The sequence below is a fragment of the Stegodyphus dumicola genome, chromosome 1 (genome assembly GCF_044657685.1).
Source record: "Stegodyphus dumicola isolate Sdum_Otavi_A_Nest chromosome 1, ASM4465768v1".
Classification (NCBI taxonomy): domain Eukaryota; kingdom Metazoa; phylum Arthropoda; class Arachnida; order Araneae; family Eresidae; genus Stegodyphus; species Stegodyphus dumicola.
Genome location: NC_140768.1, coordinates 271,202,163 through 271,253,512, shown reverse-complemented (window position 1 = coordinate 271,253,512; position 51,350 = coordinate 271,202,163). Strand labels below are relative to the sequence as shown.

General features: G+C 33.2%; 1 protein-coding gene across 1 annotated transcript; it reads right to left on the bottom strand.

Moving 5' to 3' along the window:
- Window positions 1–508: 508 nt before the first annotated feature.
- Window positions 509–31,495, bottom strand: LOC146999550 (uncharacterized). The gene is made up of 3 exons (XM_085806805.1): window positions 31,291–31,495; window positions 23,255–23,376; window positions 509–1,219 (listed from the first exon to the last, which is right to left on the bottom strand). Exons 1-3 carry the CDS (start codon window positions 31,358–31,360, stop codon window positions 1,049–1,051), a joined length of 363 nt encoding a protein of 120 aa, XP_085662931.1. The 5' UTR covers window positions 31,361–31,495; the 3' UTR covers window positions 509–1,048.
- Between the last annotated feature and the right edge of the window lie 19,855 nt (window positions 31,496–51,350).

The following is a 51,350-nucleotide window of genomic DNA, read 5'->3' as shown; positions in this document are numbered from 1 at the left end:
CATAGGACTTCTACATTTAAATTTAACATAGGTACTTCCTAATCAACAAATTAAATGTAAAAGAGATGTTAACCTAACAAGCATTACTTTTAATATATAAATTTAAAATATTTGATTGTATGTTAAGATGAAATCAACAAGTATATGATTCGACTGTAGAAATATATTTATTTTCTGATTAAAGATCTAAAAATGCTATGAAAACACTGGAATTTTTTAATTATTATTCATTTTGTGCAAGTCTGATAGTTAGATTATTTGTAATTTATTCAGTGTGGGTAATTTATTTAAATTTTTTTCATGTTAATGTCTGCAAAATACTTAATCTTCTAATATCTCTTGGGAAAAGAAATTAGGTCCATATCACACGGTGTTTGTTTCGCACGAACAACTGTTTCGGACAATTTTTCTGCCCGTTTTACTATTGAAAGAAGAACGTGCGACTTTTTCCTTCCTTTCCAAAAAAATTGCAAGTGTTCGATTTCAACCAATCAGCTATCAGCTTATTTGTAATTGGAAACGAGTTTCCCCTGTGTTAACCCCAAAGCGATCTAAGGTGACTGGCTGTTGTAACAAAGCAGAAAAATTGTTCCATCCATACAGTTGTTCTTCCGAAACAAGCCGACATGTGATAGCAGCCTAATAAATCTGAAAATTGCTTTCAAATCAAACAAATGACTTGAGTCAGGCAGAAATTGGGTTTATTGTATAATCAATTTTATTCTCTTCTACCAATTAAATAAAAGAGATTGTTCTTAAGGATAAAATATTTACAAATATATATTTTGAAGTTAAATATTGAAAATATATTTTTTGAAGTTAGCAAAAAGAAGAAATGAGTTTTAGAGATTTTGTTGTTAAATAAAAATGCATATACATCATAAATTTATTTCACTTTTTTTTTAAAAACCCCAACATATTTTGTATCTTTCTTAATGACATAATTTCAGAGGTATTTAGAAATTTGTCTATAGCATAAAATAGTAAGCAACAATAAAAGTTGCATTTTATCATTCAATTTGCCAGTATCTCTTCCCATATCTGATTGTCATTTCTTCTTCATAAGATCCGAAGTTCCACAGTCAGGTTCTTTCTTGCAGCAGCTGATGCAATCCTTAATTCGAACACCAAATCCTTTTTCTATACAATCTACCATGCAGTCATTTGCACAGCTCCTTTGAAGCATAACAAAAACACCTCCAACTCTTGTAATGACTGCCTAATAAAAATAATGATGATAATAATTAATTAATTAAACAATGCAGTATTTTAAAAAAAAAGAAGAAGAATTCGACATTTACAATGCGATTAGCAGATTTGCAACATTTTTATTGCTAACTCTAAGGATTGCAATAAAAATATTATTAAAGACCACTTCGAATAGAACATTAGCTGGAAGATGTCATCTGTAGTTATTTTCACTTGCTGTGTCTTGCATAGTCCAAGGATCCAAAACTTCATGCACTAGTGAAGGTACCACGATAATTTTTATGTATAACAAAGAATGTTTTATCTAAGCCAGATAATACTAGCAATTCACTGATGCAAGAGAAATGTCTGAAATGATGAGTCTTGTTCCATCTGGCACTATAGAGCTGCTTACTGGTATGTGTTTTAAAAAGCATAAAATTTTCATCTAAAGGTACTTTTCCAGTAGTACATAAAGTTTGTTCATTGTCCTTTCTCAAAAGTTGTGGAATGCTAAACAGTTTTGTTCTCTAACGTTTTCCATCTACACCTTCAGAAGCTATTTTGAAACTTTAGCAAGATGGTACATTTTAGCCATCAAGTTTGTACAATAGAATAGTTTGCAGAGTCGGATAATAAATTTGCTGCAGTACCTTGACATCTAAGTTTCTCTTATTTTGTAATACGGTTTATAGGATCTATTTGAATGAAAGGTGAGAGCTGCTCATTCTCTTCCACATAATGGTTTATTTGATTATAGCAAAGCACTAGAGTGCTGATGAAGGAAAGGGATGTCTTCATAGGAGGACTTTATAAGGGAAACTGACTTGTATGCACATTACATGGCCACATGGGAAAAGCCCATGTGGCCAAAACGTTCACTGGGATTCGAGCCCCGGACCAAATTGCCAATGACTGCTATGCCGCTAGTGGGCCTTTCACATGAACCAAAGAGTTGCTGCCATTGTTAAGTTACAGATAAAGTATGTTGGAATCTGTTCAGATAATTGTAAGCTTAAAAATACTTGGAAGATAAGCCAGTAAATTAGTAGGCAAAGTTACTATAAAACATGGTTTACTCTTCCCTACCAGAAATCTTTGAGCGTGTGATATCACTGATGCATAGTCTGTTCCAAAGAAACTACTGCCTTGGAGAACTAAATGTAATGGTGTATTCGTTCGTGTCACTTTTGTAAAGGGAAGTGACGTCATTGAACTCGAGCAGTGGGAAGAGCCCAACCTTGTCTGTCTACTGACCCTGTTGTTAGGAAGCTGTTCTTAATGTACACTGCGCAAAAAAAGGGGGGACAGTTCTATATCTTCCATTCTACTAGGCCGATTGACGAAATTCAACTTGCGTTTCCCATGTATCGAAAGCGCGACTTAGGATATGTATTAGATTTTTTATGTAGCATTGTTCTAATATAGGTATTTTGACACAAAATCAGACTTTTTCTGAAATAACATACCAATTTTTTTCCGTATTTCAATTTTACGACTCAAATTATGCCAAACTATAAAGTTTTGTAAAAATCGCATGAGTAGTTTTTAAAACATTAGGTCTCAAAATTTTAGCTCCTCCATGTTAATTAAATTTTGTATATATTTATTAATATCTCTTTTATGAATCGTTTTTCGTTCTTCCTTTCGCATTTTGAAATTTAAGTTCATTCCAAATAAAATTCACCCATTTTTTTATGACTTAATTTTTAAATTTGTATTTTTAAATCATTTTTATAAATTTTTCGAAAGAAATTTTTAATTATAACCTATAAAATTTTTACCATCATCTTAAAGTAGGTGTATTTCTAAGCAATACCTGCAAAAAATTAGACTTTTCTATTAAAAATTTTCAAAGATTACACGAATTTACATATTTTTGCCGTTTTGAAATTTGGAGTCTGCTTTTTTGAGTGCTAATAACACTAAATGTGGTTTATCCGGTAGTTTTTGCCGGATTTTACAGTGAATTGCCACAGCTATTTTTAACCTTAAATTTCAAATAAATTTTTACAGCTAATTCATTACATGAAATTTTTTTCCCTCGATGATGTGCAATAAATATTTATTAATACTATATGAACAGCTTTTTTTTTAAATATTTGTAAGAGTAAATTTTTACTTTTGCTGTGCTATCGTCTGCTACTTCATTTAAATTGAATTGTTTAAAACTGAGAAAGTTGGTTTGATGTTTATTTTCACAAAGTTTTTAAGCAAAACAGGACGTAGACAGTTTGGGTCATGTCCCAGCTTTAAAAAAGTATATACATATAAATATAAATTTTTACATTAATTCTCTTACAAAGAATGTTTTAAGTAGTAATTTTCTCTCGTGTTGTAGATTATATAAAAATCATGTTCTTTAATATAGAAATTATTAGGCTTAAAAATTCTAAATAATATGATTTAGATTGTTTGCACCCAATATAAGAATTGGGCCACTCAGTAGTACAGGATAAGTGCTGCTGGAGTGATTTATTTCTTTCTCATTTAACAAAAATCTCAAATATATATCATTTGGAATTTGCTTAAAACTTTATTTATAGTTAAAATGTCAAGAAAATGAAAAGATATCTTCAGCTAAAACGCGTTTGATGCAACGGATATTTTAAAAAAATTCGCAAGAATGCAAAATTTATGGAAGTGTAACAATCGAAAAATCTTGATTTTTTTGTGTCAGCACTGAAAACAGATATAGAAGTAAAGAAGGAAATTGAGAGGAAGCAAAAATTTAAAGAGGAATCTACTTCAACGAAGGTGGGGTTCAAAGAGAAAACACTTGGACGTGCACGGCAGCAATTGAGTTAGTACTTACGGAAAAGACAAAAACCATATTATAGCAGATGAAATTGAAGAGCGACTGGTTTTCGGCTATATGTTGTATAAATTTAAATTAAATCATAGAACATCATATCGTATCATAAACGAAACATCCTATGATTTCTCAGTCGAATTATTTGAAGATTCGGGAATTTATCCAGTAACGTTATAAGGTATTACTCCTGCCTTCTTAGTGTGTATTCTAGAGGTCCGTGGTTTGATTCCCGGCAAGGGCATTTTTCATTTCCCCTGCTTCCAAAAAAATACCTAATGTTTCTACAGTCGCATCCGAACTATAAGGTGGTGAATGATGATTCTTCACCACCAGGATTTGGCGACTGAGTCCCCTAATCCCCAGTCGCCCTTTAAGAGGGAGTATATAAGGTAGTTCTCCTGCCCTCTTAGCATGATTTTGTGGTGTAGTGGTCTGCATGCTCGGCGCGTATTCGAGAAGTACGTGGTTCGATTCCCGGCGAGGGCATTGCTCTTTTTCAAGTCTCCTGCTTCCAAAAAATCCTAATGTCTGTAAAACGTATATGGATATCATCTAAAGATGTTTTCCCTCTTGATGAAACCAGTCTTTCATCTCATGCCTTCAAAATGCTTAGCCTCTGACTGATAAAGGCTCTGACCAAATACTGATGAAATGGATTGAATTGGATTATTAAATTATGGCAAAACAGGGTTATCTGCCTAAAAGGAAGGATGCCTTCGTGAAGAACTCTCTCTAAGGGAAACCAGCTGCCATACAGGTTAAAAATAAGAAAACCACGAAAACGTCCATGCAACCAGTCCGTTTGACGGGATTCGAAACCCCGGAGTGAACTACCAATGTTCAGCTACTTTACTGCTCGGCTGTTTGTGGGTCTTTATGAAATGGAAAGCAATAACTGTTTAAAATGAATGTCAGAAATACCAAGATGTTTCAAAAAGTTGGATGCTTTTTAATATACTTGCAGAATGCCTGAAGAAAAAGAGCAAGAAATTGAGAAGACAAAATAAATTTTTGCATAAAATTTAGTATTTTTAAAACTTTTCTAATCTTGTGATATATGATTCTTGTGATTTCAAAAATAAAATATTTGACTAAAATATGAATAACATTTTAAGAAACTAAATGTAGGATGATAAAGTTGTGTAAAGCAATGAGCACAATGATAAAACTGTTTAAAACAATGTAATGCAAGTCATCCTAAGTTAATATGTCGGTTATACATCTCTCTTATTTATATATCTTTTCTGAACGGAACATTGAAAGGTGTGTTAATTGTGCTTTACTATATTTTCTCCTTTAATATATGCAGTTGTCAAATGCATGGTAGTCTGGGTCACAAAGTATTCTTCGGAAAGAAACGCAATTCAAATAAATAAAATCAAATTCTGGAAAATTTATATTAATAAATATATTTAAAATGCTTAGTTCAAATGAATAAATAGAAAATTTAAAAACAATTATCTAAAGAGACAATGCAACACAAACAATTAAAAGTCTAAAAATTACCTAAAATAATAACTATGACTAAAAAATATAGTATAAAGAAAACTATTTGTAAAATAAATAAATAAACGATGCACCTTTTATTTAAACTACTCAGTTCGAGTGAGTATATGGAAATTTGAAAGAAGGAACGATTGTCACTTTTTTTTTTTTTTTTTTCAGCTCACGCACGATGTTAGGAAAATGAAAATAGGTTACCATATATTAAGTTCGCCAAGTGAACTATTCTTGGCGTAAACTGGAAAATAGCGGCAACATAAATTGTTAAATTTCTTCGTAAATTTTGTACCAATTTTACGAAATTTAATATTTAGGCATCATTTGCGTCGTAGAAACGATTTATGTAAAAACATTGGTATGTTATTTCAGGAAAAGTCCGATTTTTTGTCAAAATAACCTATGTTAGAATAGTGCTGTATATATAAATCTAATATATATCCTAAGTCGCGCTTTCGAGACAAGAAGAACGCAATTTGAATTTCGTCAATCGGCCCGGTAGAACGGAAGATATAGAACTGTGCCCCCTCTTTTTTTTTTTTTTTTTCCCTAACATAGTTGTATCCATTTTATTTAAAATGGAACATTTTCAAAGAATATGTGTAGCTGTTAAAAAAGTGCTATACTTTCATAATGATTTTTTTAAAAAAATAAGTAAATTATGTAATCTTTTTTTTTTTTTTTTTTTTTTTTTTTTAGCTGTAAAGTAAGTTAACTTTTCTTTTCATGTATACACTCTGAAATAATAAACTAACAAATCTCGACTTCATGTAAAAGGGAGAGAAAAATGCGCCAATATCAGTGCAAAATTCTATCCACTAATGTCATTAGAATTTGCAGTCTATGATGCATAATATCAGAATATTCTTATTTTGAATTCAAAATATTTTTTTCTGAACGTAATTATTTTCATTATATTAAAGTTCTCGGAAGCATTCTTATATTTTATTAAATTCGTATAAGTTTACAGTTATTTTAAATATCCATCAGTAACAATTTTTTCAACAATTAAATATATATGATATAAATGATTCAATATGCGAGTTATAAATTTAAAAACTTTACTAACGAAGTATTTAAATGGGTAGCAAGAGAAAAAACTGTTTAGGTAACTTTCGTACTGCAAAGATATCGTTACGAAGTTTTGTACATATGTTAAAATAATTTTAGTGAAGTTATGTATAAAATTGTAGTATCTCTTGTAAAATGTAACATGGAAATTTGAAAAGTCGAAGCTTTGCGAAAAAAATAAGATTACATAGTCAATCTAATTAACATTGAGGTAAATGTCTATCTCGCTAAATTGGCGAGATGTAGCCGGTGGTTTTGGCGACTAATTTTTTATGCCAAATTTGGTTACAATGTGGCGCCATTTTTTCCCGGTTGTAGTATAATTAATTGATATTGTAATTGAACCCTATATGTAACTGTTTTTGCATCTAATGGTTCTGTGAGACTAAAGGTGCATCCGAGAGATAAGAGGTTTTGTTAACAATAACAACATTTATTTACAAGAAAATATACGAAAATTTCAATCAATTAGAGATATGTTATTAGGCATCTCTGCCTTCCATGTCCTACACCTTTAGTATCCTGCCTGCCACTGACTATTAGGACGAACGCAGCGCCCTCTAGTCCGAATGAAGCTGGAAATATGTAATACTCCCCACCTGAACTCACTTGAGTTCACTTACTATTGAATTTTAACTAAATTTACATTCAGGAACCATTTAAAATTACAAGAATAAAAATATAAATAGCATATATCAAATACAAAGCTTCAAAATTATTCAGTCACTTGACATACAAAAACAAATTACACTTTTAACTTCCAAAGAAAAATGTTCAAATATCAAGCCTTAAAATATAAGCACAATTAAACTATCATTAATACACAGATAGAACATTAACAAGTTGCAACTCAATTAAACTAACATAATTAAGGATTAATTTCCGAATTATACACAAGTTGTACTGAGCGTTTTATTTGTCCTTTAGGAGTCTGAATAAGAAGAGAACGAACTTTTCCATCTCTTCCTGGATATAGCTCTAAAATTTTCCCCATCATCCGCATATTTCTGAGATAACGCTCATCATTAATCAAAACAATATCATTCACTTTAAATGAAACTATTTTACCTGGTTGTGGAGAAATATAAGCTGATCTTAGATTAAGTAAATATTCCTTTCTCCACCTGTTCCAGAAGTGATTCAAAAGTGTTTGCTGATATTTATATTTCTTTACCAAAGAATTCCTATTAACATTTAAATTTTCATTTTTATGTTTTATTACAGGTAAAGACACCAATCTTTACCAATAAGAAAATGAGATGGGGTGAGTGGAGAGGGTTCGTTGTACAGATACGTGATAGGCCTGGAATTAACCAGAGCTTCAATTTCCGAAAAAACAGTTTCCAATTCCTTCAAAGAGAGAGAGGATCGTCCAACAATTTTCTTTAAGCAGGTTTTAACCGTTCGTATCTGTCTTTCCCAGAAACCTCCTGTAATGACCTTACGGATGAATAAGGCACCATAAGGAAAAGGACACCAACATTTATTAAAAATTAACTTTCAAAGAATAATAGTAAAAAAAATTAACATTTAAAGAATAATGGCAAACTCGGAGCACTACCTCGCTCCTACAACATAATTAACCTACCACCTGCCTCCTCTGAGGCTAACATGCAACTGTTGTCTCTCTCACTTGCTGGGCTCTGCCAGGCAGCTGATTGGCTCACCGCTGCCAGATACATGACACCTCCCCACCATGGACTTTCTTCAACTATAAAATTCCAAACTATACCTTTAGAAGCAAACAAATTTTTAACTTGATCATTATCTATCTGATTCCACCATTTTTTCAATTCACTATTTGCTTTTTTAAAAGCTTTGGCGTTATCAGAATATATAGTGGAACATAATCCTCGACGAGAAACAAATCGTCGGAATCCTAACAAAAAAGAATCAGCACTTATGTTAAGAACTACTTCTAAGTGGGTAGCTCTTGTTACTGCACAGCTGAATATAAGTAAATAACACTTTGAATTAAAATCACGAACAAAAAATGGTCCGGCAAAATCCACACCACATACATCAAATGGTGGATGCTCTTGAATTCTATCAGGCGGTAAAGGGGCAACCACCTGCATTCCAGATTTCACTTTGAATCGTCTACAAATCAGAGAGTTATTTAATACTTTTTTCACAAATTGACGACCTTTAACAATCCAGAATTGTTCTCGTAAATGTGTTAAAGTTGCATCAACACCTAAATGGCAAATTTTAGTATGAGAATCACAGATAAGTAGTTCAACAAATTTATCATTAGATGGAAGAAGCCAAGGGTGTTTGGCTCGCATATCGTTACTTGAAAACTGTAAATTTCCCTTTAAACAAAGTAAGTTATTATCATCAAGTTCAGGATTCAAATTAAATATGCGTGAACTCTTATCGATGGTTCCTTTAGAAAGAAGTTGGGTAACTTCTGTACTATAATGTTTGAATTGAGTAGCTTTGATCCAAAAACGTTAATTAAAAATTAGTTTTTAATTTCCTCAAATGAAATCCCGCTGCTTTTAATATCTCTATTGCCGTAGACGTCAAATGATAAGCATCTTGAACGTTATTGGCTCCATAGCAGAGATCATCAACATAAAGAAAAGAATTTAACATGTCATAACATTCTTGCTCGAGTTCTGGAGCACATATAGGTCCATTTAATTTTGTAGAACTAGGTTTAGAATTGTGCACAAACCTTTTAATCCAAGCAGTAACACGTAGTAATCTACTTATTTCGCTGAAGTGATTAACGTCCAGTAACGACGACATAGGTAAGTTTCCATTAGCTGAACTGGTTACCATGGAATTAACCAGTGCAGTTCGTCGCTTTTTCCCTATAACGCGTTCATCGCAGATGTCATTAAAATCATGTAGCGATTCTTGAAGAGGCCATGAGTGAGGCGGTTTAGACAACCAAGCAGGGCCTGACCACCACGGAGAACTTGTAAGAATCCTCCTAGCCGATTCTCCTCTAGTAGTAGTAAGGTCTGTGGGATTGTCGGAGCCACTGCAATAGTTCCAACACTCTGGTAGAGTCCGCGACTGCACTTGAGCTACTCTGTTGGCGACAAATGGTTTCCATTGTTTAGAAGATCCTTTCAACCAATGAAGGACGATTTGAGAGTCGCTCCAAAAGCAAATTTGTTTCGCGAAATTAGGAAATAGACCTTGTAAATAATTTCCTAAACGTGCAGCAAGGAGAGCTGCCATTAACTCTAATCTTGCAAGAGTCAAAGTTTTTAAAGGAGCAACTTTACTTTTTGACATTATAAAGCTCACTTTGATTTGGTCATTGTAATTCACGTACCTTAGGAACGCAACAGCCCCATATGCCTTGGGACTGGCGTCACAAAACACATGAAGAGAAACTTCACTTATTTCTACACTTTCAAAAAACCTTCTTTCAATAGATACTGATTCAAGTTCACAAAGTTCAGAACACCAGGTTCTCCATTTATTTTGTAGGTCACTTGGCAAATCTTCATCCCATTGTAGACCACGTTCCCACATCTCTTGCAGAAGAATTTTCACAGTGATTACAAAGGGACTAATCAGTCCACATGGATCAAATATCTTTGAAATAACTCTCAAAACGTGACGCTTGGTGATTCTAGCATCAATGGAATCCCTAACATCTCTTAAATCTAATTTAATTTTATCCTCAATCGGATCCCACTTCAATCCCAAGAAACCTGTTCCTTGCCCGAAGTCAGTATTTTCCTCATATCGGTTTTCATTCCAAAGTTTATACAATTCCGGACAATTAGTTTTTAATTTCCTCAAATGAAATCCCGCTGCTTTTAATATCTCTATTGCCGTAGACGTCAAATGATAAGCATCTTGAACGTTATTGGCTCCATAGCAGAGATCATCAACATAAAGAAAAGAATTTAACATGTCATAACATTTTGGATGATGTTCCTTAAATTTCTTAATGTGAAATTTCAAAACGCAAGCCAAGGAAAATGGCGAAGTAGTTAAACCGAATGGGAGACGATTTAAATGGAGAGTTTTGGTTGAATCACCTACCTCTTCGGGAAACCACAAAAATTTAAGGTATTTTCTATCTTCCTCCGCAATCTCTATCATAAAAAAAGCTTTATCTAAATCTCCTCAAAATGCAACTTGATATTCTCGAAATTTAAGAATTATGTCCAATAAATTTGCATAAAGATTTACTCCTGATTCTAGAGACTCATTAAGAGATTTATTATTTTCATTAGCCTTACTGCTACAGTCATAAACAATTCTAACTCGAGTTGTTTCCTTGTCATCCCTAATTACCGCTCTGTGAGGCATATAATATCCTGAATTTTTATCTTCATTAACACATTTTCCCACAATCTGACATTCTAACTGATCCGATATAATTTGTTTATACTGGTCATAAATTTCTTGATTTTTATTTAGTTTTTGCTTTAACGAATCAAAACGCTTTTTCGCAACCTCATAATTAGAATTCAACCCAACTGCAGGTCCCAAGTTTTCCTTCCACATCAATCTACAAACGTACCTTTCCCCATCAAATTCCAGAGAATTTGCAAATTTTTCAATCAATTGATTGTCCCATTCAGAAAAGTTTTGTTTGTCTGACTGAAATTCTTCTATTTCCCAAAATTTTCTCAAATCTCACAAAATTGAAGAAGAGTCCATGACTAAACATACATTTTCATAATTATTAGTCAATTTATTACTTTCTTCCACTCCCGCTAGTAACCAACCGAAACAAGAATTTATCACAGTAATGTTTTCATTTAACTTTACTCTCTCGTCATAAACAATATCCCAAAATGAATCGCATCCGATAAGTATTTCCGTCTGACAGTCGCCAGAAAATGAATCAGCCAAAGATAAACCTCTGTTCTTGCCGAAGATAGCTCGAACTAATTTAATGATACTTAACTTCAGTAAGTGGACTGTAATATTAACAATAACAATTTTATTTTAACAAAAACAACATTATTGAATACTAGCACACGCATGTGCTTATAGTTACCTATGTAACTTAGCTAAGAGAGAGCAACCATATGCTCTTACATCAAGTTAGAAATCATTCATACTAATAAAGCAAAAACGAAATAACTTTAGGGTTACACTAAAGCCAAACTCTGCTTGGCGTAAAACAATGCTGCCAAGCAATACTCTTTCAGACACCGAACATCCCGCCCGGCGATGAAATATTAATTTCAATACAATAAGTAAAATTCAAAAAAGTAATAAATGTTCATACAATACAAAATGATACAATGTAAATTAATGCACAAATTATAATACAAGTAATTACACTGCGAAAAGAACAAATATGATGGATTACAATTCAAACCTTCAAATAAACATAAAAATTCGTACATTATTTCTCAATTGGCAGAGTACAGCAATTTTAGTAACTGCTCGTTTATAAATACCATTTTTGGTTTTGACAGAGACAACTCGCACAAGGTTGTCCTTTCCATAAAACACATCTACAATTCTCCCTAACAACCATTTGCAGGTAGGAAGATTTTCTTCCTTAATCACTACCATATCCCCTATTTTAATATTTTGTTTAGCAATCATCCATTTATTTCTTTGAATCAAAGTGCTCAAGTAATTATTAGTCCAGTTCTTCCATATATTTTGTACCATTTTTGTAGTTTTTTGCCATAAATTAAGTCTGTTATTATCTACTTCTGTTAAATTGGGTTCAATTATTGAATTGATCGGTCGACCTATAAGGAAATGACCAGGGGTCAAAACATTTAAATCATCAATATTAGAAGTTAACGGTGTAAGAGGGCGAGAATTTAAGATTCCCTCTACTTGAACTGTTACTGTCAAAAATTCTTCGTAGGTTAATACTGAATTTCCTACTGTTCGTTTAAAATGAAATTTAAAGGATTTTACTCCTGCTTCAGATAGACCATTAAAATTTGGTGCTCTTGGGGGTATAAACTTCCATTGTATACCTTCCTCGGCTAGAAAAGTAGCTAAAGTTCCATTCTGCTTTAGAAAAATACTCATTAATTTTTTTTATTTCTGTATTTGCACTAACAAAGTTCTTTGCATTGTCACTAAATATTTTTTTTGGTTTACCTCGTCGGGCAAAGAACCTCTTCAGACAAGCAATGAATGCTTCTGCGGTTAAGTCATTGACAATCTCTAGATGAATTGCTTTTGTCACCATACAAACAAAAATACAAACATATATCTTATGATAGTTACCCTTGCGTTGCCCTTTGTACTTTATCAAAAATGGCAATAGCATCAATCAATAGCACAACAATTAAATGTAAAGTTAATATTAATTCTCTCTTTAGGTAATTCTCCCATTAGTTGTTGAGAAATTATTGGTTTTGCCTTAAAGCAAATTATGCAGCTTTGGACTATCTTTCTAGCTATATTCCTGCCATTAATGGGCCAATAAATTTGTCTAATAGAATTTAATAGTGATTGTGGACCATTATGAAAATCCTTTTCATGAAAATAAATAAATATAAGTTCAGTTAACTTATTCTTGGCAGGCAAAATAATGGGATGTCTTTGACTATAACTTAAATTAGAATTCTTTATCCTACCACCTACCCTTAACAGACCTTTTTCATCTAAGAAGGGATCAAAATATTTGAACTTACTCCTTGATGTTATCTGTAAACCTTTCTGCAACGAAGAAATTTCTTCTGCAAAATACCTACCTTCGATATATTTAAGGAGTGTATTCCTTGACAGCTCCATTTCATCTATACTAATACTACCTGTTCGTTTCTCAGTGTTCCTACAGTTGTAGATAAATCTGAAAAGTAAACTAAGAATTCGTATTAGTTTCAAGAAATCATTAGTTATTTTTAGGAAGTCATCAAAGAATGAATCAGTTTTTAAAGTCAACAAGGAAGTCGTAACTGGTTTCAGTTCTGAAGAATAAAGATCATCACTAAGTCCATTTTTATCTTGAAAATTGTCATTGTTTAAAAAATCAGGACCTTTTCACCACAGCTTGTTAGATCCAAGAGTTGTAGCATCTGATCCTCTGGAAATGATGTCGGCTGAGTTCGTTTCTGAAGACACATGTCCCCACTGATAGTTAGAAGTAAGTTGTTGAATTTGTGAGACTCTATTATTCACATAGGTTTTCAAAAGATACGGTGATGTATTGATCCAGGCTAAAGCAATGCTTGAATCTGACCAGAGCTTAACGTCATCAATTTTGAGTTTCAAAGCTTCTAAAACCTTTTGCATAAGTTTGGACAGGAGTAGACATGCTGATAGTTCTAATCTAGGAATAGTCATAGTCTTGATTGGTGCTATACGAGATTTGCTACAAAGAAGTTTACTACAATATTCACCAGGGCTTGTAATGCTTTGAAGATATATCACTGCCCCAAATGCCTTCTCGGAGGCGCATCCGCAAATCCCTGTAAAATGAGCATTGAAAAAGTCTCTTTTAAAATGCAACGAGGTACTTGTATATTTTCTATACTCTGAAGAGTTTTAATAAGCACATTCCATTCATTGGCAAGAGGTGGTGGTAACTGTTCCGCCCAGTCTAGCTTAAGCAACCAAAGTGCTTGCATGAATATCTTTGCCTTGCTAATAATAGGACCGAGTAGGCCTAAAGGATCATATAATCTCGCTATTTGAGATAAAACATCTCTTTTCGTAACATCAGGCTTTTCATTAACAGTAACTTTATATTGCAATGTATCCTTCTTATTATTCCACAACATACCTAACGTCTTCACAGTTGTATTACTATTACGATCAAATGAAAAATTCTGTAAATCAGAGTTCTGAGACTCAAAACTAGTACACCATTTGTGTAGCTTCATTCCTCCTCTTTGGAGCAATTCTGTCAAATCTTTCTGGAGCTGAATGCATTCCTTCAAATTCGAAGATCCAGTAAGACAGTCGTCTACATAGAAATTTTCCAAGACCACTTTCGATGCTACAGGAAAATCCTTTTCTTCATCCTTCGCTAACTGTTGAAGAGTCCTTTGTGCCAAATATGGAGCGCATGCTGTGCCATAAGTTACCGTTTTGAGTCTGTATATTTCTATAGGCTTCCTTCCAAAGTATTTTCTGATATTTGGTCTGCGATGGCAATATTTCAATTTGTCGAAACATCTTATCAATATCAGCAGTAAATGCATAAATATGCTTTCTAAACCGTATCATGATGGAAAAAAGTTCCTCTTGAATCATTCCACCTTTACATAATATGTCGTTCAATGAACAACCGTTAGTAGTTTTGGCACTCGCGTCGAACACAACACGTAACTTTGTTGTTTTACTATCAGGTTTCAGCACGCCATGATGAGGAAGAAAATATCCTCCTTCAGTTTCAGAATAGTCTTCCATCCTCTCCATATGATTTAATGATTCATATTCCCTTAAAAATGAAACATAAAGTTCTTTCATTACAGAATCACTTGACAAACGTTTCCACAACTGATTCAGTCTTTTTTCAGCGATTTCCTTTGAATCCCCTAATTGTATGTTTTCACCAATATCTGGCTTGAACGGCATTTTAACCACATATCTTCCATCCGCATGCCGGTAAAATGAGTTTTTAAAAAGTTCGTTGCAATAATTTAATTCAGAATTAACTGTAGATTTAGTTTCATTTACTTCTTCAACTTTCCAGAATGACTTTACTAAGTTATTTAACGAATTAATCTCTGTTGACAAAAAACAATAATTTAGGTCATAATTTTTTACATGTGGAATTCTAACGCTTCCAGAAACTAAAAAGCCGAAGCAGCTGTTTTGAAGAAGTAACTCATTATCTTCTAAACGTATTTTATCTGTTTTTAAAAATTCAAAAAATAATTCCGCACCTAATAATAAATCTACCTTTTTTGCCTTGAAAAATTCCTCATCAGCTAACTTTATTCCTTTCGGAATATTTAATTTCGAAATATCAATAGATTTCGATGGTGTCATATCAGTTATTTTGGGAACAACTAATAACTCTATTTCCCATTCATTTTCCTTTTCTAAGTTCGATAAACGCGTCTTTATTTGCGATTTAACATTCAAAGTAGCGTTGCCTATTCCACTAACTGGAATAAATGCTCGTTCTTTTTTTATTCCTAATGAGTTCATAACACCTACAGTACAAAAATTAAAAGTCGAATCTGAATCAAGAACGGCTCTAAAAGGAATTCGTTCATCGTAAACATCGCGAAGATAAACAATCGCTGTATTTATTAACACAAATTTAGATTTATTTGCAGCTGCCATCAAAGTTGTGTGGGGAGAGAGGGGCAGTCCTCTTTCCCATTCACTGACGAAAGGTTCAAGGTAAATTCATTTTCTTTCGATGATTCATTTTGTTTTTCGTCAATTTTATGTAACAGCGAATGATGTGTGTCTTTCTTACAGACATAACAGCTAAATTTAGCCTTACACTGCGATAATACGTGTGACGGAGAAAGGCATTTAATGCATAATTTATATTCTTTAACAAAATCATACCGCTCAGAAACAGAAATACTCTTAAATTTCGAACAATGATAAATTGGGTGTGGTTCTTTACACATAATACACTTTCGAAAAGGGTTTGTTTTAGTTACCAAGGATTTTGAATTTCTAGAGCGACTTAATTGATTTGATACTTTAGTAGCATAGCTCTGCTTAGGAAAACTAACTTTGTTTATTTCTTCAAGAATGCGAATTCTTTCTTCGAGAAATTCTAAAAATTCATCAAGTTTGGGAATTTCATTTGATTTTACGTTTAGTTCAAATGCTTTTCTAGATTCTCTATCTAATTTATGCAATAAAATATTTAATATCAAAACATCAGATAAATTATTTCTATCAAATTCTAATACACTTAAAGATCTCAAACATCTTTTAACATTATCTACCAGTGATCTCAACTGAGAAGGTGAGTCATTTATTTTTTCAAAGTTCAACAAATTATTGATAAAGGCATCAACTACTGCTCTTTTGTTTTCATATCTGTTTTCAAGTGCAGAAAATAGCGACTCAAATGTATCCTGACATGATTCTAACATTTTTGCTTCACCTTTAAGTGATGCTTTCAAATAAAACAGTTTCTCAGTATCATTTAAATTATTATTATTACCAATCATAGACATAAATTGCACTTTAAAATTTTTAAAATCTTCATATTTACCATAAAATTGAGGAAGAGGTAAATCAGACAGTTTAAAATTTGATTTAGAAACATTTTTGGTTTCAAATTTATCTGTATTATTTGTTTCACAATTAGAAAGAAAAATTCTAAATCTTACTTCGAACTCTTCGATGCTTTCTTCCAATTCTTGTGTAATGCTTAGATTATCCTTCAAGTCAATTTCCTCTGGCAAATTGGTGTATTCCACTATGAGTTGTTTAACCCGAGATTTCAATTCCAACAAAGAATCCAATTTAGTCTTCATAATAACATCATGGTTGAGTTTATTCTCCTCCATTTTATACTCATCAAGGAATTTTATCAAAGCTCCGAGTTTCGTTTTCACTACGCCGCGTTGGCGATTCAATGAAACAATATTAGTAGCCATATTCTTCTCCGGCTCGACGGACCAAACTGTTCTTGCCGAAGATAGCTCGAACTAATTTAATGATACTTAACTTCAGTAAGTGGACTGTAATATTAACAATAACAATTTTATTTTAACAAAAACAACATTATTGAATACTAGCACACGCATGTGCTTATAGTTACCTATGTAACTTAGCTAAGAGCGAGCAACCATATGCTCTTACATCAAGTTAGAAATCATTCATACTAATAAAGCAAAAACGAATAACTTTAGGTTTACACTAAAGCCAAACTCTGCTTGGCGTAAAACAATGCTGCCAAGCAATACTCTTTCAGACACCGAACACCTCTTTCCTTCAACGCATTGCGAATAGATACATCAGGAATTTTCAAGGACAAATTAGATATATAATCCGTTATGACAGCTTCTAACTCGTACGAATTCGAACTTTGATCCCTATTGCGCAACGTCAATGAAACGATACCGTATTCCTTCTCACGTGCTATTTTGTCTCCGAAAGCAAAAATAGCTATTCTTTCGTAGCGTATTGGCTTTAATTTTAATTCTTTAACTAATCGAGATGAAATAAAACTTCGATGACTACCATTGTCTAAAATAACATTAGTTAAGACTGAATTTGTATCCGAACAGGCTAAAAATGGAAATGTTTGTAAAAAGGGCTTATTTTTGGTACATATATTACTATGAGACACAGAAATATTCTCGGCGTTTTTATTAGATTTAGTTTGTGAGTCATTCAAAACAGTTTCGCTTTCCAATTGCTTCTCACAACCTCTCGTCTTAACATTAACGGGTTTATTTTTTCTACACACAGACTCATGATGAAAATTGCTTAAACAATTTTTACACGATATTTTTGCCCTACATACGCGAGACATGTGATATTTTTGAAAACAACACCAGCTTCTAGCTTCAGTCCTAAGCTTATTTATTTTTTGTTCTACATCCAATTTTTTACAATTTACGGAATCGTGATGACCGTCACAGAATAAACAAGCATTTTTTATTTGTGTATTTAACGCTGAAGCGGTTGATATATTTTTAGGCTTTGAATAGTTTTTCTGATAAGTTTGACCACTTTGATAATTTTGGGAAAAGGATCGTTTTGTTTCGTAACTTTTTAGGGGGCTCATCACAGTTTCGGCAATTTCCCTAGATTCGACTTCATTCCTCAAAAACGTAATAATTTCCGAAACCTCACAATTCACTTCCCTGTTTCGTTTTCGGTGAAAATCTAACACCAAATCTTGTGGTAGCAACTTCAATAATATTGGATTCAATAAATGCCCATATGAACCCTCCGTTACATTTAATGAACGCAAATTTCTTATATTAACTTCTATTTCATCGTATAATTTACGCAAACCCTTAACATTAGACGAACTTCTCACGGGTTCTAAGCTTAATAATTTAGTCATGTAAGAATTTATAATAGAATCAGTTCTACCATATCTTTGTTTTAAAAGCTCAAGACATGAGTCATAGTTTTTCTCATTTAATTCAAAACCCATAACAACGTTATATGCAGGACCAGAAAGAAGAGATTTTAAATACTGGAATTTTTCAATTTTCGTAAGTGAATTGTTTGAACCGATTGCGCTATCAAAACAGTTTAAGAATTCCATAAATTTGTGTGTGTGTGTGTGTGATTATGACAAAGCCTCGAGGGCTATCTGCCTAAGAGGAGGGATGCCTTCGTGGAGGACTTTCTAAGGGAAACTGGCTCGTATACACGTTACACATGAGGAAAACCACGAAAACGCCCATGCAACCAGCCCGTTCGCGGGATTCGAACCTCGGACCGAACTACCAGTGTTCAGCGACTTTACCGCTCGGCCGCTGGTGGGCTTCCATAAATTTGCCAGAATCACCAGAGAATCGCGAAATTTCTAACTTTGGTAATTTTAAAGCCGTAACGGTGTTTTCCGAAACACTAGATGTGTTAAGAACTGAAGAAGTCCGCTGAACATTTTTCTACTGCTAATTCTTTAATTTTGCTTTTTAGTTTAATATTAGCTAACAATATTTTGTCATCGTATTCTTCCGAAGCTTTTAATTCACCTTTAAATTTTTCCGGATCGTCTATGAGTGCTTCCACATCTAAATCATGGCTTTTCAAGATCTGCTCTTTCGTTTCTAATAGTTCCAGTAGTTCTGATAATGAACTTACGTCTTCGACGGCTTCATCAAGCTTCTGCACTCTTTTAACTAGTTTAGCAACACTAGCGCGAACGTTACTTCTTTTTTCAATTATTTTCGAAAGCTTATCCATATTAACTCAGAATTTGTGAGTTCAAAAGATCTTACCTCCACAGTCCAGTATGCAATGTTACGTATCCAAAAGCGTGCGTAAAGTATCCAAACTTCTCAGAAATATAATCCAGTAATGATGGCTAATTACTTCCGGTATTCCACATTCGTGGACAAGATGCACCAATTTTGCATCTAATGGTTCTGTGAGACTAAAGGTGCATCCGAGAGATAATAAGAGGTTTTGTTAACAATAACAACATTTATTTACAAGAAAATATACGAAAATTTCAATCAATTAGAGATATATTATTAGGCATCTCTGCCTTCCACGTCCTACCCTTTAGTATCCTGCCTGCCACTGACTATTAGGACGAACGCAGCGCCCTCTAGTCAGAATGACGCTGGAAATATGTAATAACTGTTACCGCATCCGGCCTTATATGTAACATTATATACTTTTCAGTAATTTCTAGAAGTGAAAAATAGCGATTTCTCGGTGGCTGGGAGAAAGTGTATTAGACGGGAGAGAGCACCACCTCTTAGTTTCTCAGTTCAGTGTCGACTACGTAGTATTGTGGTATATCCTTGTGAATTTAACTCTTTAGATGAGCCTTGCATTGCGTTATGTTTAACTTCCTTAGTAGTTTGAAGTGTAACTACTGATTGTGCTACTGAGAAGAGTTGTACAAGTATTTCTCTTGAAAATTCCAGAACTTCAGTGTTCCTTTGGTAAAATAAACCAAGGTGGCATCAGTTCTGTGTACATTTAGTCCGTTATGAAATCATACGCAAGCTACAGTTTTTGGTGTTTAAACAGTTTTCGCTGGACTTTCATAGAGAAGTAGGAAAATTCATTAAACGAGAAATTATTTCGAGAGAATAAGAATTTTACTTTACAGTTCCGACAAAATATTTCTTTATTTAGGTTAGTTTTTATGCTTTTGAAAAATTTTTATAAACCATGATTTTTTGAAACGGTGGAAGTGGGACTGAATGCTGGTGACAAGAGGGATGAAAAAGCAACTAACCAGTTGGTGGCAGCTTTACTGCCAAAAAAGAGCTGAAAGCAGGCCAAGAAAATTTGGAAGCCTTCAAATCAGTTCAAATAAATTTGAAGCAGGTATAGAAGAAGTGAAAAGAGAAATTAGAATCATATTAGAAAACAAGTTCAAAGCTATTGGAAGGCAGAATAGACATGGCTGGAAATGAAGATGGAGAAACTGAAGGAAGAGTTTCTGCTGTCGAACAACAAATTAATTACAGAGTTTCTGCTGCAATTGCCAAAGAAGTTGAAAGTTTAAAGAAATCCATAATTACACCTGGAGACAATTCTAATGTTTTTAAATTCCTATTCATGTCTTCTCGTCCTTGTCTAAAGCTATCCACATATAATGGAAAGATTTCCAGACAGAAAGGTTCCAGACGTGTACAAGACTCAGTTTTCTATTGTGGCTGACGGAAATGGATGAGATTCCTAAGCTATAGCTTGCGACCTTGTCGCTTCTCTGAGAGCTGACGCAACGGATATCCTCCAAACTATGCCTGAAAAGCACAAGCTAGACTTCGAAGCTCTATTTGGCTTGTTGTAGTTGCGCTTTGCCGAGAAGTGTTTAAAAGACTATGGCAGACTATATTGAAAATCTCATCAAATTATTCCAGGAGACCACGGAATAATTCCAGGAGCTCGCTATGGATGTTGAAAGGTTCTGTCATCTCGCTTTACCGGACTGTCTTTCAGAAACAAGGGAAATCCTGACCCTGCAGTACTACCTCGATGGCATACATGATCCTGATATACAGAAAGCGCTGAAAATGACGTATGTCAAGGATGTAAGCTGTAAGCTCTTTATTTTACGGCATGAAATTCGAGGCAGCGCAGCAAACAACTCGCAGACATCGCCACGAAATTAGAGCTGCCCCTGTCCAGGAGCCAGTGAACGAACTGAACGCTGGTTTAGACGATTTAACCAATCATGCCAATGCCTAGAAGCGGTATAGGCGTGACCAAAAACCGACCCTAAAGTGCTGCAACTGCGATGGTAAAAGCCACGTACGAAAGAAATACAGAACAATCCAGGACACGGAATTTAAAATCGCTCCCCAGCAAGAAGGCAAGAAACAATTTAGCCCCCATTTCGCGGAGCAGAGGTTGCGAGATATTGGAGAAGCCCCATTTTAAAGCGCTTCAGATTTCAACACTGAGTGGCGATGGTAATAGATTCTTCATCGTGAGATATATCAATGGAATTCGTTGCAATAGAGCCATTGATACAGGAGCCAATGTAAAAAAAGATCAAACTTATCTGGACACCACCCTGCTTTACCGTCTAAGCTGTGTCTGGTGATAAAATCGAAATTTATGTGAAGTTAAACATTAACATTACGTTTGGAAGTGCCGCCTCCCATCACATGACATATGGGACAGATATTATAGACCCTTGCATCCTTGGATTAGATTTTTTAAAGAAATATAATTTTTCCCTAGACTTTAAAATAATGAACCGTATTCTGCATCCGAGGACATAATCCTAATTGGAATTAAAGATTTGGGAATCAAATCCGTCCACAAAATCATAGCTCAAAATGCCTCCAAGAACATAATTTTTACTTCTTGGATCCATAGCTGAAAGCAGAATTCTCCGGTACGGCATCATGGAATATCCCACGAAATGTAAGAGCCTGAAAGGACTACAACTAGCCTTGGTACCCGTCGACTTATCGAACAACGTCATCCTGTTAAGAGTCATAAAGTCAGTGACAAAGCGAAAGTCATTAGGAAAGGCGAAGCGGTTGCAGCATGTATTTTCGTGACCTGCGTTTAAATGAACCAATAATCCTCCAATCTCTGTGTCTGAGCAGAACCTAACGTCGTAACTAATGCGGAATGTGCAAATAAGCGAAGAAGACTATTGATAAAGAACGTGTCATTCAAGAATTTCAAAAGTTTTTTCTCGCCAGCACCTCTGTAGTACTGTAGGCGATTGATGTCGTATTGTTTCTAGAAAACTATTCCGCCCCAATTTTAAAGAGAACACTCCCGGAGGGTCCAAAAGCCTCGTACATCTCTTCCTACTATCATCCTCTCGATAGAACTTTTGGATAGCTGTGTATTTTAAGTGCCCTCTTGCGGCACAGCTTACAGCATCCATGCCTTCTGTGGGATTCGAACCCGGGTCTATCGGTAAGTCACTCAGTGTCACTAATCACTCTAGCGGCTGGACGGAGGTCTCAGCAAGACCGTGACATTGTCACATATCCAACGAAATCATGCAGCCCTAGATGTATTTAGAATAATAGCAAACAAAATTATATACACAATTGCTTGCAAAAGTTTTTGGTCACGGAGTAAAGAAATTTTCTACAGTCATCTTTTATGCAGTTCCTCGAACAATTTAAATAAGACTGTGAACTTTCGAGGGCAAAGAATATCGATTGTTTTGCATACTTTTAGCATTTTCATGATCTAGCATTCGTCCGGAAACAGGTCACGGAACATCTAAAAATTTGGTATAACACTGTTTATTCAGATAATTCATGATATGAATTATTTTTAACCAATGGCCATATACCAGTCTGTTGTTTGTCACACGAAGTTACAGACTCATTATGATATCTGGTAATTGCTTAAGCCGTAGATGGAAAAATATCAACGCAGCAGCAAAACTGAAAGGTATGAACATTTGTTTTTTACCTGAGCAATGATTTATTTATGAATTAAAAAGCAAATGAATAAATTTCGGTGCTTCAACTATTTTTCGGGCTGGGGGTCGGACGGATTTGCCAACTGTTATGTTTTATGTGTGTGTGTGATGTTTGTATCGAAAGAAGAATTTGGGCTTTTCAGAAGAGGTGCTCAATTTATAACACGCGAACAGCATATCAAAAAAGAAAGACAAAAAACAAATGATAATTGAAAGGAGAAGTTATGACTTACTTTGCAGTATTTGCTGTTGCTGCTACAGTGCGCTAAGTCGTCGTGATTCTTCGGAAATAAGCACGAATTATTTACAGAAAACTTTTCCGATCGAAAGTCTACTGTACAAGTGTAGCAACGTACTGCAAGAAAAGAATAATAAACTGTTTTAGTGTTCACAAACATAACTTCTTAAGCATTGCTTTAATGAATAACTTCAATATTTTTCGCATCAGGATATATACTTACGTATGATAAAAAATATATAAATCAGTTTTAAAATTTAATTTAGCAATAGCCCCTTAATTTCTCCTCTCTATTCTAAAAATAGTTATGTCTTTTTCTGAACTGAGTTATTTCTAGATCAATCCATATCATATGAATTGCATAGCGCCCATGATGTAATTAATTCGGAACTTAAACCAAAACTTTCTCTTAATAAGCTGCCATACTTGATAACTGCGTACTTTGCTTCTACCTTTATTCTTACTAAAATGTTGCATTGCTGCTCTCTTCCTATATCCCAAAAGTATCTATATTTTGGGATAGAGCACCAATATCCCAACAAAAGATGCAAAAATAACAATGGAAGCACGCTAACAAACAAAAATTTCTACATAACAAAAACGAAATTGCGCAAGTCAGTATGGATAAATTTCAATGTGCTGTATTCAATGGACAAAGTTCTGACATCCCTATAGATAAATATGTCTTATTATTTGAGGAAAAGTGCCAAAGCGAAAATATTAATGACGCAGACAAGTCATTGGTATTTTCAGAATGCCTTCGTGGCGAAGCTCTGGCATTTTTTTTCCGCGAATGTGTAGAATTAGAATGGAAGGATGTAAGGGATAAATTTCTTATGTATTTTTGCCTGTGCGAAAACTGTTATTTTTAGTGATTTTGTAAATATTAGTTATTTTAAACCCAATGACATCAATAAGTACTTTGGTCAAAAATTAATATGTGCTATTAGTTTAAAATTAGATGATAAAATAATAATAACTGAAACATTGAATCAAGGTCTTCCCGAGCAGCAGAAAATGTTGCTCACTGTGAAAAAATTTTACCAATCTAAATGATTGGATTACTACAGCTAGGAAATTGTTCCCTAGCTTGAGTTCTTCTAACTTAAGTTCCCTGGGAGAAATGTGTAAAACACCAAATTTTACAATTCCAAGACCAAGCTTACCACGGAATGTTTTTCAAGATTTTACCAATCTCGCTATCATGCTCCACGGCCGTTTCCTACCCGCTACTATACTACTCAAAACCGGGCATGGAGAAATTTTCAGCCAAGGCCAGTAGTTTTTAATCCGTATTTCCTCTCTAACCATTTCCTTCTCTAAATTATGATAGATAAGATTCTCAAAAAAGTGCTAATAAAAAATGAAAATATTTTAAAGGTACAAATTAATCAAAAGGAAGTCCTTTCAGTCAACGATACAGGGTCACAGGTAAATGTAATATCTGAATATTTTAAATTCCATTGGTGCACAAACTGAAGTTCTTAACAGTAATCTTAATATAAATTTATCATCCTTATCCGGAGGTCTTGCTGTGACTAAAGCAATTAAATTGTTATGCAAAATTGGTAAAATTACTAAAACTATAGTATTTTATGTTACGAATTCTAATTTGACTTATTTATTACTATCATCCTCTTGTGTTCCTTTACTTAAATTGCAATTGAATTTTAATAATTATGAAGTATGTCAGTTCAAACATATCATAACTAAAGGTCTTCTATTAAATAAACGTTTTCAAAATAATTTTGAATGCACAAATGGTGTAAGTATTAAAAAATTTGATGATTATGCTGAAAATAGTGAATTTGATAATGATTAATTGCAAAAATTTTTCCGTAACTGTAATCATATATTTGCTAAAAACGAATATGATGTGGGTTGTATCAATATGGAAACTCGAAAACATAACCAAATTACCAAAATGGATTCGGATCCCATTTCTAGAATTGATGCTGTGTTAGATCAATTAACGAATGCAAAAATTTTTTCCATATTGGACTTTGGAATACAAAATTAAATGAGAAAAATACTAAAAAATAGGCATTTACTACAAATTTTGGTTTTTATGAATTCAATATAACCTTTTGGTTGGAAAGGTTCTACTAATGTTGAAGCTGATATGTTAACTATACGTAGAAACCCTTTTTGTCAGCATTTAAGTTTGCAAGTTAATTTACTTTGATTAGAAGAAATTAAGAAATATCACAATTTAGGTAATGTATGTAGTACTCAGTATAGGAAAATTAATGATGTATTAACTATTAAAAAACAAGGACTACATAAAATTTTAATTCCAATAACTCTTCGCACTAAATTACTTGAAAAAGGTCCATCTTAATTTGGATGATATCGATGTGTCCTCAATGCTAAATTTATTATCTCCTCAAAACTATTGGCTAGGAATTGTTCGAGATGTTAGAAATTACTGTAAGCATTGTGAAGATTACTGTCAAATTAACAAAAAGAATAAACAAAAATTTGGTTTTATGCAATCTTTATCATCTGTTAGTGAACCTTTTGAAATATTGTCTACTGATACTGTTGGAGGATTAAACTATTATAATTCTACTAAAAAATATAATAAATTGATCATGCAGCTCGGTATATAGGGACTTTTCCTTCTAAAAGTGTAACTACTGATACTTACATAAATTACTATTTAAGATAAATTTTTCATATTCAAGTACCAAAGAAAATTTTAAGTGATAAAAATGCCGCTTTTACTTCTTCAAAATTTAAGCACTTTTTAAGGAATTATAATGTAAAACAATTATTAACTACTGCCAATAGACTTCAAGCTATTGGTAAAAATGAACAAGTTAAGCAGACAGTTATAACTAGGCTAAAGTGTAAACTTAATTCTTATCAAGGTAATACTGCAAGGACAAAATTATTACCTCAGGTTACTAAGAATATAATAATACTCCACAATTTTGTAACAAAATTCTCACCATCTTATTTAATGTATGGAAAATTACCTTATGATTCCTGACTTGAAAATCATAAAGTATATCCACCAATTGAAGAAGTTAGAAAAATTGCTCGAAAAAGGTCTGACGATTATCATAATGTATATAAAGAAAGATATGATACTCGTTATAAACCCAGTAATTTTAAAATAGGTGATCTAGTAATGTACGAAGAATTTCAATAATCTAATATACCCGTAAACTCTTTCCTCCAAAAAGGAGGAGGCCCTTACGAAATTTTAAAGCAATATTCTGAAGTTACTTTTGAAACTGATAAGCCTAATCCTCTAACTAAAAAGAAATCAGAAATTGTTCATTCAGCCAGACTCAGACCTTTTAATCCAGCTGAGCTGCATAACTCAGCAACCTATAGTATTTCCAAAAACAAAGAGAGATCTACAATCAACAAAATTAATGCTTTTTACAAGAAATGGAAAATTTCTCTTTATACTGCAAACAATATATTTGCTAATTTATATGCAATTCCAAATTTCATAAAAGTCCTGTCAAATTTAGACTTATAGTAAAGAGTACTAGAAACTACAAGAAGAATTTTGATAATATATTTAGCTTAAATCAGTATGTAATATAATTTTTGATAAAGCCAATACTGGCAAGCACTGGAAAGCTTGAGAAGATTTTATGTTGGATTATTAAAACAATTTGCAAAAAACTGAAAAAAAATTAGAAGTCTAAAGGTCTGCAATATCAACTGCTATGACTTTAAAAATTCCTACATATACCTTACGTTAAAAGAAATCTATGAAATTCTTCCAGAATTTCCAAACATTTTTTCCTCAAATATTTACTAGATTTTATAAAAACGAAAAAATAGTCTCTATTTCTCGCCTTTTAATAACTTTATCAAGCATGCGAATACTCTTTACCTGCAAGCAAATGGTATGCCAATGGAAAGAGAGTTCTTAACTGACTGAATCTATGTTTATTTACTAAAGAGTACAAATTTTTTAAAAACATTTTAGAAGATGATTTCAATAAATTTGCACACACATTCAGATATATAGGTGATATAATTACGTTCAACAATAATAATCTTATTGAAGTAAACAACATCTATCCAAATTCTTAAAAACTAAACAAGACCAATAAGGATCAATTAGTTGTAGATTACTTGGATCTTAGCATTTGTAATCTTAATAAAAGTTTTTGATAAAATAAGAGAATTCTGTTTTTAAAAATTCAATTTACCAATTGGATTGGTTTGGTTTACGTGATTACGGCAAAGCCTCGAGAGCTATCTGCCTAAGGGGAAAGATGCCTTCGTGGAGGACTAAGGGAAACTGGCTCGTATACACGTTACACATGGTGAAAACCACGAAAATGCCCATGCATCCAGCCCCAGTCGCGGGATTCGAACCTCGGACAGAACTACAGTGACTTCAGTGACTTTACCGCTCGGCCGCTGGTTAAATAGAATACCAACATCTCTCAAAAATTTATTGCAAATACAGTTTTTAATAAAATTGGTAGAAATAAAAAAGCATGCTGCGAATTTGAACAACAGCAGCAAGATATTCTTCTTCTTACAAAATTTTGCAAGAAAAGGAAATTTCCAATTAACTTCATTAACAGTCTACTTAAAAAAGTTGGAGTGGTCTTAATTCTATAAAATTTTTTAAGGTAATGAATATTTTATCTGAAAGCTCAAATTAGAAAAGATAAAGAAGGATGATTTAAAAGGATTTACAGTGTAATTTGTGATTATCAATTACTGTACAATTTTTCTTGACTGTACTTTTATTAACTAAGGACCTACTCTATTCTACGTCGTCATGATAAGCTCATGACGCGAAAATTTTATTCTTTTCTAACATTTGCCCTTTGTTTCCTTTTCTTACTTGCATCTTTATTGCTTTCCAATTTAAAATGTAATAAAATTAAAGAAAAACATCTTACTGTAAGCACCTTTTGGAAATTTAAAATTTTCCAACGCCAGTAGAACCAAACAGGCAGCCATTAGCATCACTTTTCTCCTTCTGAAGTACCTCCTTTTGTTCTTCCAACAGTAAATTCCACATTTATTAATAATTTTTTTTTCTCAGTTAAAATAATTCTTTTTATAAATGTAAGTTCAGTTCTTTCTCTATATTCGGTAAATTATTACGTTTTAATTTGAATTTTAATATTAGTAAATTGTATGTGTATTACTTTTACTTTATTAGACAATTGAATTTGTTACATTTGGATTTGGATTTCTGTATTATTATTTAATATGGAAGAAAGGCGACTGTGTAGAGGAGACATTCGGAATTTTCGTTTAAACTATTATAATTAAATATTTTAAAATGTTTCATCAGCTAATTTTGGATGAACAGAAACAGGGTGGTTTTCCCGAGAAGTGAGGGTTCAGTTTAATCTTATATACCTGCTCTTCATAATATTAAATCAGATTTTATTTTAATTCTTCTTCCTTTTTAATGTATTTCTGTTGTTTTATCAGAATTTCTTCTGGTTTGAAAGCACTTAGTTAATAGTTGTGGTTTCTACACTTTTAATTTGGAGATTTCGGGTTTCCCCCCAAAAAAATGTAACGAATTAAAAAAGACACGCAAAATAACAGAGAAACATGCTGTTGGCTTTACGCAAAATTAGCATTTCTTTTTCATGTTTTATTATTATTATTATTATTATTATTATTATTATTTTACGAATTCGCGTTTTTTTGTTATTAACCGTCTTCTATGCTATTTTTCAGTGTTTCACACCATATCAATTTTTTTAATGCTTATAAAAGAAAATATGCATATTCTTTGATAGGCATACGTAAGAATTATTGTATAATAATAATAAAATTCTCTCACTTATCAAATTACCATATCTTGAATGGAATCCACCATATTACCTATTTACGTACGCTCCAAAGTACGCAGATACTATATCTTGAATGGAATCCACCATATCCACTTGAATAGATCACACCATATCAATTTTTTAATGCTTATAAAAGAAAATATGCATATTCTTTGATGTGGATGCGTAAGAATTATTGTATAATAATAATAACTCGCCATTTCTTACAGACGTGCACTTACCAAGTGTTTGAACGCGTTTATCTTCCACACAGAAGGACACACAGAAAATTCGTGAATTTGGCTTGAAGGTGACATACGCCAAAAGACTAATAGAAAAAAAATCTGATTTTTCAATGAGTTGCATATAGTAACACAAATTTCTCTCGGTTGGAAACAGAACGAAACGAAGTCACCACCCTTCCTTATCCTATTAAAAAAAAAAAAAAAAAAAAAAAAAAAAAAAAAAAAAAAAAAAACCATTTGTTATTTCTAAGCAATGGTCCACGCAGCAGGATTAGAATCTTTAGATTGTGGATCAGATCAGTTATATTGTGAAAGCACTTTAGGGTCGCTCAATCGTTTAGTGGTTAGAGGAGCCTACTGCGGTACCGAAGAGCTCGGGTTCGAATCCCGGAGAAGGCATGCATGTTTGTAAATGTGTAGTGCCTTTGCCGCATGGGGGCACTCTAAATATATGGCGAGCCGAAAGTCCTCCAGTTTGGATTTGTGGTTGCGGAGAGAGGTGGAAGACCTTCGAATTATTTCCCTCTGGGTGCTCTTCCTCAAAACTGGGGTGGAAATAGAAGTTCAGCTTCCTTGTGGTGCTGGCAACCATCCATCCATGAAATTCATGGGCAAAACAACAACAACAAGCACTTAGGGCTGTCTGTCGTAAGGAAATGGATACTTTTTGGAAGCATTTTAAAGGAAACTTCCTCGTATCCATGTTAAATATGGGGGAAATCCACTAGAATACTTATGCAAATAGCCCGTTTTCCGCGATTTGAATCCGGATTGAACCTTCAGTGATCAGCAATTTAAAAGTGCGGTGTCTGATAAGCGACTTACAAGGTAAACAAAATATACTTATATTCATTATGTAATTTATCCCCCAGATTTTTACAGGCCACATATTTACTGAATATTTTAGTCTGATCTACAAGTTGTTGTCCAGCAGCTCCGATAAATTAAAATTCTACTGTAATAAAAATTGCGTTTATTCAAATGAATGCCATTTCGGTTAAACCATTTTTTGAGGGGGGTACTCAAGGTAATAATTTTCAGCAATTAAAGTTAAAAACAAGTTCTTTTAACATTTCTCAGCAAAAAAAAAATATGCTGACACATTTATATTGTAATACATACATACATTCCTACATTGTAGTATGTTTGCGTATCTTTTTATTTAAAGTAATTGAGTGATGAATTTCTCAACATTTAAAACTGATACGTTTGATGAGCAGTATATCAGTCAGTGTTAAAACGTAATTTTTACTATTTTTTCATACAACGAATTGAAAAGTTTCGTTTTTAATATTAAAAAAAGAAAAGAAAGAAAAACATTTTCTTCTAATTAATGAAATAAAAAGCAAAAATATTTTAAATTGTAGTTTGAAAACTTCAGATTACAATGTATCACCCCCCCCCCAAAGAAGTTCACCGTTAAACATTTTTAAAACTTTAAGAAATTTTATAATGTAAAAAAATATTTTGAAAAACCTAATTTTTTAAAAATACTAAATTTAATCTTTGCATTCAGATTTCATCTTAATACCTGAAGCGATTTTAAGCGAACCATGAGCCTATTAATTTACGAATTAATCCCCAATAAATTCAAGATGCATAATATCAAATCATGCTTTAAAAAGGGTTGCTCAAGAGGGAGATTTGCAGTGATACTTTTAAACTTAATTCAATAGCAGGCGCAAAAACTTTCACTTGCTTAGTAAGGAAAAGACTTAACTTATTCAAGACGTAGCTGTGCAATTTTTTTTAAACTGGACAGGAAATTTGCTCAAGGTGAAATCATAAGAACTTCTTTAAGAAGATAAAAAGTTGACAATTTTTAATTTTCGGTTTCACTGATTATCGTTCTCCTCCGCTTCGTATTTAGCCAGCTTTCCATTTAAGCAATGTTTAATTGAAGGCGATTTACCGACTTAAAGATATTTACAATTCTGTAACTGAATTTTTTGGTAATTTTTAAACTGGAAGTGAAAATATAAATTGAAAGTTAATCAACTTACATCCAGAACAGAAGTAAATACAACTTCCAATTATCACTAGAAGAAGCCCTTTCCTACTAATATTTTCCATGCCTGTCTCACAACACCTAATAATCCGATAAGAAGTATCTTCCAAAGCCAATGGGCAGAGGCCAATATGTTATTGGAAACATTCGAACAAGAGAGTTAAAACTGCGTAAAGCCCGATTGGGGAATTGGAGAAAATCCCATACGGGTGTGCCTGCTACCCATTTTTTAGAAATTTGATATTAGTGCAATGGTGTTCTTTCCATTCGATCACGAGAGTCCATTAGTGCGTTCTGTAGTTAATGGATATTGATGTTTTCGGCCATTCTTTTTCTCACAGCTGTCAAAACTTGAGTAGTAAGTGGACTTACTGGAAAGGAAAATTGGAGGTTTGTGATATATTTATATAAATTCTTTTGCTTTAACTCCTCGTAATTACGTTTTCGGCAAAATGCCACTCATTATTCACTAAGTTCAGGAAGTTCTAAGTGGGCTGGAAACTGGCAATGTTCGTGCTGATTGCTTATGTATACAGAGTAAGTGATCACGCAAATTCCAAACGATAAAATACTTATTGATCCCCATTCAAGCGTTGCTTGTGAAATTAAATCTCTTTCATACTTTTTTTATAATTTCTTATCGTTCTCTTGATAATTGAATTATTATCTAGAAATCAGGATGACATCAGAAACCAGAACTATCTTAAATAAATTATGAGCGACAGCAATGACTGGCATAAACGTATTAATGAAATTGAAACTCTGTAAGGTAGCAATATATACATGTCCGGATTTGTAAGTCCGGAAAGAAGGTCTAAACCTATTATATTTCATGTCTCGTATTAACATGTTACCATAACTCCTAAGATATCATATGAATATTCTTAAAAAAAGTTTTAAAAAATTAAGAATTCCGTAAAAGCCATGAGCTTGACTTTTTAAAATGCTTAAGGTTTAACTATCACCAACCTGATTGTAAAACTATCAGTTTTACTTCAGCTATGTAGTTATCAAAAATGCTGTGTAGTTAAATTTGTCGAAAGAAGAAGCTTTACAAACGCATAATAAATCCTTTTTGACAACAGGACTCCTTCTATTAAAGTTCTGTAACTTTTCAACTTTTCTCTACTTTTTATTTGTACTTGATTAGTTTCTTAGATACTTTTATTAAATGAATAGAAAAACATGAAAAACTTTATGAAAAGAATAGAAAAACATCACCACGACATAAAATATTCATCAAATCACTAAACTACTGTTTATTTTTATGTATATAAAATAACTGTGTATTTATATATATATATATATATATATATATATATATATTATTTTTAAAAGAATCGTCACGCTACTTCGTGTCGGCATTCGAAATCATAGCCCTTATTCAACTGTACACTCATCTAGATGGCACATCATGACTACTTAATTCAGTAACAGCTACAGTTGCATGGCGACATAATTCGGCCATCCTACATCAGAAAAAAGTGCAAAAGTGAACTTTAAATATAAAAAAACGCCAAAATTGAAAATACTACTAAACAAAAAAATGAAAACACTAAAAGTGTAAAGACCTTATTTCATACTAATCAATTATTTTTTATTTTAAGAAAATTTCCTTTCCCTTCTGATTTCAGTTTCCTACTAGACTGCAAATTTCAATGACGTATATGCAAATCTAAATGAGTTCGGAAATAGTATTCAAATAGCAGAATTTAAGCGTTGAGCAGTATGAGTAACAGCTACAAGTTTATGCCGTGTATTTGCAAATAGCTCTGTTGCTGAGTATTTTGTGCCAGCTACTAATTTTAATTTATATTGATATTCTAAACTCGGCTTTGCTGTGTGCAGCCGAGAAAGCATATTTAGATTTATCAGGTTCAATGTTCCTTCTAACCTTCTTCGGAAACATACAATGACCTGACTAGGAACAGAGAGCTTACTAAAGCTATGTTCACTAATTGTAGTAAGTAGACAGGATACAGACGAAGGGTATACAAAACCCTTTATTTTTTCTTTATATACAATGACTTCCGTACTTCGGAATACAATGACCCTCCACTCGGGGTCTAACGTAAAAGGTATAAAAATAAAACTAAACTTTAATTTAACTTTAGAATAACACACGTGGAAGATTGGCCTTATAATAACAGGAAGCGTATGTAGCACAGAGACTGTGAACACTACAATACGTTTAATTTATCAAGAGGATTAAAACCTCTGGCCTGGAAGGCAAATAGCAACTGCGTAACTTCTAAGGTAAGCGGCCTGCTTCGAACTCACTGCTTCCTCTCATTCGCTTGGCAGAAAGGCCACACTTAAATACTTGGCGTTCGCCAGACAAACTTTGCATAAAAACCTTCACGCTTATAATTCTGGCCGGAAGTAGAAAATAAGAAGTGATAGTAAAGATTTAAAATAAAATAAACGTTAGTAAAACTTAAGATCCTTACATACTTCCCGCCAGAGTTAATTAGTTTGAAACTGAGGTCTAAAACGACCTTGTTGAAAACTTTTAGCTCTAGAATATAACGCGAGGCCAACATTTTACAATCATAAATTCGTTAGAAACTAGAAAATTTAAAAGAAAGAAATTTGTTACAATAGCAGCTCCCAGGATCTACAACAATCTTTTTTTTTTTCATCTGTACTTCATCTAAACAGGAGCTTTATTCAATTCTGGTTCCTTCCAGAGATCTGGAAGGAAAACTAGTTTAATGAAATGTTACAGAATGACATTGCAAATAACATATAGAATATACTTCTCTTAACCTTCTTATTTCATTCATGACTATTTTAATTATCTCTCCCCGTGCTCTCTGACATGTGTTGTAAAAGAACACCAAACACGAATGTGTTTCTGTCTACGTGTGCCACACTTCTTCCTACAATCAAAACACTAACGTGTTAAAATTCAACATAACGAGACCTCTTAACACACCCTACTTTCAACTCTAACCCTGAGGTACTATTCTAAAAGTGGCTAACTCTAAAGTGTAGCGTCAGAGAGCCTAACTACATCATTCAACCTTTACCACATATTCGCCATGATTTAATCTTTACAGTCACACGAATAACAAATTTTTAACATTACTTTCACTTTTACCATATCACGGTATTTCTTAACATGTAAAATAACAGTTCACATGTATATAAGAACATATCAACATGCCGTTAATTTTACACATTTGAAAACATACATTAGTAGTACATTGTTAACTTCTATTCTTTTCAAAGCAAGTGCCAATTCTTTCTACATTGAAATAATACTACATTTCAAAAAGTCTTTCAGACTAAAACTTCTTTCTTGCTAGAATGTTTTAAATAAAATTTATACAATAACTTTTTACAATATTTAAGTCTTTACACAACGCTATTATACATCAACTTTTGTTTTACGCACGAGTAATTTAAAAACATAATACGAAAATCGGTCACAACTCATTTCTCGCCCTTTTGGCGATAAAGGTAGACCTCGCATGAGGTAAAACTTCTTGAAATCTGCCACTTGCAGTAAGAATGAAAGATTAACTTAAGTTTGTAAAGTAACATAAAATTTTACTTATCTTTGTAATATTCGGACATCCTTTTCTGGGCCCAGTCTTTAAAGGTACTGCAGACCGTAGCCTGGTTTATCCTCCTTCTTGTACGGGCTCGCCCTTCAGTGCTTTCCTCTGGAAGCTTCCGTTTTTCACCAGTACGGCCACCCTTGAACACCTTCCTTTTCCCCTCTGCTTGTGGTCTTGGCCGTTTGAAGGCAGCTGGTCTTTGCGGAACCGGGAAACTTCTGTCGTGATCCTGCTTGGACCTCGTTGTTGGCCGTTCAAATTTTTCTTGTACTTTTTCCTCCGCCGCTGATGGCCCTTCCGCAGTTCGGCGACTTTTGCTGCGGAGAGTTCTGTCGGATGAGTCGATCTTCCGTTTTAAAGCCGGGTTATAGTTGCCGTCATTTCTCCTGGTCCTCTTCACATACGTCGTCCTTTTCCCTTCTGCATTCTGGGGGTGTTCGTGAACTCTGTTTTCTGGACGGTGGAACGGCTTCTTTTTCTTTTTACCTTCAATTTTTCCGCGGGGCAATTTTCTTTTCACTTGCTTCTGTCTCTCATTGGCTTGCCCTTGTACTTGTCGTTTTCCCACCTCTGGAACTTGTACCTGCGGTGTCTGCCGTGCCGGATCCTGCAAAAGATCTGAAAAGATTTGCATTTTATTACGATCGAAGTAGGGTTTAATTTGATCAATATTTGCGGAACAGGTTTCACCATTTCTGGCCTTTAACACTACAACAGCGTGAGTTATTTTTTCTATAACATATGGTCCTTCAAATCGTGGAAAAAATTTGGCAGTTTTATCTTCTGGTGCTGAAGAAAGTGAATGCTTAATTTTTAGTACTTCATCCCCTACTTTATAAGTTACTCCCCGTCGTTTCACGTCATAATACAATTTCTGTTTTCTTTGTGCTACTTCCGTATTCTTTTTTGCTTCTTTTATTAGTTTTTCTATATCACCCATTTTAAATTCTGGGGCTCTTTGTTGCACATAAAATAGTTTATCTAACGGTGTTATAATCTTTCTGCCTAGAAATAACTCAGCAGGAGTTTTGCCCGTTGTATCATGTTTTGCGGTCCTAAGGGCGAAAGCAAATTCATTGACATAGTTATCCCAGCTTTTATGAAAATTTTTAACATAACTACGGATAATTTTCACTATATTTCTGTTGACCCGTTCCGCTATATTTGATTGCGGCCGATACGGGACCATTTTTAAATGACGTATGCCCAGTTTTTGGCACATGTCTTGAAATATATTACTTACAAATTGAGGACCATTATCCGATATAACTTTTAGGGGCGCCCCCTATTTTAAAATATATTTATTTAAAATAGAATCAGTAACTAATTTCGCGGAGGCTCGTTTTAAGGGAACAATTTCGGTCCATTTACTAAAATGATCAACCATAACAAGGAGATAGCGACTTTTATTTAACTGACTTTTTGGGAAAGGGCCCAATAAATCGATGCCAATTATTTCATTTGGAAACTCGGATTTAATACTATTTAGAAACCCGGCCGGGCGGAAATTAATATAATTAACGGCTTGACATGTTGGGCAGGACTGGACATACGCCCTTGTTAACTTTTGCAGTTCAGGAAAGTAGATTGCCTCGCGTACGCGTTGGATAGTTTTTCGAATACCAGCATGAGAAGCTAAAGGGCTGTCATGGAGCTCTTGCAGGATATTTAATCTAAGACTAGCTGGGATAACAGGTCGAAATTCGTTGTTGGAATTCGTAGTTTTTGTATAAAATAATAGACCATCTATTAGTTCGTAATGGGCCGCCCTATTTCTTATCGCCACAATATCTTGGTGGCTAAAATTTTCAGGATCCTTCAAATACTCATAAATACTTCCAAACTCAGGATCCTTACCCAGTTCTGTTATTACAGTTTCTCGGGAATTTATGGTACACGCTGTAAGCATTGCAACTTTTACGGTATTACCCTGTTCGTCTAATTTAATTCGTGATAGGGCATCTGCTACGATATTTTCCTTTCCGGGGGTATGCTTGATTACCAGATTATATTCTTGCAGCTTGAGTGCCCATCTTATTAACCTTGGGGATAAATTTTTCCCTGAGTACAATCTAGTTACCGCCGCATGATCAGAATATACTGTTATCGGCGCCTTTCCAAAATAGACTCGGAACTTTTGCACTGCTAACAGAACTGCAAGTGCCTCTCTCTCGGTCGCGGAATAGTTTCTTTGTGTTTGATTTAAAGTTCGGCTAAAAAATGCCACGGGCTGCTGATTTTGCGAAAGTACCGCTCCTACCGCATAATCCGAAGCATCCGCTGAAATTTCTAAATTTTCATCCTTTTCAGGAAATTTCAACACAGGGGCTTGCGTTAATGCTTGTTTTAATTTTTCGAAAGCACTATTGGCTTCGGCCGTCCACGAGAATCTTGCCTTTTTTCTTTTTAATTTTAACAATGGCTCAGCGATAGCCGCAAAATCTTTTATAAAGGACCTATAATATGAACAAAGTCCTAGAAAAGAAGAGAGCTTCTTTGCCGTGTTTGGAGTCGGATACTTTTGTACAGCGATTATTTTTGATTCATCTGTCTCGATCCCTTTTTGCGATATTTTGTAACCTAAATATTTTAATTCAGGGGCTGCAAATTTGCACTTTTCGACATTAACTTTTAGACCGGCCTCATTTAATAAAGAAAACACCTGTCTTAAATCCTGTACATGTTGGTCTAGATTATCACTAGTAATAATGATATCGTCTAAATAGATAAATGTGGACTTTCCAAGAACAGGTCTTAACACAATGTCCATGCATCGCTGAAATGTTGCTGGGGCCCCTGAAAGGCCAAACGGCATACGCAAAAATGCATAAGTGCCAGACTTGGTTATAAAAGCAGTCTTAGGCACGTCCTCAGGCCTGACCCCTATTTGAAAATAACCATTCGTTAAGTCTAAAGTCGTCATAAATTTGGTTGATTTTATGTTCCTTAAAATTTCTTCTATGATCGGTAACGGATATACCGGATATTTCGTTATGGAATTTAATTTACGGTAATCAATAGCGAATCTCCACCTTTTTGGATGCTCCAAAGGATAATCATTATTTTTCTTACATAAAACCACCGGGCTAGCATAACTACTTGAGATGGGCGTTATGATCTTTTTACGTAGCATATCGGTAATATGCCATTCTATAATTTTTTCCTTATTCTTATCATAGCGGTATGGTTTTTGACGAACCGGCAATGCATCTCCGGTGTCAATACTATTGTTAGTAACCTGAGTAAATCCTGGAATATCACTAAATAAGGAAGCAAATTCACTTACCACTTGTCGGATTCTATCTTGCTCGTCATTAGGCAGGTGGTCAAGACTTAACCTTGGCGGTTCAACCTTTTCTACACGCACTGGTTTCATTGTCGCCTAAGGGACGCTTCATTAAAATCCAGTGTAGCTTGTGCGTCTGAAAGAAAGTCTATTCCTAGGATTAAATGTGCTTGCAAATTCTTTACTATAAAAAACATCACCTTTACTTGTTCGTCCTTGATACGGATATATAAAGGTACTTTACCTACGCACTTACATTCTTTTCCTTGCGCCGCTAATACTGTCGTATTATCCGCATTATATATGCGGTATTTGCGAAAATACTTTCTAAAAAAGACTTCTGCCACACAGGAACACTGCGCGCCGGTATCCAGGAGTGCGGTGGCCGGGATATTATTTACCAAGACTTCAATCTTCGGAAGAGTTAAATTTTTCACCATTACTGTATTTAACTTGTAGGAAGAGGGGTTTTCGTGGCCTTCGGATTTCCGCACCCTCTCGTCAGCAGAAATCCGTTTTAGTTTAAATTATTTTTCCTTTCCGTGCTTTCCTTCTTTTTCCCCTGGCCTTGAGACTTTTTTCCTGGATTGCTATTGAACTGTCGACGTTTGCCGGCTGTTTTTGAATGCTCGGGTTTCCTTGCCCACTGATTCGCTTTTTCTCCATAGCCGTATGCTTGAGTTTGCTGTAGTCTTGGCGTACCAAATTGGTTTCGCTGTTGATATTGGCGTCTTCTTTCGACGTCCGCCGTTCTTCTACTTTCAAACTGGATTGCTAGCTCAAATAACTTTTCCAGTGTAGTCGGATTTCTTAATTCAATAAAGTCTTGCACTTGGGGTAGTAACCTCGGCAAAATCACTTGAATTATTTCAGGATCCGGACGGTTTCCATACAAGAGCTTGAAAACGTGAATTTTTCTTAAAATAAAGCTCGAGAGGTTTTCAATTCTTTGTTGATATATACTAAAAAGTTCCGTTTCTAATTTCGCACGATCCCTTACAACAGGTAAGGCTTTTAGTAGGGCAGTCTTGAAATTTTCGTAAGTATAGGTGGGACTTCCTGCTTGACCCAAGAGACTTCTGCCGATACATTTGAACCAGTTAAGCGCTTGGCTCCTCAAAGCGCTGGTAGCTAAGGTAACTTTTTGAAACTCGTGCACGGGGTAGAGCATGAAGTGGTCATCCAATTTTTCCAAAAAACTGGTTACCGGTGAGTTTCCATTAAATGTGTCTTCTGGTTTCATCGAAGCGCGCATGGTCTGGACGATGTACCCAAATCCTTCCAGGGCGGCAGCTGGCATTTCTGGATTCTGAGCCGTTTCTGCAGGCAGCACAGGTTCTTCTTGAAACTCGGCCATGGTTATTTTTCTTCGTTGGGCGCCACTATCAGGTTCAATGTTCCTTCTAACCTTCTTCAGAAACATACAATGACCTGACTAGGAACAGAGAGCTTACTAAAGCTATGTTCACTAATTGTAGTAAGTAGACAGGATACAGACGAAGGGTATACAAAACCCTTTATTTTTTCTTTATATACAATGACTTCCGTACTTCGGAATACAATGACCCTCCACTCGGGGTCTAACGTAAAAGGTATAAAAATAAAACTAAACTCTAATTTAACTTTAGAATAACACACGTGGAAGATTGGCCTTATAATAACAGGAAGCGTATGTAGCACAGAGACTGTGAACACTACAATACGTTTAATTTATCAAGAGGATTAAAACCTCTGGCCTGGAAGGCAAATAGCAACTGCGTAACTTCTAAGGTAAGCGGCCTGCTTCGAATTCACTGCTTCCTCTCATTCGCTTGGCAAAAAGGCCACACTTAAATACTTGGCGTTCGCCAGACAAACTTTGCATAAAAACCTTCACGCTTATAATTCTGGCCGGAAGTAGAAAATAAGAAGTGATAGTAAAGATTTAAAATAAAATAAACGTTAGTAAAACTTAAGATCTTTACAGATTGAAGTAGGAAACAGTCGTGTAGCTAAAATTTAGTTCGTTGTGACTGCACATACTATTTGGTGTTCAAGTTACTTAGCCACAAGTGGTGGCTAAATTGTGAGCACCAAGCGAGTGCATGTTCTGTTCAGTTTAGTTCAAATAAAAAGGTTGTTATAACCTTCGTCGGCAATCATCTGTTTTATTTTTATTTCGTCTTCAGTAGAATCTACATTTTATGCATCCTAAAAGAACGAGACTCTACAAGTGGCGCCCGAAACAGCTTAGAATTATGGAAAACGCTACATTCAACCTGGCCTCTTTAACTTCAACAGCACCTGTGTCGCAAACTCCTATGGAATTATTGAGTATATTGTCGACATCATGAGAGCTTCAATGAGGCAAAGGATCAACAACAGCATTTGTGGACGAGCTGGATGATCACTTTCTTGTACCCAATTGGCCACATCCAAAAAGTGGCAATAGTAACTGGTAACACCATATAAACTTTGTAAATGAGCCATTAACAGCAAACATATATTTATCATTTTTATCAATACTTAATGGTATCAAGTTATCAATAGAATATGTATGAAGTGGAACATCTTGTTTGGGTACGGAATGCAACACACTTTCTTGTTTTCCATAGTAGCGATTGTAGTGTTCTGCTCTTTCTAGAACCTTGTATTAATGTCCTTCAGATCCTATTACAATGGAAGCGGGTTATCGGGTAGTCTGAAAAAATTTCCCCATGCGTTAAGAAAGTTAAAAATAACCTTTTTTTATTTAATTCTTAAAAGATCCGAAAGACGCTGTTTGTGCAATAGACAAACTTACACTACTTGCGGATATTTAAATTAAAATAAAGTTCAGTTAAAATGTAGGTAATGTAATCTGAGATTACAACACAAAATAGACTACTTAAGCTGATCTAAGTTAGCTAAAAAGGCACGTATTTTTAACGTTGGCTAGCAAGATTTAAAAAAAAAAAAAAAAAAAAAATGGCAGACTTGACGATGCTCAGTAACAGAAAGACGAGACTGGCAAAAGCTGTAATATAAACTTAACACCTTCAGCTTAAATACGCAAAAAACGAATTTGCATTCAATGTACGGACTACGAAGAGAAGAAGTTATAGTAAAGGTTTAAATCATAACAATTGATTAGTTAACATAAAATACCTTATTCTATTAATTATTATGCAAGGAATACAATTTGCAATATAGTTGTCAATTTTATCTTCACGTTTAGCTGTATAAAATTCGTATTTAATGATTTCTTCAGTTCGTTTAGAAGCGAATGTCAATGAAGATGTGTGTCCTTAATTATACTGTTTTGCACTGATTCTGGAACAACATGTAATTCGTTATCATCTATTAATTAATGAAGTTTATCGGCTTTAATACAAGATAACATAAGGTTAATATTTAATACACAAGTTTTAATCTTTAAGCTCGAATGTGTTCACTTTGAGAGTTCGAATGTGTTCATCTTGCTGTTGAACATTTCGTATTTTAAAAATTAAGCTATTTTGAATGATTACTATAACAAGAGATCTGCTCAGTGTATCAACATGTGTCATCATGTACCCCTTGGGTGCTCTATTTCGAATAAACTTCACTCTAGTCGAAATTTTCTGCCGTCAATGCTTAACATGCTATTCGTGCATTTACGAAGTGATAAGTAAAAAACGTGATAAATAATCAAGTCTTTCTTGTTCATCGTCATTTTAAAGGCATTGCAATCAGTAATAATTTTGAAGTCTTTCCTAAAAATAAACTCTGATTTTCCCCGAAGCTTAATTTACAGCTAATGCATCAAGTTTACAACTGGTAAATTTCTTTTCAACATCAGACGCCTTTCTGCTCATGTAATAAACAAGATGTCATCAGTTATCGATCATGGATCTTTGCCAGAGACGTAGCTAGGGTTTTCAGCACCAAGGGACAACTGAAGGTTCGAGAAGATTCCTACTGCTTGCGAAGAATGGAAAACATTTAATTCTAAAATTTCGTAACATCACTTTAGCGTCCCTTCGATGCTGCGCCCGGGGACAGATGTCCCCCACCTGTCGCTCTTTCAATGTCCCTTACCTGCCGCCCTTGATCTTTGCATCAGAATACAACCATGACCATGAATATTGACACCAGTGTATATTTCAGCATTGCTGCAGTGATTATGGATGCTAAATACGGATTTATCACATAAGAACTGTTTTAAAAGATTGAAAGCTTTTCTCTTACTGTCACCAAAATGGAAATCATTACCTTTCTTAAGGAGTTGAGCAATTGCCGAAATTTAGAATAAATTTACAAAAATACCAAGTGAGGCCAAGAAAATTTTAGAAAACAAGTCTTTGCGACGTTTAGGTTTAGGATAATTAATAACTCTTTGAAAAGGAAATGGGAACAGTTCGCCATTTTTAATGACCATGATTAAAGAATTCAATTCTACGGCTTAACATTTTTTATTTTTTTAAATTAATTTAAAATCTATATTCAAAAGCAATTGAGAAAATTTATTTTAAACACTTAATACCTCCATCTTCATCTTTAAAAGGAACTATATCGTTTAAATGCAGTAAAACATGATCTTGCAAGATAAGACCCTTGAAAATTGAATTTACAAATTTTGAATTACAGAAAGTGAGTTACAGAGACCAAAAGGTAAACATAGGAATTGATGTTGTCCATTAATGTGTGTCAAACGCAGGGAAATGTTGCCTATTTTTATCGACTGTACCACCGAAGAAACGGTTTTTAAAATCGATGATAGTGGGCTTACGAATATCTTGTAGTTTATCCAGTAAATCTTCTGTTAACGGTTAGGGGTACCGATCTTTAACCACCTTCTTGTTTAATTTGCGATCGTTTGTACATCTCTAGGGTTAACATCTTTCTTTATTACTACATTAACTGGAATATTTGGAAGAAGATGGTTCAATTATGCCTTCGGCTTACAATGTTTGTACTTGCTTATTTACAATTACTCTTTCTATAAAAGATATCATCTAGATCTGTGAAAAATAGGTCTGTGGGAAACAGAAAACTTTAGCTCGAATAGTTAACTCAGTATTCGTAGTTTTGGTTTTGAGAAGTTTGTAATCGAAGAGAAGATTTTCAATAATCGTAAGTTGTTCTTTTGTAGCAGTAGGATCTACTTTTTATTCAAACGTTCAAGGGAAATGTCACTGATGTTCTCAACTTACGGATCAATTTGTTTAAAAACATGTTTAGAAATATGAACACCATCTATTTAATGTTAACATTACCTGGTTTAAGAATGTCCATACCAATTATAGCATCAAATAACATAATACCATTGTCTACAGCAAGAGTCTCAACCTTTTTTTTTTTTTTTTTTTTTTTTTTTTTTTTTTTTTTCCGAATACGGACTTAAAAAATATATATAGCATAAACTGTATATTTTTCTTTATGTAATCCTGACTTATATCATTCTGCATTATGCTCCGTGAATTCATTTATTGTGTAGAGTTATTAGGAATTTTTTTTTGAAGCAGGAAACATGCAAAATGAGCAATGTTCTCGCAGGGACTGGAACCTGGTTTTCGAATACGCGTCGTACCGTTACACCACAAAGGCATGCAGAAAGGAGGGAGAAGAATACGAAGTACAACTGGGTATTAGGGTACCCAGTCGCCAAATCCTGGTGGTGAAGGATCATTATCCACCATCTTTTAATTAAGGCGCCATTGTAGAGTTATTAGGTTATTTTTGAAGCAGGAGGAGTGAAAAATGTGCAGTGCCCTCGCTGAGACTCGAACCTGGACCTCTCGAATACGCGCCGAATGTTCTACCGTTACACCACGAAGGCATGCAGAAAGGAGGGAGAAAATACTCATAATCTTAAAATTTTCGAAGAAAACTTTGACGCACATGTGCTTTGTAATTTTTGCTTAAGAAATAAGTGTTGGAACGCATTTTTGGGCTCGGGGGTGGAGTACAAAATACTTTACAAATTTTTTTAAGAGCTAACTGAAGTGTTTATATGTATTTAAAACAAATAAAGTGAAAAAAATTAGAACTTTCTAATAACAATCAAGAATTTGAATTTGATTAGAATTACAACTAAATAGTTATGAATAAGCTATATGTATATATATATATATATATATATATATATATATATAATTTATTTCCTAAACAGTATTGATTAATTGATTATATTATCTCCTAAGTTTAATTAAAGTAGAATTATTTTAAAAGTGTGCATCCATACTGGTAAGTTATATTTTGAAAGATGTTTTGAAGTAATTTGAAAGCAAAATGTTAATAATGTTTTAACGGGGACTGGAGTTAAATCATCACGAGGAATAATATTACAATTGTAAAAGTAAAAATTAAAACATGTAATTATTGTCATTGATCGGAAATTAGTTGACTTTTCAAGGGGAACAAACCAACTCCCGTTCAATGATCAATAATTGATAAAAATACGTAAATATGAAAGTGTTTCGTCTTTACTCGAGTTATAACTTAAAGCCAAACCGGCAATTCTAGTCAGGCCAAATATTTCCGCGAATAGTTGTTACTCAAAGAACTGATTCTCATGAAGCATTTTAGTCAATTCAATTTGTAGTAAAAATCAATTACTGTAGAGAAATCTTGTAAAACTCGAGTAATCGTCCCCGACACTATCATCTTTATGTATTTGAGTACTATATTATTTGTAGAAATTAAACATTGGAAATTGTCATTATGAAATCGAAATCAAAGTAAAGTTGAAATAAACATAGAAGATTATAAAAAAGATAAATAATGCAAACTTTGCAAAAACAAATCAAAGAGAACATAAAAATATAAAAATAATATAAAAATAAAATAGAAAATAATATAAATAAGATCAGTGAATGTACATGAAGATATAAAGGCCAGAAAGGTATTAAGTAACTTACATTCTTTCTAGTGGGGGAGTTGGCAGTGTGTTCTCTTCGTGTCTGACTCAGAAGTGTAGGGTGTCCGAAAATTCTTAGCGGCAGTAGGGGCTTTGAATTATATCAGTCGGTAAGACTTGGTTGAAGAAATTTATGGTAGTGGGTGGGACTTTGAATTCTTGAGGGATGTATTTTGTGGAGTTCTTATCTGAGAGAGACCGTCTGTTAAGATTTTTTTAAAAATACTAGTGAATGGAAATTAATTAATTTCTGGCTAATTGTCGTGTCGCAATGATTAAGAATTTAAGAAAGGAAAAAGGCATTTTCGCTATCCAAGAGCTAGTAGTCAGTCTAAAGGCAGGAAATAGGCCCATTTTTTTAGTAACAGTATAGTAACAGTATATGTCTGAAGACAATTAGCTTTTTACAATATATACAATTGAGTAATTACACTATATACAAATCTTTCAACTGACAGTCATCCAACTTATACCGCCTTCTCAGGTTTAGGAATAAATTATCATATCCCTATCAGTTAAATGATTTAGAGTGAGTATTTAACGCCTGCTCTTTTAAGGCAATGGTTGATAAATTGAAAGGGAATTAGATTATTTTTGAGAATTTTGATAAGGATCAAAATTTCGCGTTGTAAATCTATTGTATCTGTGCATATAGTTTTAATTCGTTGTATTTGATTAATTATAGTATTGTTAATTACTTTTTTGGATATGTTGGAGTTCCAATTTATTAATTTGTTAGTATTGAAATTGAAGTTTCTTGTTTTGTCAAAAAATAAAATTTTTTTGTAGTTAATGATTTGAAGATCTAGAAAGTCTATGCTATTTTGAGAATTATTAGTTTTATTAAGTTTAAGACAATTCGGATAAATGTCGGAGTTTTCAATTTTACCAAAATTATTAATTGTAATAAGGTCATCAATAAATCTGTAGGTGTGTTTGTAGTAATTTAACTCTTGTGGTTGTAGATTTTTTTTGGAAGTTAAATTCTTTGACAAATAAAAAGATATTACAGATCGAGGTGCTGGAATGTAAGCCCATTGGCAATCCTCTGACTTGTTTAAAAAGTTGATTTTGAAACTTGATGTAGTTATGAAAAAGTGTGCATTTTAGGTAGGTTTTCCATTTGTCAAGAGTCATGATATTGAGTATATTAGGGAAAAGTTTTGGTAGATCAAGTAGACTGGTATAGATTTCTTCTAGAGGAAGTGAGGTATATAAGTTTTCAAAATCATAGCAGTTAATGTTTTGGATGTTAATGGTATGAATGGTATTAATGACAGGAGTGTTATTATGAATGATCCAGCAATAGTTATGATTAGTGTTACAATCATTGAAAATAAATTTACAGATTTTATTAAGTTGAATTGAAAAATAATAGTCTATATTTTTCTTGTAATTATTAGTTCCATTAGCTATAAATCTAAATTTTAATGGTGTTTTATGGAATTTGGGAATCGCATAAAGATTAGTAAATCTGTTGTAGTTTGCATTGAAAGTAATATTGAGTTTCTTATGAAAAGTTTTAATCCTGTTTATTATAGATGTTTCTGTAAGGTTGGCTGATTGATAAGTAGTTGCGTTGAGAAGTTCTTTATGAATAATCTCAGTGTAGAATTGTTTTCATATAATACTAAAGTTATTAGTTGCTTTATCTATTTTTGTAATAGTAAAAAGCTGTTTTAATTTACTAATATCAGATGTAAGTTGCGACCAGTTCAGTGTACTTTTAAATTTGAGGTGACTGATTTCTGTGGATATGCGTTGAAGAATTTTAGCTTTCCATTTTAAGAAGGTATTTATGGGAAAATTCAGTTGATAGCTTGCTTTAACTATAAATTCGTTGATGTTGTTTTCGAAAGTCTTGTAACAGTAATTTGTAGTCATGTTTCTTACTGGTCTAAATTTTGTACCATAACTCATTAGTGTTTTTAGTTGATGGTTTTGTATGATATTCAGGTTGCCAGTAATTATGTGCTGGTGATGAGAATCTACGTAATTGCTGTAAATTGGTGTCTTACAATGTCATTCTGCAGTTTCATCTATTTCATGGTGGTTAGTAAGCAAGTTGCTTAAGGTCCTTTGATATTTAAATGCAATCATTGGTATAGTGTCAACTGCGGGGAAGTAATCTTTACAATCTCTGATGATTCTTGAGAAATGAATATTGTCAAACTGCGGATGCAGAAAATTGACTTTAAAATAAATTTTGCGTTGAGTGAGACTATTAGAGAGTCTGAAAAGACTAAAATCAAGAATCATGTCTTTAATGATTTGTATGTGGTCGTAGCTTTCTTGAATGAATTTTTTTAGTTTGATAAGGAATTTATTAGTACAGGAGTGTAACCAGTTGAGAAGTTTCTTGGGAAAACAGTCTGAGTCAAAAAAACATTTCAATTGTTTTTTCAATGCAAGTGTATCCAAAGTGGATAAAAATCTCGCATTATTTTTTATTTTGCTTCCTCTTTTTCCTCTCTGCGTTTTGATGCTGTAGAGTTTAAATTGGCTGAAAATAGACTTCTTAGAAGTATCTCTATGACTATGTATATAAGTGTTAAGTCCATATGGATAAAGTGAACGTTGTTTTAGTATATAGAGAGATTCCTGAAAAATTCGTGTTTTGTGATTGGGTATTATATCTAGTATCTGAAGTTGAATAGAGTTGAAGTCATGGTGTTTAAAGTGTTCTAATTCTGCTGTATTAAGTTGTGATGGTGTACTTATTTTAATGTTATTTTTTTGTGCGTTGAATTTTTTGATTTGAGCTCTATGGTTATTGATTCGAAAGTTAAGATTGTTTTTAGTCTGTCCTATATATTTAATATGTCAAGTACCGCATGTAATCATGTAAATACAGTTAAATGTTTTTCATAGAAATTGTTTTTTGGGTTTACCTGTAGCAGGCATGGCGTTAAATTTTCAAGTTTGTCATCTAGTGGAATGACATTTAGTGATTTCAATATGAGTTAAACTAGCAAGATATAAAAGTAAGGAGGCTGCTAACCTTCAATACAGTAAAGTTTTTGTATAAGAACTTTAAAACTTAAAAAGGTTGGAGATAATATATAAAGTGGGTACATTAGGTAAGAGATAAATAGCGCTAATAGCTGCTATTTAGCATATCAAATGTTGTATGAACTTAAATCCATTTAGTGCGAATACAAGTTATTATTACTTTCGCAATGGCTGCAAAGTTAGTTAATGATAATTTATTTCCTAAACAGTATTGATTAATTGATTATATTATCTCCTAAGTTTAATTAAAGTAGAATTATTTTAAAAGTGTGCATCCATACTGGTAAGTTATATTTTGAAAGATGTTTTGAAGTAATTTGAAAGCAAAATGTTAATAATGTTTTAACGGGGACTGGAGTTAAATCATCACGAGGAATAATATTACAATTGTAAAAGTAAAAATTAAAACATGTAATTATTGTCATTGATCGGAAATTAGTTGACTTTTCAAGGGGAACAAACCAACTCCCGTTCAATGATCAATAATTGATAAAAATACGTAAATATGAAAGTGTTTCGTCTTTACTCGAGTTATAACTTAAAGCCAAACCGGCAATTCTAGTCAGGCCAAATATTTCCGCGAATAGTTGTTACTCAAAGAACTGATTCTCATGAAGCATTTTAGTCAATTCAATTTGTAGTAAAAATCAATTACTGTAGAGAAATCTTGTAAAACTCGAGTAATCGTCCCCGACACTATCATCTTTATGTATTTGAGTACTATATTATTTGTAGAAATTAAACATTGGAAATTGTCATTATGAAATCGAAATCAAAGTAAAGTTGAAATAAACATAGAAGATTATAAAAAAGATAAATAATGCAAACTTTGCAAAAACAAATCAAAGAGAACATAAAAATATAAAAATAATATAAAAATAAAATAGAAAATAATATAAATAAGATCAGTGAATGTACATGAAGATATAAAGGCCAGAAAGGTATTAAGTAACTTACATTCTTTCTAGTGGGGGAGTTGGCAGTGTGTTCTCTTCGTGTCTGACTCAGAAGTGTAGGGTGTCCGAAAATTCTTAGCGGCAGTAGGGGCTTTGAATTATATCAGTCGGTAAGACTTGGTTGAAGAAATTTATGGTAGTGGGTGGGACTTTGAATTCTTGAGGGATGTATTTTGTGGAGTTCTTATCTGAGAGAGACCGTCTGTTAAGATTTTTTTAAAAATACTAGTGAATGGAAATTAATTAATTTCTGGCTAATTGTCGTGTCGCAATGATTAAGAATTTAAGAAAGGAAAAAGGCATTTTCGCTATCCAAGAGCTAGTAGTCAGTCTAAAGGCAGGAAATAGGCCCATTTTTTTAGTAACAGTATAGTAACAGTATATGTCTGAAGACAATTAGCTTTTTACAATATATACAATTGAGTAATTACACTATATACAAATCTTTCAACTGACAGTCATCCAACTTATACCGCCTTCTCAGGTTTAGGAATAAATTATCATATCCCTATCAGTTAAATGATTTAGAGTGAGTATTTAACGCCTGCTCTTTTAAGGCAATGGTTGATAAATTGAAAGGGAATTAGATTATTTTTGAGAATTTTGATAAGGATCAAAATTTCGCGTTGTAAATCTATTGTATCTGTGCATATAGTTTTAATTCGTTGTATTTGATTAATTATAGTATTGTTAATTACTTTTTTGGATATGTTGGAGTTCCAATTTATTAATTTGTTAGTATTGAAATTGAAGTTTCTTGTTTTGTCAAAAAATAAAATTTTTTTGTAGTTAATGATTTGAAGATCTAGAAAGTCTATGCTATTTTGAGAATTATTAGTTTTATTAAGTTTAAGACAATTCGGATAAATGTCGGAGTTTTCAATTTTACCAAAATTATTAATTGTAATAAGGTCATCAATAAATCTGTAGGTGTGTTTGTAGTAATTTAACTCTTGTGGTTGTAGATTTTTTTTGGAAGTTAAATTCTTTGACAAATAAAAAGATATTACAGATCGAGGTGCTGGAATGTAAGCCCATTGGCAATCCTCTGACTTGTTTAAAAAGTTGATTTTGAAACTTGATGTAGTTATGAAAAAGTGTGCATTTTAGGTAGGTTTTCCATTTGTCAAGAGTCATGATATTGAGTATATTAGGGAAAAGTTTTGGTAGATCAAGTAGACTGGTATAGATTTCTTCTAGAGGAAGTGAGGTATATAAGTTTTCAAAATCATAGCAGTTAATGTTTTGGATGTTAATGGTATGAATGGTATTAATGACAGGAGTGTTATTATGAATGATCCAGCAATAGTTATGATTAGTGTTACAATCATTGAAAATAAATTTACAGATTTTATTAAGTTGAATTGAAAAATAATAGTCTATATTTTTCTTGTAATTATTAGTTCCATTAGCTATAAATCTAAATTTTAATGGTGTTTTATGGAATTTGGGAATCGCATAAAGATTAGTAAATCTGTTGTAGTTTGCATTGAAAGTAATATTGAGTTTCTTATGAAAAGTTTTAATCCTGTTTATTATAGATGTTTCTGTAAGGTTGGCTGATTGATAAGTAGTTGCGTTGAGAAGTTCTTTATGAATAATCTCAGTGTAGAATTGTTTTCATATAATACTAAAGTTATTAGTTGCTTTATCTATTTTTGTAATAGTAAAAAGCTGTTTTAATTTACTAATATCAGATGTAAGTTGCGACCAGTTCAGTGTACTTTTAAATTTGAGGTGACTGATTTCTGTGGATATGCGTTGAAGAATTTTAGCTTTCCATTTTAAGAAGGTATCTATGGGAAAATTCAGTTGATAGCTTGCTTTAACTATAAATTCATACATATAGCTTATTCATAACTATTTAGTTGTAATTATAATATGTTATATATATATATATATATATATATATATATATACATATAGCTTATTCATAACTATTTAGTTGTAATTATAATATGTTATATATATATATATATATACATATAGCTTATTCATAACTATTTAGTTGTAATTATAATATGTTATATATATAACATATTATCCTTTTTTAAAAAGTATTATTATTGTTGTAAATTTGATGTTATTTTACTATAACGATTTAATTTTATTAGACAAAAACCAAATCTACTATTTTGACCTGCATCTAAATTTGTGGCGTATAGTGCTTTTTTAAAGAGGAAATAAAATGGATTGATGTACATGTACCTATTTACATACAAATACACATACTGTAATTCTTGAATTCAAAGATTCTGTGAAATTTAAGACACACCCCTTAATTTTAGTACTGCAGCTGAAATAAAGCCTTTGATTCCAACAAAATAAAATGATTGAAATAAAATACTAAAAACGTTCTAACAAAATATTTGAATT

Bases quoted from the DNA above. Each gene is read 5' to 3' on its own strand.
- LOC146999550 (XM_085806805.1), bottom strand. From the start codon at position 31,360: ATGGAAAATATTAGTAGGAAAGGGCTTCTTCTAGTGATAATTGGAAGT. The intron at 23,377-31,290 runs GTAAGTTGATTA...CTTTTCTTGCAG, and splicing joins TATTTACTTCTGTTCTGGAT to TACGTTGCTACACTTGTACA. The intron at 1,220-23,254 runs GTAAGTCATAAC...TATTTTTATTAG, and splicing joins GCAACAGCAAATACTGCAAA to GCAGTCATTACAAGAGTTGG.